Below are 63,962 nucleotides of genomic sequence, written 5' to 3' on the forward strand. Positions count from 1 at the left end.
TACGTACCTCAAGGCATGTTTCCTGCAAGTTACAAGCAATTTCATTTTTCGACCAAAATTGAAAAAATTGCAAGGGGTTAGCCTTACTTTTTTCATCAAATTTGGCCAAAAATTGGCTTTTCACCAAACAACTCAGCAATGTCTTTGGATGCAAGAGGAACATCAATCGACCTTCAAACGCTAAATATATGGAAGATTTGGGCCAAAAACACCGACTTTTGAGACAAAAAAGTAATGATTTTCACTAATTTTGACGCAAATTATCGACACAATATTTCTTTTAAATGCCTATTCTGTCCCAAATTCTAGTTCGAATGTGCAGTAGGTACCTCCAGGCATCTTTCCTGCAAGTTACAAGCAATTTCATTTTTCGGCCAAAATTGAAAAAATTGCAAGGGGTTAGCCTTACTTTTTTCATTAATTTTGGCCAAAAATTGGCTTTTCTCCAAACAACTCAGAAATGTCTTTGGATGCAAGAGGAACATCAATCGACCTTCAAACGCTAAATATATGGAAGATTTGGGCCAAAAACACCGACTTTTGAGACAAAAAAGTAATGATTTTCACTAATTTTGACGCAAATTATCGACGCAATATTTCTTTTAAATGCCTATTCTGTCCCAAATTCTAGTTCGAATGTGCTCTAGGTACCTCCGGGCATCTTTCCTGCAAGTTACAAGCAATTTCATTTTTCGGCCAAAATTGAAAAAATTGCAAGGGGTTAGCCTTATATTTTTGATCAAATTTGGCCAAAACTTGGCTTTTCTCCAAACAACTCAGAAATGTCTTTGGATGCAAGAGGAACATCAATCGACCTTCAAACGCTAAATATATGGAAGATTTGGGCCAAAAACACCGACTTTTGAGACAAAAAAGTAATGATTTTCACTAATTTTGACGCAAATTATCGACGCAATATTTCTTTTAAATGCCTATTTTGTCCCAAATTTGAGTTCGAATGTGCTCTAGGTACCTCCGGGCATCTTTCCTGCAAGTTACAAGCAATTTCATTTTTCGGCCAAAATTGAAAAAATTGCAAGGGGTTAGCCTTACTTTTTGGATCAAATTTGGCCAAAAATTGGCTTTTCTCCAAACAACTCAGCAATGTCTTTGGATGCAAGAGGAACATCAATCGACCTTCAAACGCTAAATATATGGAAGATTTGGGCCAAAAACACCGACTTTTGAGACAAAAAAGTAATGATTTTCACTAATTTTGACGCAAATTATCGACGCAATATTTCTTTTAAATGCCTATTTTGTCCCAAATTTGAGTTCGAATGTGCAGTAGGTACCTCCAGGCATCTTTCTTGCAAGTTACAAGCAATTTCATTTTTCGACCAAAATTAAAAAAAATTGCAAGGGGTTAGCCTTACATTTTTGATCAAATTTGACGAAAAATTGGCTTTTCTCCAAACAACTCAGAAATGTCTTTGGATTCAAGAGGAACATCAATCGACCTTCAAACGCTAAATATATGGAAGATTTTGGCCCAAAACACCGACTTTTGAGACAAAAAAGTAATGATTTTCACTAATTTTGCCGCAAATTATCGACGCAATATTTCTTTTAAATGCCTATTCTGTCCCAAATTCTAGTTCGAATGTGCTCTAGGTACCTCCAGGCATCTTTCCTGCAAGTTACAAGCAATTTCATTTTTCGGCAAAAATTGAAAAAAAATTGCAAGGGGTTAGCCTTATATTTTTGATCAAATTTGGCCAAAAAATTGGCTTTTCTCCAAACAACTCAGAAATGTCTTTGGATGCAAGAGGAACATCAATCGACCTTCAAACGTTAAATATATGGAAGATTTGGGCAAAAAACACCGACTTTTGAGACAACAAATTAATGATTTTCAATCATTTTGACCCAAATTATCGACGCAATATTTCTTTTAAATGCCTATTTTGTCCCAAATTCTAGTTCGAATGTGCAGTAGGTACCTCCGGGAATCTTTCCTGCAAGTTTCACGCAATTTCATTTTCCGGCCAAAATTGAAAAAATGGCAAGGGGTTAGCCTTACTTTTTGGATCAAATTTGGCCAAAAATTGGCTTTTCTCCAAACAACTCAGAAATGACTTTGGATGCAAGAGGAGCATCAATCGACATTCAAACGCTTTTAATATGGAAGATTTGGGCCAAAAACACCGACTTTTGTGACACAAAATTAATGATTTTCACTAATTTTGACCTTAATTATCGACGCAATATGTCTTTTAAATGCATATTTTGTCCCAAATCCGAGTTCGAATGTGCAGTAGGTACCTCCAGGCATCTTTCCTGCAAGTTACAAGCAATTTCATTTTTCGGCCAAAATTGAAAAAATTGCAAGGGGTTAGCCTTACTTTTTGGATCAAATTTGGCCAAAAATTGGCTTTTCTCCAAACAACTCAGAAATGTCTTTGGATGCAAGAGGAACATCAATCGACCTTCAAACGCTAAATATATGGAAGATTTGGGCCAAAAACACCGACTTTTGAGACAGAAAAATTAATGATTTTCACTAATTTTGACCCAAATTTTCGACGCAATATTTCTTTTAAATGCCTATTTTGTCCCAAATTTGAGTTCGAATGTGCAGTACGTACCTCAAGGCATGTTTCCTGCAAGTTACAAGCAATTTCATTTTTCGACCAAAATTGAAAAAATTGCAAGGGGTTAGCCTTACTTTTTTCATCAAATTTGGCCAAAAATTGGCTTTTCACCAAACAACTCAGCAATGTCTTTGGATGCAAGAGGAACATCAATCGACCTTCAAACGCTAAATATATGGAAGATTTGGGCCAAAAACACCGACTTTTGAGACAAAAAAGTAATGATTTTCACTAATTTTGACGCAAATTATCGACACAATATTTCTTTTAAATGCCTATTCTGTCCCAAATTCTAGTTCGAATGTGCAGTAGGTACCTCCAGGCATCTTTCCTGCAAGTTACAAGCAATTTCATTTTTCGGCCAAAATTGAAAAAATTGCAAGGGGTTAGCCTTACTTTTTTCATTAATTTTGGCCAAAAATTGGCTTTTCTCCAAACAACTCAGAAATGTCTTTGGATGCAAGAGGAACATCAATCGACCTTCAAACGCTAAATATATGGAAGATTTGGGCCAAAAACACCGACTTTTGAGACAAAAAAGTAATGATTTTCACTAATTTTGACGCAAATTATCGACGCAATATTTCTTTTAAATGCCTATTCTGTCCCAAATTCTAGTTCGAATGTGCTCTAGGTACCTCCGGGCATCTTTCCTGCAAGTTACAAGCAATTTCATTTTTCGGCCAAAATTGAAAAAATTGCAAGGGGTTAGCCTTATATTTTTGATCAAATTTGGCCAAAACTTGGCTTTTCTCCAAACAACTCAGAAATGTCTTTGGATGCAAGAGGAACATCAATCGACCTTCAAACGCTAAATATATGGAAGATTTGGGCCAAAAACACCGACTTTTGAGACAAAAAAGTAATGATTTTCACTAATTTTGACGCAAATTATCGACGCAATATTTCTTTTAAATGCCTATTTTGTCCCAAATTTGAGTTCGAATGTGCTCTAGGTACCTCCGGGCATCTTTCCTGCAAGTTACAAGCAATTTCATTTTTCGGCCAAAATTGAAAAAATTGCAAGGGGTTAGCCTTACTTTTTGGATCAAATTTGGCCAAAAATTGGCTTTTCTCCAAACAACTCAGCAATGTCTTTGGATGCAAGAGGAACATCAATCGACCTTCAAACGCTAAATATATGGAAGATTTGGGCCAAAAACACCGACTTTTGAGACAAAAAAGTAATGATTTTCACTAATTTTGACGCAAATTATCGACGCAATATTTCTTTTAAATGCCTATTTTGTCCCAAATTTGAGTTCGAATGTGCAGTAGGTACCTCCAGGCATCTTTCTTGCAAGTTACAAGCAATTTCATTTTTCGACCAAAATTAAAAAAAATTGCAAGGGGTTAGCCTTACATTTTTGATCAAATTTGACGAAAAATTGGCTTTTCTCCAAACAACTCAGAAATGTCTTTGGATTCAAGAGGAACATCAATCGACCTTCAAACGCTAAATATATGGAAGATTTTGGCCCAAAACACCGACTTTTGAGACAAAAAAGTAATGATTTTCACTAATTTTGCCGCAAATTATCGACGCAATATTTCTTTTAAATGCCTATTCTGTCCCAAATTCTAGTTCGAATGTGCTCTAGGTACCTCCAGGCATCTTTCCTGCAAGTTACAAGCAATTTCATTTTTCGGCAAAAATTGAAAAAAAATTGCAAGGGGTTAGCCTTATATTTTTGATCAAATTTGGCCAAAAAATTGGCTTTTCTCCAAACAACTCAGAAATGTCTTTGGATGCAAGAGGAACATCAATCGACCTTCAAACGTTAAATATATGGAAGATTTGGGCAAAAAACACCGACTTTTGAGACAACAAATTAATGATTTTCAATCATTTTGACCCAAATTATCGACGCAATATTTCTTTTAAATGCCTATTTTGTCCCAAATTCTAGTTCGAATGTGCAGTAGGTACCTCCGGGAATCTTTCCTGCAAGTTTCACGCAATTTCATTTTCCGGCCAAAATTGAAAAAATGGCAAGGGGTTAGCCTTACTTTTTGGATCAAATTTGGCCAAAAATTGGCTTTTCTCCAAACAACTCAGAAATGACTTTGGATGCAAGAGGAACATCAATCGACCTTCAAACGCTAAATATATGGAAGATTTGGGCCAAAAACACCGACTTTTGAGACAAAAAATTAACGATTTGCACTTATTTTGACGCAAATTATCGACGCAATATTTCTTTTAAATGCCTATTCTGTCCCAAATTCTAGTTCGAATGTGCTCTAGGTACCTCCAGGCATCTTTCCTGCAAGTTACAAGCAATTTTATTTTTCGGCCAAAATTGAAAAAAAATTGCAAGGGGTTAGCCTTATATTTTTGATCAAATTTGGCCAAAAAATTGGCTTTTCTCCAAACAACTCAGAAATGTCTTTGGATGCAAGAGGAACATCAATCGACCTTCAAACGCTAAATATATGGAAGATTTGGGCCAAAAACACCGACTTTTGAGACAAAAAATTAACGATTTGCACTTATTTTGACGCAAATTATCGACGCAATATTTCTTTTAAATGCCTATTCTGTCCGAAATTCTAGTTCGAAGCAGTTTGTGACTGATTTGGAAAAGTCTGTGCTCGTCAGAAACTTTTGGGAAATCCTTGCTCGTTACTTTGAATGTTGACTCAATTCACTTGTGGCGGATCTCAAGCTTTGACATTTTCATTTCATTTCATTTCAAATTGGTTTATTATAAAGCATCATGGATTTACATTTTCGTTTAAACAGTTAAAAAAAATACAATAATAATATAACATCACACTAAGTATGATATATAATTATGTTAAAATGTTCCTGATAAAACTTACATAACGCATCGTAAGAAAACAATTAAAATACTAGAGGTTCGCGTTTGTTGTTACAAACGCGGAGAGGTCGGGGAGACAAATATTTTATGAAACGCTGTCCAGTTAAGTTAAGAATGTTTTTATGTAAAAACAACAGATCACGAAATTAAATCCTTTCCAGGACAATTAATTATTTGACATGAATGGAGCAAGCTGCCTATAGGCTTTTTGAATAGACGAGCTGGAGCACGTTTGGGTCGAAACAGGACTTGAAAAACAGCTCTCAAAAGTACCTTTTGTACTCATTTCATGACAGACACAATAGTCGTTTTTATTTCATCACACCTTAGGTTACATTATACCCGAAAAATGACGGAAATGTCTTCGAGCATTCTACAACCTCTTTAACATGAAACGACTGAGAATTCACGCTTTATGGGATGGTAGTCAATTGCAATACTCCCCAGCTATTAATGCCATTTATATTCATGAAGTGTCTTGCCGCATGACACAACACAGGCTTGATTCGAACCCCTGGCCTTCTGATCATGAATCACGAACCAACCACTAGGCCATGCATTGTAAAAAAAAAAAAAAAAAAAGTCTTAAAAAGTTCATGGCAAGTAGTCGGTTCTGTCATGTGGCAATTTAGAATCGAAAATCACAGTCAAACTAATTATTACATAAAGAATTACAGCTTATTATGCTAATTAGGACTGCAGCTAATTAAAAGTGTTCTTCCCCTTCCAACAATGGCATTTCCTTAGAATTAACACCGGCAATGTACTCGTTCTGGGTAATACTCTATGCGATTCCACTGGTTATAAATATACATGTACATTGTACACTGTATTTTTATCAAAAAACATCTGAAAGACGTTCAAGTTTCCTCAAAGTAACTTAAAGGGCTTACTGGGGAGAAAACGATATCTTTGAATTTGCTTCATCAAAAACAAAACACTAGTGAAGTTTTGTTTCCATCTCTCTTCACTACTTTGTGCGATGTTGTTATTGTTTACGTCCGAGGACTTGTGACAGTAGTTCACCTGCGATAGCAATAACCCGAGGACCCGAGCCAAGTCCTCGAGAGGTTTTCGTGTACAAACATAACGGGAAATGTGGAGAAAACGTCTGTGCAAACAATATAGGAACAAAGGAAGGGAACAATAAGTGTCCTCAGAAGTTTAGCACAACACGACTGGGTTTATTATGTGAAAGGGATAAGCCCCTACCAGTACCATGTGAAAGGGCGGTGGGGAATGTCGCCAACGAAAACGAAAAAGGTACAACCGTACAACTAAAATACTAAAACAGTAATGTGGATAGACGTAGCTGTTTTTGTTACGTCTACCGAGACAAGTTCACTCATCCCATGGTTGGACAGTTATTCCGGGCTCCAGCCGCTTCAGCAACGGTATAAGTAGCATCTGTAACGTGCAGACGACGTACACTCCCGTCAATACATAGAAGACTGCTTTGTAGCTTGCAGTGACGTCAAACAACCAACCTGGAGGTTAAACCACACAGAAACCGTTAAGTAAACTGCCTTTCTCTCTTTAAGTATTAGGTTGGAGAAAAGCAATACGGTTGTTTCACAATAGTGCGCCTCCAAGTGTTTGCAACGCGTTGGCCAATCACAATGCGCAAAATCGGTCGACCCAATGCGCGTTTGGAAAAGGTCGACTGATTTCGCGCATTGTGATTGGCCAACGCGTTGCAAACTCTTGGAGGCGGACTATTGTGAATCGCCCGTATTGATTGGAGGGGATTTGAACGTGCGACCTTTGGGAAAATATAACAGCTCTATTATCAAGATGATATCCAGCCCGCATTTTTTTTTCCTGCAACGAAGTTAAGTCTCTTACCATAACGCGCATGCGCGTCAGTTTTTAACGGAATGGTTCTCTCAAATTATAGTTATCTTTAAAATATCCCCCACAGCCATAATTTTGAACGAAAAGGTGAAATTTGCGGTATTTTGAGGTTAAAATATGCGGCACATATTGTTTTCAAACATATCATTCTGTTTTTGGTTGCAGTTGCATTTGTAATGGAAATCATTCGTTTTGACATTACATTTACTGTTTGTCCTTTTATAAACTTAGTTCCACAAAACAATATATAAACACTATATCAACCATGCTATATTTTAATGAAACTATTGACCTGCAATCACTGGTCCACTTAGCACTCCAATCCCCACGATGATATGGCACAAGCCGGTGCTGAGTACCAGCCGGGACAAACCAACGTACCGGCGGATCAGCACGATCTGAATCGCGTGGAAAGCCCCAATGGTGAATCCCTGGACGAAAGAGGCTACGGCTAGCCACGCATACCCGTCCAGGGTGGGCAAGAGAGACGACAGGCTGGCCAGGGCGAAGCACGCGGTGATGACGCCCTCTGCCGACACTTTCCAGCTGATCAGAAGCCCGTTGCCCAGGCGTCCCAGCAAGCCTCCGATCCCCAAGAGGCTAATCAGAAAGGCGGCGGTAGAAGGCGCCACGCCCGTGCTCTCGGCCCTTGGGATAATAAACTGGATGAAAGCCGTGTACGGCATGTTCACTTCCGTCTGCATCAGACACAGCAGCGTGAAGCGGTAGCTCTTAACGAAAACATCTAACCCTACTGACGATGACATTTTCTTCCACAGACAAGCCATGGAATTAAGTTTCTCTCCTTCGTTCAGTGCAGTGTATTTCTCTATGCCTCCGTTCGCATCCTCCAATTCAGGTAAAGTCTTCAAAAGATCCTCTGACGTCCCCAGGCTGGCTTCCACTTCCAACTCCTTACCAACAGCCTCATTCCAGCCCAATTCATCATCATCGCCTTCGCTAACGCCTGCGATATGCTGTTCCCTCTGGCGGCCGTCCAACCCCGATTTCCGATCAGCAGGGAGTCGATAGAGGGCGCCACACGCCATAATATTCGCCATGATGGCAGAGACGATCATAAGGGCCCCCCTCCACCCGTAGTGTTCCAAAAGAAGCTGCAGTAAGGGCGGCAGCGCCATGATACCGGTCCCCATCCCTGAGTAAGCCACCGCATGGGCGGTTTTGTACCTCGTCTTGAAGTGCGTGGCGACTGCGACAATCATCGAGTTAAAGGAAATCCCCAGACCAACGCCTTTGGAAAGAAACATACGAACATCATTATTAATCAGTGATTTACCTTTGACGCCTTATTTAAGTGATGCCAGTAGCCTGTTAAAAGGCCATCGTGAATTTCGCCTGCATTCGGCTGTGAGTTGAAGCCACGACGCGACTTGAGCGGATACTACACAGGCTAAGTGACTTATCACTACTCGGAGGTCTTTTGAACTTCGCCAGAGTTCTTATGTTATTATTTAGAAATTGTACAACCCTTTTGGGCAGAGCGATCTCAGGTCCACATACATTAATGATGGCCAGTAGTCGCAATGGCTTTTCACAATCGACGGTCTACATGGCCGCGGTCCTTATCCATGGCGCGCAGTAAGAACTGGGTCATGCACAATACAAGGGCGACTATTGTTGAAACACACTTCGACGCTCCCAATGGCGCATTTCACGTGTGCACAGACTTCCTACGGGAAATGTAGTTGTAAGATAGGAATAAATCATTTATGCCATGATTGTCATCAAACTTCATGAACATTTCAATAGCAATCCAGCTAAATCGAAAATCAAAAGCCCCGTGACATGAGTTCGTCACTTGACCTGCCCTGTCTAGTCTCCGCTCAGTGCGCTTCATGTCTTCGACGCTCGGTTTTGAATTCCAAAGTCACACCTTGGTCTCTATATCAAAAGACTGATGTCTCTATAATTTAAGTCTCAGCAGTTTAAAAAAAAAAAGCATCAGCAGATATTGGAACGGCAATACCTATGACTGTGGCTGTGACGTACAACTGTTTTATGTCGGTCACCCAACAGCTGCAGAAGAGCCCCGTCGTAATCAGGAACCCTCCGACCATTCCGGAGATCCTGGAACCGTACCGCTTCGTCAGAAGTCCCCCAAGGAAAACTAAAAACCAAAGACAAGTCGAGATGCAATACATATAGTTGGAGACGCCAACTGTGACAGTAAATTTGGACATCTGCATTAGAGTAAACAATACAGTTCATGAACGAAATTGCTTCTGGCATGTGTCAGTGTAAGAGTCTTGATAACTCGTGATCGTGAGTCGTGATCCATGTAATTCCTAAAATCATGTTGCAGTCGCAATAGAACAACCTAATTATAGCAAGGGTGCTAGTGAAGACAGTAAGGCTCTCGAACTTGAACAGCAGTGCAAATTCCACAACTCTGATCTTTCCCCGTACTCTGCCAAATCTTTCTGGCACGACATTGCATTTGGACATGCATGGACAAGTCTGGAGTACTGATTCCAGTGTTTGTAGGACTCGAGTCCAGGACTCGGACTCGAGTCACATTTTTCGTGACTCGGACTCGACTCGAGTCACATTGGAAAATAACTCGGACTCGGACTCGACCATGATGACTCGGACTCGAGCTTGGTGACTCGTGACTCGAGTCACGTATTTTCATCAAAAGAAAAATCTAGCGTAGGGATGGGAAAGGATCATTGAGGAATAATGTTTGGATGATAAAACATGGAGGGAACTTGGATGGAGGAGGATTTTTTAGGGATGGGAATTAAAAGGAAAACACATTTTGGGTCTAAACAACATGTACACACACAAGGTAAACTATATACACTGAGATTAACTTAAAAGACAGAATGGATGATTGAAAAATAATTTGAAAAATAATTGATAAGTTTGGTGAACAACTAAGAACAAGTGACTTGTGACTCGGACTCGGACTCGAGGCTTGTGACTCGAGACTCGGACTCGGACTCGAGGTTTGTGACTTGAGACTCGGACTCGGACTAGAGGCTTTTGACTCGGGACTCGGACTCGACGTTGGTGACTCGACTACAGCACTGAAGTCTGATTCTCAAATACAGCTTTGTGGTAAGACAATTCAGCTTAGTTCAGCCTGGTGGGGAGTGGTAAGTTTCACATTTGCTTACCACTAAAGCACGAGAAAGCTGACAACAGACTCTGCACGGTCGCAGTTTCTTGGGCGCTGGTTTCGAACTCGTTCCTCCAACTGAAGTACAAGACCCCGCAGCAGCGCTGCAGGCCCATCGTCAGGGCCATGTTGATGTGGCCCGCCAGCACGACTATGATACCCCAACCGCCCTCTTTTGGTTGATCATCAACCATCCGATGATGGCATCTCTTGGCCGCCATCTTGACTGACTTCTCCACGTCAGGCATCTTCCAAAATTGAAAAGGTCAACGAAACATTGTTAAAACGGTGTCTAGAATTTAAACACTTTTTGGACCCACTTTTCTGCACGTGTATTTTCAACGACATAGTGTTGTCAACATTTTTAGATACAAACGAATTAAAGCTCGTTAGTGCCATCAAGACTGAATTTTAAAGATACATCATCGAGTTCGCTATTGAGTCGCCACATAACTATTGTGCAAAACAAATAATGCGTATTATTTCAACTTCATTGCAACTTCGTGAGCTATTTCTATTTACTGCAAAAACAAGAACTGATTTTACTTACTTTTAAAACAACCTTTTCATAGAATCATAATCATGTAGTAAGACTCACCTTCAGATCCGTTCTTTAAGTTGTACTTTGACGACGTGCCTGGTCCACCAAGATCTGTTTCGATACAAATATTTGTTGTTATACAAGCTTTTCGACCTTTGGACTTTGCTCGTCGGCTTGCATTAAAGGTTAGATTGACAGATGACTAAACCAAATGATATACGCACACATAGCCTGGGTCAATGCTCTCGTCGTTATTCGTCCCGTACGTAGTCTTGGTTCCAAGACCTTCGTTGAATATTTTTTCCCCCGGCGCAAGAAAATTATATTGCACGAGTACAGGCCCGCGATGAAAAACTGTTATCGATTCTGCAATGTATTCGATACTTATTCACTGTGTTTATTGAACGGGTTAACGAGTATCGATTCTAGCGCGAACGATTCTGTACTTCTGTAATGTACCGCGTAAATATCGTCCGCGATTCGATTATGCGCGCTGTGGTCCTGTGAAGTGCGCCCTCTGTTGATTGAAAACAATTGTTTTACAAAAGTATTCATTAATGATTACACACATACACAAACAACGCAGATAGTAACGTCTTGGAACCAAAACTATCCCGTACGCGGTAATCAATCAGCGGCATATCCTCGCGTGCTACGCAGTGCATGTAAAAATACAGTGCAAACAGCGACCTCATGCGGCCACTATTTTTATGCAAATCAGTTGGGCGCGAGGATATGCCGCCGATTGATTACCGCGTGCATTGACCAGAGCTAACGCACGCAAGGCCAATTGTTGGCGTCTGGTCAATGAAACTTTAGGTTGGAGACGACGAAGCTGATGATTAAAGGTGATACCCAATGCACTTAAAAAATGGTTATTTCTTCTCCTATAATTTTCAATTTGTATATTTTGTTCTCGATTATGGGCGTCTGCAAGTTCCCTCTGAAAAACGGCTTTTCATTTTGTGTACAAAATTAATAACCCGCCCTCCGAGGGCCGAATCATAAATATAAGACTAGGTTTACACTATGTTCCCGGCGGTCACAGCAGCCCTGTTTGCCCGAAACGTAGTGCGCCGTGGGATTTTGGCAATTTTTTTTCTCCGTAGTCAAGTTTTGTTAGGTCCTGCTAAGTTTTCTCACGGTCTATCACGGTATCCGTGATTGGCCGTGGGGGGAAAGGGGCTGCTGAGTCCTGGAGGCTCAAAGGCGCACTACGGTTCGGCCCGCGGTCTACCACGGATGCCAGTACGTTCCCTCCCGGCCTGTCACGTTCTGATGGGGTCCCTCTGGGGTCCCTCACGTTCTAAGCAAAGTCTGACACGTTTTTCGCGTTCTGTCAAGGCTTGCTGGTCGTTCTGTCAAAGTTTTTGCCCACGGTATGAAAAGAAGGCCTCCCAAGCAATAGCAATCATTGTATGCTTTTACACTCCCTCCCAGACCGCGCTCGCCGTATCAGACCGTAGTAGAACGCAACTCGCCGCATCGCACCGGGCCTGTAAACCGTCACACATCTGGACGCGCCGTGATTGAATGCGACGAAACGGCTACCGTACACCCTAGCTTGCCGTGAGAAACGAAGCAAAACGCGACAAAACGCGCAGCAACCGTGACAAAACGCCCGCTAAACGCGGCAGAACGTGACAAAACTTGAAAGAACCGTGAGATGCCGGGGAATGCATATGATTCCCGTCCCACTACGGACCGTCTCCAAGTTTTGTTACGGCCTTTCACATACTTTCACGTTTTGTTGCGTTCACCCCGTTTTACTACGGCCTACTAGGTTTCTCATCCGCACCGTGACTGCCGTGGCAAATTTTTTGACAGTTTAAAAATCTGACCCGGCATCCACGGCAATCACGGACTGTCACGTTCGCCCATCCCGTCCACCGCGTAGTCTCACGTCTATACCGTTTTGTCCACGGTGGCCAGAAACGTGATTGCCGTGGCCGCCGGGAACATAGTGTAAACCTAGCATAAATATTTAGGCCTAGTTAAGTTCTCGTATGGCTCCTCCTAAGAGTATCGTGTTTATTAATTTATTTGCCGTAATTTTCCATTCTGTGGCCAGGAAACAACGCCTATATACAACCGCGAGTTGTAGGCCTAAATGAACTAACTAATTCCACACATCACTGTAAATATACCGCGCCTGCACGTATTCCAAAACGTCCAGACTTCTCATCAAACACTTTTATCATCGAAGTGGTCCCATGTACCTTGTACCTGGTAGATCAAACTCCCGAACGGTCCACCACAGCCAGGGTTCTAAACTTAAAGTTGACGAGGGCTGATGCCTAGCGGGGGCTGTGAAGTCTTTGTTGGTCTTCAGATGGAGCTTTTGAAGGCTGCAGAGGAAGTTATGTTGAATGTTTGCTGTGGTAGGACTGTTTCTAAAGTAAACTGGCTTCAGGAAAAAAGACCGGATAAACCCGGTAGATGTATGATTATGTTATCACAGTTGGGACTTCAAAACAAGTATTGTTTTGCCGACGGATGTGAGCTGTGAACGGAGTAACTCAAAGTTCAAGTCTCTGTTTGTTCATGGTTCATTTACCTTATCCGACCTTTGCGGTCGCAAATGTCGAAATGTGATTGTAAAACTCACTAGCAGCTGTCTAATCGCAAGTACCTTGCCAAGTGTCAAACGTAGTTCATCTGTTAATATTAATAAGCATAAACATAATGACGCATCACGCTCTAAATTGTGTGTTTCTGCCAAACCAGGAAGTCACGGTGTACGTATCAAAAAACACCTGCATTTGTATGCAGCTGCATTTTAAAGCGAACTATTATTAATAGGCCACAGAACAATTAACGCTTCGTAGTGCCAGTGTACAATAAAAAAAAAATACAAAACTGCACATAGAAAGATCATTGTCAACAGGCACGTAGAACATTGGTAACTACCCAGTAACGTACTTGTCGATTTATTGAGAAAAAAACATCCTCAAAGTGAGATCGGGCGGGTACCATATACCCTGTGGAACTATCATAGAATAAGGGAATAAAGGGGTGTTTGACCGTTTGTTTTTTTGGTGTTTTTTTTTTTAAGTATGTTTAAAACCGGCCAGGGGCCTGGTCGCCGGTAATGGCCCCAGCCGACTAATCTGCGGCCAGGCCTCCCAGCCGGTTTGAAATTGTACTGTTTAAAACTGGCCAAGCACATATTTGTTCCCATTCCTGAAATACCTTTCGGTCAAAAAGTCCAAAACAAGTCAAAAATTCACAATACATGTACTCAAATAACTCGAAATATACTCAAACACAACACTATTCTGCTTTTTCCTATTTCTTTATGCAGTGTCATAAATACTTCATAACAAAAAATTAAAAAATTAAACCTGAAACAAACACATGGACGGACATTGGATCAGTATGTGTAAAAAAAAAAATGGATGAGTATAATATTTATAAAATATCTCTTAAATCAACATATATTAAACTAATGCTTACCATTATTAATTAATTGAACAAGTTTAATGCACACATAGGCCTACGTACTTACTTTCCGAGTCTAATGCTTTTTTTTCTGCAATAATAAGGTCCACATAGGGGCAAATGATCATTCTGGTATGGATTTAGATGACAGATTCTGAAATTATATGAATTCCTTTATCAACTATATTCTGCAATATGTAACTAATTGTTTCCTGATCTTCAGTCTGTTTTCCAGCTCTGAGCTCTACATCCAATGGGGGTATAATATGATGTAGGGTTGTAAGAGTCGAAATTGGTAGACATGTGCTTTGGCAATTAACACTATTGCATTGGTGTATTTCTTCCATGATGTCTATTCCAGTGTTGTAGCCGAGTCCATCACAAGTGGGGTTACTAATTCTTTCAGAGGTAAACAGGCCAGGATAAACATTGAAAGGAATTAGGCGAGCCCTCAAATTAGAATCCCTCCCCGGACCGTTCGGGGTTGAGCCCGCCTAGTATGTTGAAGGGATTGGGACCTTGCATGGAACCGATCGGCCTGGATTAACTCCACCAGGCTTATGCACCATGGCTCTGGCTCATCACAAAGGAACCAATTTGCAACGTGCTAATCCTCCAGTAGTCAACAATGACTGTGATGAACTTCATAGAAGTTGCCGCTGGTAATCCCAGCAGGCCGAATAATCCTCCAACAATGGCCAGACTTCAATTTATGTTGCCTACTGTGAAACCCTGAGTCAAAAGTTTGGACCGATTGGAGCGTCACGCTTCAGTGACCGAGCGGCTTCTGGCTTCGTACCGATTGGGGTGAAAGAAATTAGCATACCGGACCCGGTACCCGAACGGTCTGTTATCTGATGGCTCGCCTTAGTGTCCCTGTCGCATTTCATTTGGATAGCTTGCAACTTGATTTTGGACGGGATTCACGTGACATTGACAAGAATTCTGAGGACTTGAGAGGACTTGTGAGGACTTGAGACAACTTGAAAGGGCTTGAGAGGACTTGGGAGGACTTGAGAGGACCTGGGAGGACTGAGGAGGCATTGGGAGGACTTGTGAGGACTTGTGAGGGCTTCAGATGAACTGGGAGGACTTGTGTGGACTTGAGAGGATGAGAGGACTTTAGAGGACCTGGGAGGACTTGATTGGCCCTGGGAGGACTTGAGAGGACCCTGGAGGAATTGGGAGGACTTGAGATGACTTGTGAGGACTTGAAAATAATTTAGAGGACCTTGGAGGAGGACTTGGAAGGACGTGGGAGGACTTGGGAGGATTTGTGAGGACTTGTGAGAACTTGGGAGGGCTTGTGTGGACTTGGGAGGACTAATTGTGTAGAATTCAGAGGACTTGTGAGGGCTTGTGAGGACTTGTGATGACTTGCGAGGACTGTAAAGGACTTGTGATGGACTCAACTATAACACTGGTCTACTCATTATTAATGATTTTATTGACCGTCTCCGACAAGCCGGCTGCGTTGATGACCGTCAACGTCAAGTGGTAGTCGGTGAAGGGAGCCAGCCGTGAGACACGCATACCAGTCTCCATGGTCTCCACCCACTGCATGACGTCACCTTGGAGGAGGACTTGGAAGGACTTGGGAGGACTTGGGAGGATTTGTGAGGACTTGTGAGGACTTGTGATGACTTGTGAGGATTTGTGAGGACTTGTGTGGACTTGGGAGGACTGTAAAGGACTTGTGATGGACTCAACTATAACACTGGTCTACTCATTATTGATGATTTTATTGACCGTCTCCGACAAGCCGGATGCGTTGATGACCGTCAACGTCAAGTGGTAGTCGGTGAAGGGAGCCAGTGGTGAGACACGCATACCAGTCTCCATGGTCTCCACCCACTGCATGATATCACTACCTCCTGGGATGGTACCCAGAGATACCTCATAGACCAAGGAGGAGGAAGGGGAGGAGAACAAGCCATCCCAGGCAAGATCAACCGTCGTGTTGCCCAGCCAGGAAGACCTGAGCAGACTCAAGGCTATTTTATAAGGAGAACAGAAATTACAGAAGAGAAATTATAAGAAAATGAAATGTAAAGGCAGTGGCATATCCAATCAATTTCTTTGTCATAATTTCATGAAATGAATCGATTTAAGGGCCATTAATTTATAGCAGACATTGTTCCACTGAGCTGTTCAGTGTTTTGTGTCCATAAGCTGGAAAAACACTGTTCATTTTCAACTGTCAAAGTGCAGCTCGCGGAGTGCCCCAGTGCCGGCTTTGTCTTGGGAAAGTATACCTCGTGTACACAAGTATACGCATGAAGTCAACAACTGGCTTGCAGCCATTTAACGGATGTACTATTTTTCTCAAAATATCTGTCGCTAAATACAAAGTTTTCCTAGGATTTCCAAGCAAAAGTGCAATGGGCACTTTTTAGGCTGGCGGATTCAAAATTTCATTGCCAGAAACAACTAATGGATGTTGAGAACATCATATTATTGAATTTTCTCTGGATTTCATACCATGAACCGTGGGCCACGAGGACTCGACTGAGAAGCTCTGACCGATAGCCTGGCTGGTCAGACCGGCATGATTGATGGCTCTGACTGACAGGGTATAGGTCGCATCATCGACCAAGCTAAGACCTGACCAATCCAGATTGGTCTCTGATGTGGATCCACAAAATTTCCAGGATGTGACGGCATCGGGACCATTAAGGTGGCACTGTGGGAATTCAGAGTGAAATCAGACATTGCAGATCATGAACAAACTGTCAACTTTTCACAAATCTGCAGAATCCTCTGGCACATCACTGTATCCAAAAAAAAAAGCTGTAACAAAAAAACAAAATCTAAATGCATACTGGCAGAGATAGCTAGTGGAAGATTTAGGTAGCTTGGCCATATCTTCAGGATGACTTCAGATAGCATCCTCAAAACAGCACATTGTTGGAAAACCGGGGAGGGGGGGGGAACGTGCAGACCAACTTGGAGAAACCATTCGCACATCATTTGCACCTTAAACTTCCAAGACCATTGTATGGTAAAGGCCAGTTCGTACTCAGCCCAAAAGCAAACCTTAATGTGAATTTGTGACGTCAAAACAAGTTTTCGCGCTGTAAATGCGCAAAACACATTTCAACTCCCGCGGATTTTGCGTTCACGTTGGCAGGCAGTATAAACCAGCTTTCACAAGGAATGTGCTCTAAATTATTTTCATAGCTTTTGCTTGAAAGTCTAAAGTTTCAAGATCGATATGAGGACTTTTATTTTAGAAAACTGTAACCCGTTTGGTTTTGTCTATACTTGTCTGTGTTGTGCACATGGTGTTTAAATATAAAAGTCAACATACTTGCCATTGTAAACATGAGGTTTTGTAAACTTTCTTAATCTAAAAATGTTGTCGACAATGATGAAGTAAACATTAAATGACTATTGATGGCAAATTGAAACTTAAGTGACGTAATACCTCATAAAATTGAATTCCAAAAGGGTCGGCAAATCCTTCCCATGATGCTTTGAGGGAGTCTTTTTGAGACTGGTGCCGGTCCCGTGTGTGGTACTGGGTCTCCGACACGGTCTTCACGCGAACAAAAGCCGCCACTGCGCTCGGGGGCTCCGTAACTATGGTTACACCATCGGAGGATTTCCACGAGGACTGGCCGGCGTGATTGTGGCAGGTGATGGTTGTATACAGGCGCTGGCCCTCTAGTGACGCCTGAGGCAAACTGGCAGTCACTGGGGACACGGCGGCAGGCATCTGTGAGGTAGGAATTACGTCAGCCAGCCCGGGCTCTAAACCTGGTTAAGGAAAAAGTGGATAACCAGTTTGGGTTTTGCATTATTAACATTAATAAGCCATTTGCGAATAACCTATACCCTTTGCTAGTTAAATTTGAATAACATCTGGTACATCTTGCTCATAATGCTTGGCACGTTTTAACTTTGAATTCTCCAGACCAAAGACACTGTTGCTATATCACATGATTCGGGGCAAGCTCTTGCATAGTTACGTAAGAGTCGCTCAGCATCAATACATTGTTCACAATGGGTGAGAATGGCACGAAGACACCAGACCATTCTGGAGCAGGGGGTTGCTAGCGTAAGGCTTGCCCCGAATCACGTGATATAGCAACAATCTCTTTGGTCTGGAGAATTCAAAGTTGAAATGTGCCAAGCATTTGAGCAAGTCAGGGTACCAGATGTCACTCGAATTTAATTCACAAATGGCTTATTCATAAATACCTAAGACACATGGCTGGTTTTAAATGGTTGATAAAACACCAACTGATTTTAAACACCTCCTTTCCCGGTGTCACATGAATTTGGCCGGACTCCTACAAAATCTGGTCCCTTTTACCCATTTGTTGGTTGAGCCATCACACGTGACCAGTCATTCTCCTATAATTATCTTCATTAATAGGCATGAGCAACTACCAATGAGTCCGTATTCACACTACACCAGCACCGCTGTGTTCTGTGCCACATCGCACAGTACGACGCACGCACCAATCTCCATATAAGGAGATTTTTAGTACTACTCATGAGAGGCGCATACCGTACGCATAGCAAGTGGGGCATGTCACAGAACACGAGGTACAGAATGAGGAATAGAAAAACAAATATAACATGGCTTATTTCGGGTGGATATTCAATATTCCCCTCGGTATTGCCTCAGAAACTAGTTTGTCAACTTCCACTACCCCGTGGAACAAATATCCACTGTCCACCCTCAAACCATGATATATTTGTATACTGTGGCTATGGTACACGCAGAATGTGGCCAGTGTGTGCTTGCAAGATGGGTAGGACAGCTGTGTTAGCAAGTAGGAGGTTGTGGGTTCATGTCCAACCCAAGTAAACTTGTGTGTGCGTTTTTATTTTTATTTTTTAAGAAGGCATTCAGAAAAGGTTGTGCTTACCCACTGCCCACTCGCAGTGTTCAATACCACTCTCGGGATCGGAAGCTGACCAACTAAAAGTAATATCCGTGTCATTGGAAGTGAAGTCAATATCTGTGAATACAAACAAAGGAAAAAGGATGTGAATCGTAGTTTTCCAGAATGAATTGACAACTTTTCTTAACACCGATTATGCCTTGGAAACAACGTAACACCACCAAAATTAAGTTGAGCACCCCTTACATTATCCTCTTTTTATAGGCAAATTTTCTATATATTTTTGGGGAAAAAATCCAAAATAAGTGTAACTTCGACATAATTTGGATATAAAAATTGGTCAATAATGGTCATACTCCAACTTTCATTATCAAATTCTCAGTCACATGACCTACCACTTTCCTCCCCTCCGTCAATGACATACTCAATCACAGGAGCTGTGAAGTCGATTATGATTGGACCAGATGTCGCCACGGCAACCAGATCAGCCGCATTTCTAGCGATCACAGTGACATGAACATGGGAACCGTGCTTCATGCTCAGACGAGTGTTGGTCGCGTCGGTCTGCGTCCCCACGGAGGTGAAGCTTTGTAGCTGGGTGCCGCCTCTCGTTGTACCTGGAAATTGTTGGGAGAAAAAATACGCCTTTATGCGCCAAAGCAAAATGAACTTCATTACATCAAAAGAAGTTCATTTGATCCCCAAATGAATTCACTTTGCACTGCAACTGGCATGACATGTAAACCAGCCTCTTCACTTAATTTTGGACAACAAAGCAGAGGATGTCATTCTACAAAAAAATGCTGAGAAAAATGAACCAGCACAATCAATCACACGCGCATCGTCAAATTCTTTTACTAAACTGAGAATGCAATTTGACTGCGCACTGTTTTTAACAACTATTCGAGTGTTGAAACACGTCTGACGGTAATTTCAAATTTTGCAAGTGGCCAATTTAACCCTTTAATCACTGTAGTGCCTGAAACCGCCCCGCCTATTACTCCTTGCAGCGCCCAAAACCGCCCTAGCACTCTATGGTTTTATTGATTCTGCAGTGAATAAACACAATGTAATACAATGTAACACAATATGTAATACAATGTAATACAATGTAATACAATGTAACACACAATGTAATACAATGTAACACAATATGTAATACAATGTAATACAATGTAATACAAAGTGCTAATGGGTTAATCAAGCTGCAGAGCTTAGGACAGAAAACAATTAGTTGCAATTTGCTTAACTATCTTTTAGCTTAGGATCTTACGGTACCCAAACTGCGCAGGCTATTCATTTTGATTTCACACATGATTCAACTTAACTTCACACGGAAGTGATGATCAAAAATGGCTTGACGTCTAGATTTTGATAGATTATCAAAATGGAGGATTGAATATAATTTTTTTTTTTTTCAAGTGAATGTCTGTTACAAAATTAATTTCTCAACACACTGAAAATGTTGCTGATTTCTTATGATTTAATGAATCTGCTAGTTTACCGATTGCCCAGCTGTAGTCTACAATGGGGCTCTCTGGGTCGACGAAGTGCCATTTGGCCTGGATGGACGACCAGCTGTGAATGAACTGGGTGTGGACTTCTACGGAGCCGTTCCCGGTACTCGGCCCAGTGGTAACCAGCCTGACCTATCATAATGAATAAAGACGTCAGAAGACTGTTTCAAACCCTAGTACATTTTTTTAGATTGATATAATTACTAAAAAAAAATGAACATTTTCGAAAGTGAATCCCCTCCGCCATATAACCACTCCAAGAACAATAGATTTGAAAAGAAAGATATCTACTTAAATTGACATGTACAATTTTACTCGAAAACAAAATTGAAATGGCAACAGACTATATTTTACAAAAAAAATTTTGTTTAGAATTTTTTATATAGCATACTTTTAGACGACTCAATTTTCTTTATTTTGAACAATATGAGTGGTTCAGGCTGGACACATCCACACATTGGAATGGAGGGGTCAGGAACGAGTGCGCAGCTCAGAATGGCCAACGATTAGCTATCCAGATTTTTTACACGAAGATCAGTGCAACAATATAAGTCCAAACCGCTATGATAGAACTTTTTGCCTGTTACCTGGATGTTATCCAAAAGGATCCCGTTTGAATGTCCCACTGAGGACATTTTCAATGTGGAGGCAGCGTCGCTGGCTGTGAAGTAAAACCTGTGCTGATGCCATCGGACGGACATCAGACTCTGGTCTGAGTGACCGTGTGCCGGCCGGTCATACAACCTGAAGACGCGATTCAATCCCGGAGCCTCAATGCGACCTTCCTGATTCAGCAAAGGATTGTGGGATTGCACGGCGTGACTTGCGAAGACCACGACCTGGTAGTGGCTGCCCTGCACTGTGTTGAAGGTTTGGGAGACTGCGCCGTGGAGAGACAAGAATGAACGACCATCTTGAGCGACTTTACTCTCTGAAGCTTCCACACTTACATCACTACCAGGTTCAACCTCCCAATGAGGAACCGGGTCCTGCCCCTCCCTCCCTTCAAAGGATGGGTTCGTGAGGAGGTTCTCCCCAAGCCGGATGTGTTCCAGCGGCTCGGGGGCAGACGTGTCAACAACGAATCCATCAGAGGTGACAATCACAGACTGCAAGCCAGCGGCATCTACTGCTGAGACCTTGGAGTAATACCGAATTCCTAAGAAAATGAAGAAGGTAATCATGTAAGACGTTACCGGTACATTTTGTCCAGGTTAAGAATTCTGCAGGGCGTAACTTGGAAAACAAGGCCATGAGAAGCAACACCTTTTTTTAAAACCCTTAGTGTCAATGTTCTTAGCTTGTAGAAGTAAGAGGAGTCGCATTGGAACCAATTTGAAAGTAAAAGATGCTCAGAGGTGCAGAGGCACAGACATTTTATTTCCCTTTTAAAAATCCCCAAGGCCAAATATTTCCTGACCAAAGTAAAGTGTCGGAGACATGGAAGGGCAAATGTGCAGAGGCAAGGTCACAGATGAGTGACTGAACGGGACAGATAAAAGGCCACTGATGATTGATCGTCATGGGATACGGTACGCTGTATCGGGCACGTGAGCGAGCTATAACCCTTTGCACAGGCAACCTCGCCTCTTCGCCTACACAGAGGTGACATGTATGAGCAGACCTGCATTCAGTGTTTCTTCTGCAATTACACCACAATGCACAATTCCACAATTCTATTGATAAACAATTACCTTCTGTGATACGAACAACTAGAGTTCTGGAGGCAGACAGATGGAGTCCAACATCGGTACAGGGCAGAATGCCATCGTCTTCAGGGCTAGGGGTCTGTCCAACGCACCACTCATAATGGTCTATGAAGGATTCCAGATCCACAAAGCCATGCCAGGAGGCCGAGATGACCGTGCTGGAGTTCTGGTACTCGACATCGTGAAGACCTGGAATAAAGAAGTGGAGTTCAGAATAATGGATTTAAAATAACTGCAGAGTTTTAATCAAGTCCTCATGAATCGATTGCTCGTCATCTAGTCTCACGTCCACTCAACTCACAAGCTGTGACAAGGACCTTTTCCTTTATTTGCTAATCCCCTGTTACTTTTTTTACCTTGCTTGTGATTTGACTTACTAACCAACTTAATGTGGCGGAAGGTAAATATCATAAGTGGAGTGCTGTGGCCTCGTGGTTAAGGGCATTGGATTCGTGGTCTGCGGGTAAAGCTGCAGGTTGTGGGTTCGAGTCCAGCCTGGGGTCATGGTGTGTGTGCCCTTATTGGGCAAGGCACTTTGTTACTCATTGCTTCTCTCCACCCAGGAGTAAATGGGTACCTGTGAGGGCAGAGATGGTTATTGGGATTGAATTAGCTTGCTTGCACCTAACAGGCTGCATCGAGCTGTTTACACCCCAGGGAGCTGAGGTGGTGTTAGGAATGTTTCATGGGCCCAATGAGCAGCGCCGTGACTGCAAGTACCTGGTGGATACATGCGCTGTATAAATACCCACTATTATCATTATTAATGACAACTGTGGCTAAGTTAACTAGGTTGAGTTTGGAAGTTTGTTTGCTTTGAATCTATTGAATTGTCAGGGACAAACGACAAGGAACATTTTCTTCCTCCAAGCTGGGCTATATTTTATAAAATTGCTTAACAGAAACTAGCGATCAGTAAATATGTCAAACAAAACTCAGCCGAGAACCAGTAACGAGACATTTTGGCTAGTTTCGCTAGACAAATATTTCTGCACATTATACAGGCTTTCAACTTTCGAGCAAACTCAAGTGAAAAAGCAGAACAGTACCATCAAAATTTTCACTTAAAAAAAACAGGACAAAGTAGGACTTTGGAGGACAAAATCAGGATAAAAGTAGAACTTTTGCAGGCTTTCAAGAGTAGTTTTCATTGAAACTCACCCATGTCCACAACATCATAAGCCTCATTTGACATGTTCTGTACTCACAACACTTGTGCTCCATCCTCAACTAAGCTCTTGGAAGTACAGTTGCAGTACTCCTGCGCCCAAGCCCTTCATTGTGTAATTTACATATGACAATGTATGAAAAATATTCAATGAGATTTCTTTTTTTCAGAGTTGTGGGACAAAAAAGGAGGACATGTATTTGTACACTAGTTTTACACTGGCAAAATTTAGGAGCAAGGTAAAAAAAAACTAGGAAAACGTAGGAAAAGTAGGAATACTCAAAAGCCTGATTATACTTCTTTGCTGGGTTCTTTGTTTTAATCTTCAAACTTACACCAAATAAGGGAGCATGTACATGTGTTGCAGACAGGTTCAAGTGATGACAGGTTGCAAAGGTATACTAAAAATTTAATGCTTAGAAAAGGAAAAAGTACCTATCCCATCATACACTACGCCAGGATGTGGTCTTTCTGTGTCGACCACAAAGCCATCACTGCTTCTGAGCGTGTGCAGACCGGCTTTGTTGAATGCCCGCACGTTGGCATAGTAACGCTGTCCGCCATGGAGGCCCAGATTTGCCAAACCGGTTGTAAACTCACTTGCTGGTAGGGTGCAATTTGAAAACGGGCCAATGTCTTCCCCTGAATTGAGGACAATTACATGAGAGTTTAGGGTGTGTCTTCTGAAAATGGATTTTCAAAATGTCACAAAATGTTCCAAAATGTGCCTGTAAAGCTTATGGAATATGACACAATTTGAAAATTAAAACACTTAAAGGATAAGAAATAAAAAAGACATCAAAGATATTGGACACAGGAATATAGAGCTACTAAAACTTTGATTATATTCTCCTACACCAATCAAAATGATCATATGTGTGTATTTATCTGAAAATGAGAATGTAAAAAAAAAAACCCAAAATGATGGGGTTTTTTTGCACAAATTTTCAACATACATGTAGCATATAGCATGACTTGGTCTATTGTTACCAGAGCAGGTCATGAAAACAATTCAATTTGAATGACCTCTGTTATTACGGAAAACAGCGGCATTCACCGGAGCAGTGTACATGGGGGGGGGGGGGGGGTTGACAACTTACAATTGATTTTAAAATCATCATTTTGATTTTGTGTCTGAAATATGTCTACACTGCTGCCAGACAAGGCCACAGTGAAAGCTCCACCTAGTGTCAGATTGTTTCCAGTCCAATAACCCATTTGCGAGTTAAATTTGAATAAAATCTGGAACGCTTACTTAATCCAATGCTTTGCACATTTTAACTTTGCATTCTCCCGACCAAAGAGACTGTTACTACATCACGTGATTCGGGGCAAGCCTTATGCTAGCAACACCCAGCTCTGGCATGGTCTGGTGTCTTGGTGCCATTCTCACCCATTGTGAGCGATGTATTGATGCTGAGCGTCTCTTACGTAACTATGCAAGAGCTTGCCCGAATCATGTGATTAGCAACAGTGTCTTTGGTCTGGAGAATTCAAAGTTAAAATGTGCCAAGCATTCTGAGCAAGTCAGTGTACCAGATGTTATTGAAATGTAAATCCCAAAGGGTATAGGTTACTCGCAAATGGCTCATTGATTGGAACAGTGTTTTCTAGTGCTAAGCTAAGTCCAGCAAATCCCCACACCCCCAACCACACTAAAGTTTAACAGACCACATCAGAAAGCTTGTCAACAGATGTTCCCTCTGCCCAATACAAATTGGTCAGGCAACCTCAGCTGTTGATTGGAAATGAGACACTTCAGCATTACCTCCCGGATATGTGCTGAGAGACACTTGGTAGTGGGACATCGCATCGTCTCGGAACACTCCTTCCCAGGAAATAAAGACGGTGTTAGGGTCCGTCAAGTAGTCAACGTCTTTGCGTGACTCAGATCTCGCAAGATCTTTCACCTATTACACACAGGAATACGAAATGCTTTTCGGTCTCGAATACAACAGTGCATGATGTGCACCGATCAAAATTCCTATCTGATCCAGCGTTGTTAAACCTACGTTTGAATCTAGTGCCAAATTTGGTTTTCACCTCAGCATGCTATTGACTAAATTAAACAGATTTGGTACCGAAAAAAATCGTGTTTTTTTAGGTTCACCGTTGGTATTGAATATCAACATCTTGCTTTTGTTATTTAAAGCTGTTGTTTCTTGAACTGTTCAAAAAATGCTACAACAAATGATCATATGTTCCTTGAAAGGTAGAGTCCATCATTTGTCATTTGTGCATTTTTTTTTTTCGTTCGTAGCAACAAAAGTGCTCAAAATCTAAAGAAGGGTCCTTAATCTCAGACAAAACTTTTGTGTATCACACTATAGTATGATTTAACAATGAGATACCTTAAAACTTGAAGCCGTTGAGACTTTTGGTGGCGTGACGTCAGGTGTGATTCCATCCGATCTGAATACCGCGTAAGTATTGGCATCATACCAAGCACGGACGAAGAAATAGTACTGAACTCCTTTGGTCAGTTTTTGGTCTGAACGAAAGGTACAAGATAAACAAAAGAATAATGATGTTATGTACTTACATATAAAACTTTTTTTTTTTACATGTAAAATATACTCGAGAAGCCCCGGCCAACACTACATGTGGATTGTTTTCCTTTTCCAATTAAGAAAAGCTTTCCAAATCCACTTGGTTAAAGTAGAAGAATATCATGCAACAACTCAACGATTTGCTTTGGAATACAACTGAACAATCCAGCCCAATGTTCACAGCCTGTTAATTTGTCACCATTCAGGGGTGCTCTGTTGATTCATCAGCGAATAAATACAATGTAACACAATGTAGTACAGGCACTTAATAACGTTGGTTCCTGTATGACACACTTACCTTTATTAAGAGTGATGACTGTGTGATTATCTTGTCCGACATCAAACCAAATCTTCTCCATGGCTGGATCAAAGACGCCTGCCGGCTGACTGGGTGTGGACGAGTCGTCACCTATACTGCACTCATACCTACCAGATAATATTTAAAATTCACTTATATTTTCCCAAACCTTCCCCTTGATGACACGTTAGCCAGTGCTGATTTAAATGACATAGTATTTTGGGCTAAGGGTGTAGTTCTGTTGAGACTGAGGCTGCTGTAGTATAGGATTTTGCAATACACCACAAATGACAAATTTAACATGACATGCTCTCAGCAAATCAAGAGACAGAATAGAATGTGCGATTTAGGTTTACTACTAACATGTAATGTACATGTTCTATATTCTATGTTATGTACATATTGGTAGGTGGTTTTTTTGTAATTCCTTACTATCAATAATGTAGCGTTCATGAAATGATATGCAAAATTTATCAACATTAATCTTGTAATCGATATTAATGTCCATCAAAACTCACCACTTGATATCCAGCCCTTTAGGATCGTTGACTCGCCACACTGCAGCCATCATATACTGAGTGGCAGTGTCATCAACATCAATTCCATAATCAACACCATCAAACATGATATCGAGGACATCTAGAACTTCAATCTCTGAATTGGGATTGCCTAAAAAAAAAATAAAAATAAATAATAGAAATTACCAAACAATTCAAGAGGACTGGATAATTTTGTTATGGGGGATCTCTGGTGAACGGTTAACCTGCATGTTGCCTCAGTGCACAAAAACTAGGGCACTGAGTGGCCTACAAGAAAGCACAAATTAATGAATTCATATTTGTGTTATTTCACAGCAAATCAGGTCCCAATTCCATGGCTCTGCTAACCACAGAATTCCGCGCTAACGATCACCATTTTGTGCTAACCGCGCTAGCATCAAAATTCTGTGCTAACCCTGTAAGCACAGAATCCTTACATATGCACAGAAGCCCAAATTCCTCGCTAACCTGTGAAATACGCTTATTTTAAGTACGGAATTTTCTGCTATAGTAAGCAATGACAGGCTCCACGACGATCATGATTTACTGGCAAAACAGGTAATTTTTCAGTCGCTACGCTACAATTTATGCCACCTAAAATGATTGTGCAAGTTACGGCATAATTTACTGCGTAAGTTGCTGCCTTAGGCACTAGGAAACTTTCGTGAAATCGTCATGACCGAAATATTGCGCGGCGTGAAATGATGCACAACTTTCGTAATAAAGTGTGGCGCAAGTGGAGTTGCGCCATTGCGTAAAAATTTGTGAAATCGACTGCTGGGGATCACGCAAAGATCGGCTTTGTTCACATTCAAATGGGCACGTGTAGTGTTTCCCATATTGAGAGCTCTCAAGAGTAAGCCACACCCCCCTTATATACCCTTCTTCAATACTTCAAATCTGACTTACTGTTGGAGACGTCATTACAAATCTCCGAACCCACTGAACACCCTCGGTTGCTTTGGGCGCAACCGCAGTGTCCCTCGCAAGTTGACGCCACACAGTTCTGTAATGGAACAAGAGCGCCCTCTATTGGCGAGGTGGGAGAAGCTTCAAAGGTGGCATGAAGACGAGCGCTTGGAATCCCAACCTGACAAAAAAAATAACAAGTTAAAACCAATACACACAATGATCAATTTTATTTCACATGTTTCTAAGATTCATTTCAGATTTTTTGTTTCAATACGTTAATTTCAGACTTGAATATGATCTATGGCCTACTTGATACAGCTGTTATTAAAAGCACAAAATATAATTTAATATGTATCCTTTCAAAATCCCAGTTGATTAATTTTGTTTATGTATCAATGTTTTTAAAATTCCATAGGCTTCATGCTTTAATAGCACTCCGCACTAAATGTTAAAAATAGATGCAAGTACCCGGATCTCAGACAAACATGCTGTACGAACTTCTCATGTGAAGATTACCCGCACGCTTGCAGTACCGTTTCTATGCGAATGTATGTGGCCAGTGCGCGCTAGGCGCGTGATTGTTTGTCTGAGTATGCGCACGTATGGCGTGGAGCAAAATTGACGTCATTAGTGCGGAATGCTATTACATTTTAATAAACTGGAATTTTTTAAACTACAATTTGTTTTTATTCCCATTATTTTAATGCCCAACATTTAATTCTTCGAGACACATACTGTACATGTACATGATTGCACACAGGTTTATTGTTTGAAGATGGCACAATTCAAATTCAAAATCATTAACACTTTTTTTGAAGTTTTAAATTACCCCATTGACAGCCCAGATAGAGATGTATAGGTATGGAGGCTCCAGGTCTGTTATACTGCCCTCCAGTGGAATGACGGCTGTCTGTAGTGTTTCCTTGTCTGTTGACATGCTGTCGTTGTTCCTGTGATCAATGCGAACTGGTCCTCTCTGTTGGTGGACGAGAAATTTGCCTTTCAAAAATAATGAATTACGGTGAACTTTACAGACGGAATGAGGAGACCAAAAATATTCAATGTTTTGTTCAATTCAATAACATTCACATGTATTTCCATCAAAAGCAAGGTAAAGGTAAAAATATTACCACAAGAACAATAAGTTGTTATATAAAGATGGAGGCATGATTTTGAAAAGCCCAAGCATATAAGGGGCGTGCCTTACATTAATGCAAATTGCTGTCTTCTACAATAGGAATACTGTGTAGGCAAACAGTCAACAAAACAGTTCTTGACAAAAGTTTGATCTATCGCAGCGTTGTCATTAATCACAAATCCAGTCACAAGTAAAGCACAATATCAATCACAATTTGTAAGAGATGATAAACAATCGTGAAGGAATGCTTTTTGCACATTTCATTTGAATAGCTTGTGAGCTGACTTGGGACTGGATGGCTTGTGATGGACTTGTGATATAATTGTCATGGACTTGTGATGGACTTGTGATGGACTTGTGATGGACTTGTGATGGACTTGTGATGGACTTGTGATGGACTTGTGATGGACTTGTGATAGACTTGTGATGGACTTGTGATGGACTTGTGATAGACTTGTGATGGACTTGTGATGGACTTGTGATGGACTTGTGATAGACTTGTGATGGACTTGTGATAGACTTGTGATGGACTTGTGATGGACTTGTGATAGACTTGTGATGGACTTGTGATGGACTTGTGATAGACTTGTGATGGACTTGTGATAGACTTGTGATGGACTTGTGATAGACTTGTGATGGACTTGTGATAGACTTGTGATGGACTTGTGATGGACTTGTGATGGACTTGTGATGGATTTGTGATGGACTTGTGATGGACTTGTGATGGACTTGTGGTGGACTTGTGATGGACTTGTGATGGATTTGTGGTGGACTTGTGATGGACTTGTGATGGACTTGTGATGGACTTGTGATAGACTTGTGTTGGACTTGTGATGGACTTGTGATGGACTTGTGATGATGACTTAAGGTCCTTAACAAGTACCTCGACTACAGAACTGATCTAAACAATACCTCACGGGGAATAGTGCACAGATATTCAAAGACGACATAAATCATATATTATTTTTAATATATTTTTAATAACTCCAAAACTAAATATAAAAGCTTAAATACACAAAACTGTACCGAGGTGAGTTCGGAGCCGTCGTAGGTGCGCCCGACGGAGACCAAGTAGTGGCTGATACCAGAGTGAACATCAGCAAACCCCAGCCAGGCAAGGGCTAAGGAACCAAGGGATGTGCGGGGGTCTTCTACCCAAGTCATCCAGCCAGAGTGGTATGGAGACGGGGTGGTCGGTGTGGCTAATTCTGGCTGAATGGTAAAACCATTAGCATTTGTATTACAATGTATCATTTGTTTAATACAATGTATCAACTGCAGCCTAGGTACTCCACTACAGGAGGGTCATACCTCCTCAGGATGTTAACCCAATCTGTAAGTTATTACAATGTATTGATTCTTTAACAATTACTATGGTAAGTTATTACTATGGTAAGTTATACCCCAATCTGTAAGTTATTACAATGTATTGATTCTTTAACAATTACTATGGTCACTATATCTACAAGTATATAGTACAGATGGAAAAAAACAAACAAACAAACACCCCAACATGCACATACTACAATGTATTACACTGTAATAATATAAATCAAAACGTAAAACCATATAATGCTGAGGCATATTTAAACCAAGAAGTTTTCTGACAAGATATTTACCCCAAATATTGATTTTTTTTTCAAGAATCTTTGATTAAAAAGGGACAAATTTTCAAGAAGTGTGAATTTTTTGTTTTAAAAGGTAAAACTGCTGAAGGCATCGGCCAAATGCTTCACATTAAAGGCACGTAGGCATGAAGTTACTCTGTGAAGTTACTCTGCCAGAAGTTGTTCTGATCGAAAGAATTAATTATTGAAACTGTTTTCTTTTTAAAGTGTGCCAACAGGCAGACTTTTTTACGTGCATAAGCAACAGAATCCATTTACGAGACCCCCAAAATTGTGGTTTCCTCTGTTTTTATCAAAATGTAATTTTGAGCAATTTTGCTGTTTCAAATGGACAAAAAATGAAGAGCAAAAAAAAAGGAAACCTATAAATCATCAAACTTGATAATCATGATCCAAAAATTACAAATACAAACTTACTCCAGGGGAAGTGGGTTCAGGATTGGATGCACTCTCTGTGCCTGAGGCAAACCTCCCTTGTGAAGGTGGACTAGCATCAACCTGTGCAAGCACCAAAAAGATTGGACTAAATTTCACAGCTGTGCTTAATTTACGGAAGTTTGCTCAGAATGAAGCATATCTGTTCAGCAAAAGTCGGCTACCAGCCAAAAAAAAGAATGTAATATATGTGGCTTGAAACTTAACACATAAGGCCAAAGTGAAAAAACAAACCGAAAGTTCTGCTTTTGCAACTTTGTGCATGAACCAGCACATAGTTGCAGGCCACCACTTTTATGATATACCAACAGATTTGATGTAGTTGGTGTGGATGTAGTGGATGTCATTTAACGAAATAGGTTGCAGGCCACTGTTGTTATGAATTATCAACTTCCGTCAGATTTGTGGATATCAGGATGGTGGATGTAGTGGATGTCATTTAACAATAAAAGTTCTAATTTGCAGGCCACCACTGTTATGAAGTATCAACTTCCGTCAGATTTGTGGATATCAGAATGGTGGATGTAGTGGATGTCATTTAACAATAAAAGTTTTAATTGCAGGCCACCACTGTTATAAATTATCAACTTCCGTCAGATTTGTGGATATCAGCAAGCGGATGTAGTGGATGCTACTTACCAATAAAGGTTCTGCCTTGCTCTCCATGCACAGACCATTATAGTTGCAGGCCGACACCGTTATGAAGTAACGGCTGCCATCACTTAATGTCAGATTAGTAAATGTGTGGTCCGTCTCGCTCCCAGCAACCTGCAAATGAAATTGATTTCAAATCAAAATCACCAAGTTCAAATCACAGAGTGGAACAAAATACTCCACTGAGCATTCAGGAAAGAAAAAAAGGCCTGGTGATTATTTTTGAGGGTAAAAAGCAAAGGTCGCACGACTGTTATCAATTTTTAGGATCATGGAAAACACGGGTTAAAGCCTGAGTCCATCATTTGCAGCCATCCGAAAAGTAACTGGCGTAATTGTTGTTGAAAAACAAACTTGGTTGAAAGATAGTAAGGGGACTAAACTCCCTGTGAAATTATTCTCTCTGAGAAGCTGTCATTTTGAAGAAATCAACGACAGAAGGCCTTTCCAACGGTGCGTCTTAAGAGGCACCGTAGGAAAATTTAAATTAGTAGTTCGTTTTGTTATTCGACGCAGCGCGCACAAGCATTGGAACGACACACAGGCGCGCGCGGTTGCTATAATTCGTCGGATCAGTGCGCGACATCGCGGATAGCTGCAATTCAAAACAATTCAAAACATGATTCAGTAACTTTTGATTTGAAATTTAGATCCTAGAATGCTGTTTTTCTCGGAATATATAGCTGAAGCTTAGCTGAAACTTCATCAGGTTAGTTGTTCAGTATCCTTTATTAGATTTTGAACACTTTTGTTGCTTCAAATGAACAAAATGCACAAATTACAAATGATGGACTATAGCTTTAAGCAATCTATTACAGAGGTTAACTACCTTTACAGGTGGGATATTGATGTCTCCGTTACGATGCGTGCTGACAGAAAGGTATTGCTCTTTAATACCACTCTCTGGGTCTTGGAACAGCCAGGAAATCCGGATGAGATCACAGAGAACCTGAAAAACAGATACAAGCTATAAGATCATAAGTTGACTTGTTTAATACTGGCCGAGCTCATATTTATTCCCATTCATAAATAGCTTTTCGGTCAAAAATCAAAAGAAATCAACATTTTTTAATCTCCGATTTTCAACAATTTCACCTCATGTTTTTTGAAACACCCCTCTTGCTATGTTATGGTATGTGCCTCTTGCGAGTAGTCCTAAACAACTTCTTATATGGAGATTGGCGTGCGCATGGTGCGTACCGTGCACTGCGCGATGTGGCGCAGAATGCAGCGGTACCCGTGCAGTGTGAATTTAGGACTCGAAATATGGATTCTTGGTAGTATTGCGCATGCCAAAGTGGAGATTGTGAACGTTCCGAACACCAATAAAAGGGTAAAAGGGACCAGATTTCACGGGAGTCCAAATTTCATGTGGCACTGGAAAAGTGTTTAAAACCAGCCAGCCGGTGTTTTATCAACCGTTTAAGACCGGCCACGTGACAGGCTCTCGACCAATAGGAATGGGTAGACTGTCTTAGGTATTTATGAATACAAACTAATACAATGTTCTGCAGGTGCTAATTGTTAGTTTAATGACATTTGATCATGAAGAGCATTGATTTAATTACCTGAGTATTTTGCACAGCCGTCCCAAAAGTCTCGTCTACAGCAGGTGCGTTCACCACATCAGGTGGGCTAGAGTCGACCCGGAACCCACTAGACGTAGCCTGACTCCACGAACCGAGCCGGTTATAGGCGCGCACCGTGACGTAGATATCAGTACCGATCGGCATCTGGTCTGAATCTGACAGGAATATCAGGGCGTCTTCTGACAGCTCAATGCGCGTAGAGGGGAGGATGTCCTCAGCTCCTGGTGTCGTGCCGGCGCGCCATTCGTAGTGAGAGAGGCCTGAGTGAGGGTCATGAAAACCCCACCAATGAGCTCGCAGCTGCAGCCTAGAAACGAAACTCAAAATCTTTAACTTACATCCACCGATTTGAAGTGGTTAGCACAGAATCATGACTAAAGACAGAATTGCCATTAAGTGAGTGAGTCTGGTTGACTTAAAACTTTGAAACAAACCTTGTTTGAAAATTAACAATTTCTCAAGACACAATTATTTCAGAGTGCAGATCAACGGTAACCCAATTTATTTCTGCTTACTCTAGAACAAGAAAAAATTGCTTACACGTGTAATTCTATTTCACCAGCGGCCAATATGCAACTATGGATCGTGCAAGCCAAATAAGTTGGTGAAAAGTGAAAAAAATAATAAATAGCAAACCCCAAATAATAATAAACTTATCTACACACCTTTTCCACATTTGTCTTTGTACGGGAAAATGTATTTGATTATTAAGACTATAACGTCTCCTGAGAAGTATTGCTCCCATTTTGACTGCATAAAGACCTTCCTTGCGCATTATGCAGTCGTATGGCAATTTTATGCTTGGTTATTACTTTAAAAAGGCTTGCTTTTACACAAAATGAAACATCTGCTGGGCGAACCTGTTCAGCATGAAAATGGTTTTAAACGACGCTCCGAAATTCGGCACAATTCTCAGTCTGCTACAAACCATACCTTGAAGACTGGAAGCTTATGTCACCACCCCCAGGACCGCCATCATACACACGCCCCACCACAGGGGGAGAATCATCCACCGTGACCCCATCAGAGGTCACTGAGGTACAAAGGTCAGCAGCATTACAGGCCGTCACGGTAACGTAGTAGGTCAAACCAGGCACTAGGTTCAGGTTCTCTGCAGTAACACCTGGGAATATGTATAAACAATCAGGATTTGAAGGCTGTGAAACAAAGGGAGTCATTTGTTTTATTCCACAGAATTTGGACGTTTTTATTACATTGTATGTATTTCCTGATGAATCTATTACAGGGAGTAACAGGCAGGGTGGCTAAGGGAGCACTTGGTGAAAATAGTTGATCTTGGAATAGCACCATTGACTTACATTTCCTAAGCACAAGTTAGGAATGGTTCGTATGTTCTGAGCAATTTATCTGAGGGAAACCTAGTGCCATAAATCTTAGTAATATTAACCAAATGCAGCAAAAAGGGCATAATGTCCACGTAATGTAACGTTTGTAACCAGGTTTTAAAAAAAAAATTGTGAAAGTTGAAAATCACAGGGCCCTGAGTGCTACACAAACAGAGGAAAGAGGAAAAAACTAAGTAAAAATGAAGTTTAAAGAATAGACACATTAAAATATTGCAAAGAATAACATATAAATACTCTGTAACATTCTAAAATAAATAGAAGAATCACAACTAACATAAACAATTACTATTCAGTGACCCCTTACACTTTATCTACGAATGCGTCAAAAAGTCAAAATTGTTTCTCAAATTCAGGGAAAGACCCTTTTGTACATTTTAATTTTCATGGCACCACATTTAAGTAGTCCGTATTTAACAATAATATAAAAAAAACAGCGGACTGGAACGTACTTGTTTCCAAGCCTACATGCTGCCATGGCACAACGTCGCTGCATCCCGGACACGTCCCGGAAAACCACGAATAGCCAACGAGGGCGCTGTGCGGGTCATGGAACCCTTCCCAGGATGCCTCAATCGCCGTCCGGTCCTCCTGGAAGTCACGGTCCCTGTGATTGGTCGATGGGTCTCCGTCAAAGACATGACCGGCCAATGGCGGGCTTGCGTCGACTACGTAGGCACCGAAGCTCTTGGATCTGATCAGCTGGACATGATCCACCGCCTAAAACATGAAGAAAATGTATTTTCAAACTTAATTGATGAAAGAAGTTACAATTTTATCAGGCATGCAACTATAAATTCACCCCAGAAAAGGAGGAAATTCCAAAGTTTAGAAGACTTTGTACAGTGTTTTTCATTTTTGAACGGCAGAATTGAGGATTAAAAAAGAGGATATCAGCTGATCCGAGGAAAAGTTGCATGCCTGTTTTATATTGCATTCTTATTATATATACTGTTTAACTTATCAAACAAAGATATCTTTCTAAATCAAATAATGAGCCAAAAGTATGTAATAAATTCCAAGACATCATTTTTGTATGGAATAATGTAGGGAACTGTGTACAAAATTGAATGGGTATGAATATATTTCAATGGTTGCAAGTACGGGATCCAATTTTATGGTGCTGCTAAGCACATGATTTTACGCTAAAAGAACCTCCATCTATTTCTCACAGATCGTAAGTAATGAGCACTGTTAAAGGCATGCTGACCTCAAAGGAAAAAGTTGTTTAAATTAGTGTCAATGCAAGAGAAATCACAATGCACGCACCATCGTTAGCACAACCACGCCATGAAATAGAGCTTGAGGTTTGCACCATTTTCTGCTACGGTCAGCACTTGAAATAGGGCCCAGACATAATGATGCGAACATGAATTCTACGGAAGTATTAAGTTCTGATGTTCAAACTGAAATGTCTGGCAACATGTGCATTGTATGCTCACCTTGACGGTAATAAAGTATGAGTGACCCTCCTGCAGGCGTAACGGCTGTGATGGGTCACTTGTCCCGGACTCTGAGGTCTCTCGTGTGAACGGCATGATGTCTGCATGGCCTGGATGTGAACCCACGGCCCACTCATAATATGCCATGCCGCTCTGCTTATCTGAGAATACATTCTCCCAACTGAGGATACATAAAACAGATAATGGAAAAACAGTAAATATTTTGAACAAAGTCAAAGTCAAGTCTGTCACGAGCCAATATGGCCCATCAGGCTGGCATTTATCTCTGTTTTCCTTGCCATGAAACAACTGAGAATATTTCTATTCCCCCCTGGATGGGATGCCGGTTCATCGCAGGTTACTCCCCAGCTAATACTAGTACCCATTTTTATTCCGGGGTGGAGAGAGTCAAGTTGGGGTGAAGCGGCTTGCCCAAGGACACAACATATGACCAGCACCTGGATTTGAACCCCTGACCCTCTGATCATGAGTCACAAGCACAAATCGCCAGGCCACATTCCCCCACTCTTAACAAAGCCCCCGGCAAATTACAGTGTTTGACATCAGAGTCAGTAGTAGGTGTGTACAGATGCCAGTTTTCATGATATGGTATGTTACATGATACTCCGGTCAGCAACCTTAAATTTCCTAAAACTGGAGCTAAAACTGAGGTCTTTTTAAACCCAGGGCAGAGACTGTTTGCATTCCTGATGATAAAAATCAACTGCAATTGGCTCTAGCGCACCAACAAGAGAGGGCACTTTTTTTTCCATCATTTTCGAGAGCCCTGTCGATGTGACACATAGCATGCTTTGAGAACATGCTTTTTTATTCTGAACGAGCACAAAACCAAAGTGTCTTTGGGTGAGCATCAGGCATCATTATCAATGCGTTCCAATGTCTCTCCCAGTAGTTTTGCCCAACTCTCCCTTTCTTACAGTTCAGGGGGTACATGTCTACTGATGCCAAAACAAAGGATCTGCAGAATTAAGGGCATGCATACTAGAAAGGAATCAAATTTAGTCACATGTCAGTAAGAAAGACACGGCCATGCAATATGTCATAGTTCAGTTGAATATCTTGTGACTTGACTTGAGACTGACGGACTTGTGATTGACAAATGATTTGACTTGTGATGACTTAAACATAACTGTGACATATTGTCATTTATTCTGTACCTTGCTGACAGAGATGTAGTTGACCTGATGAAGCTGCCTCCAATGTTCAGGGTGAAGCTGTCATTGACGGCTGGAGGCATTGCGTCAATGATGATTGGGTCAGACGTCACCTCCGCAAATAGACCAACAAAGTCATAGGCTGAGTAAAGGGGAAAAAATCAAAAGTTCTTGTGATGGTATTTTTATAGGCTTTGATAAATATAACAAAAAATTTATGATGGAAAATTGATTGAGTAGTTTGATTTTTTACAATCTGAGAATCGAAAGGAAAAAGAACTTTAGTGAACAGGCCAATGAAGATTGGGAAAAATCAATCGTGCCTGGCGGTGATATTTCAACCCTAACCCAATCAGATCTTTCAAATACTGCCAAAAGTTTTGGAAGATTTTGGAGGATTCAGGAAAGGTGAAGCCCAGCGACTATAACTTCATAAGGGGCTTGATTCCTCTTGGTCCTTGAATGTTCAATTCGTTTCCTGAATAGCGGGGGAATTCTGAAGGTAGAAGATGGTTCCTAGCCGAAATCAAGTCGCAAAATTAAGACTTTGTTCAACTTTGCTGAATCCCACAAGAACCTAAAGTAATCGTTTTTTAATTTGAACGTTGTAAAGTCATGTCGAATTCTTCCCTTGAATGAATTCTTACTTTTGGCTGCAGTAAATTCAATGTGTAAATATGCAGGAAAATAAGCTAAGACTGACGTGATTTGAGTTGCGATGACAAATCAGTTTCTCACCTCTAACGGTGCCATAATATGAGTGTCCATGCTGCAGTCTCAGACTGTTGACGATAACGCTGTCCGTGAGACCAAGGCGAGTGAAGTCAGTCACGTCGCTGCCACCCCGAAAGGAACCTGACAAAATTGACAGATTTCATTTATTATTATTGCTATTTTTATTATATTGCAATTCACGATATACACATGGTGTTTCACTTATTATCATTGTTTACTATCTTACCGAGTTTCATAAACAGTTGTCAGTGCATTCCCAAGATCAGTAGGGGGTAGAATCCCCTCCCCCCCCCCCCAAAAAAAAACAGTAGGATGGCTAAAAAAAAACGTTGGCTCTTTTAGGGCTACAAACAAACTTCCAACTTCAACCTGTGGCATTTCAAGTAAACTTTAATGAGAACTTGTTTCCTTTGTATTAACTACAAAGAGAAAATCATAACTGATCGTATAATAGTTAGCTATTTTTTTTAAACAATCTGCAACGTGCCAAGTACAATGAAGCACAAGCTAGACCATTTATGACAAATTTTGCAAATTCTGCTCATTCAATTCATTCAGCCTCCCTGATATTTTATTTTTTGTACTACACCTTTTTCGACATACAGAGACTGCTACCATAATTTTATCCCACAGATATTTTGTTTTATTATTTCAAAACCTAAGTTGAATCGTGTCTGTCTTACCGATGGCGTATTCATAGTATTGGATCCCTGCATGATGTGACGACAGGCCGTGTTCCTCTCCGTCAGTGAATGAATCCCAGTGCAGCACCAACTCCGAAGATGACCTCTGACAGAAGAAAAAACAAAATCAAATAAACCACAAAGGAAAGGGTTTGCTTTTAATCAATATGAGGTTATAGCCAAAGTAGTTGACTCAAGCGGGATTCGACTCTGCGTCCTCCAGAATATTGTACCGGCACTTCTGAGCACTGCCTCCGACTATCACCCAATGTACAAAAGGGCAATTCCACGGTTACTCACGTTACATTTTTGATGTACTTTTGAGTTTCCTTGGGCTGTAATTACCTTACTGAAAAGGTTTAATAACTGTTATCCCCATGGTAGATAGAGTAGACCTAGACCTACCTAAGCACCAAAGATGACATCCAGAAAAAAGTGTTATGTATGATGTATGATAAACAAGACACACAAAATCAGTTACTCACGTTACGAAAATGTAACGTGAGTAACCGATTTTGTGCATCTTGTTTATCATACATAACACATTTTTCTGGATGTCATCTTTGGTGCTCAGGTAGGTCTAGGTCTACTCTATCTACCATGGGGATAACAGTAATTAAACCTTTTCAGTAAGGTAATTACAGCCCAAGGAAACTCAAAAGTACATCAAAAATGTAACATGAGTAACCGTGGAATTGCCCAAAAGCAGTGCCTTTTTTGTGAGACCACCAAATCAAAAAGGCTAACAGCATGAGTTACAAAGACTGAACGCCAAAGCATGACTACCTGAAATGCTTGATGTTGTCCCCCGCCAATCCACACAGAGCCCGGGGTCGGCGGGGTGGTATCCACGACAACGCCGTCACTGCAGCTGGACACTGAGGGCAGTGTTTGGTTCCACGTCTCGTGTTGAAGGACGACTCGGTTGGCATGGATGCAGATACGATAACAGCTGCCATGTTGGAGGGACAGGCCCGGGACATTCACAAACTCTTTATCTGTGAAATGCAGAAACCAAAATTTACATCTTAGAAATACAGTCAAAGACAATCAGCTGGTTGTCTTCAGAAATTTTAAGAATTTAGTAAACTCAAAGCAATAACCCTTGTACATACTCTCTGACCCATTTTTCACTGAGCATATTTGTGACTATATCCGAAGAAATGACTTAACTTTCCCTCTCTGGCTAGCAAATTCAACAAAGCCCAGCAGACAAAATCAATCAAGAACAGTTGAGTGCTCCCTGCCTACATTAAGCAGGATTGGTTGGCTGTGACTGTCTTGTGTAACTCAATACAGCTATATATGCAGTGACCGTAGGAAATTGATAAGACAGTTGTGTCTACCAGTCACCTGCTTTTGTCTGTTGATGAAATTTGACAAGTCACAGTGTTTTAGAATATGATCTGACTGTTGGTGGCAAGCATGTGTATAAACGAATGGCAGGAGAACAGGTGTGCTGTTTTGACTGTCTGTGACTGTTCAGACAGCAGGAGGGTTAAGGAAAATGTTGCACTTATTAATTTTTCATGTGCATTTGAAAGTGCATAATTTGTTCTTCATTTGGATAGATCAAATATCTGCAAATGTTGTGTAGATGAAAAGGTTGATTTGCCCTTTGATTTCCGTTTTTTAAGATTTGATTTAAAGGCCAATTGCTAAAAGCAACTCTGGTGACTAGTGACTCATTTTGTTGGGTTGGGTCATATTTGTTAGTTCCTTTTGTATGGAAATTCACTTATTTTTCTGAAGTTTAAAAATTTCAGAAATTTATGGCACTTTTCAAAAACAAAAATTTACAGGAAGTTTCTCTACATACAGATTTATTTATTTTGCATAGGAGCAATCCCAGCATAATATGAAAGGAAGTGTATCGTCCGTGACAGTGCCAATTAACCGTGTCTTCTAATTAATGATTCACAGAAATGATCCAAAACTCCTAGATGATTGATTAATACGATGTGGAAAAAAATATCAGATTTATTTTTGGAGCTCTTATAAAAAGCTCTGTTATGCACCAAATTTTTGGAAAAAAAATTAAATTTGAGAAATTTATTAGAAGTTTAGAGATCAAAACAATTGATGTGTCTGAAGAAAACAGCTTCCCTTCCCTACCTGTCTGACCACACGCCTTTTGCATCGGGTGATCACAGGGGAACTGCAGACCATTGTCCAAGTTTCCAAACTCCGTCGTTCCGATGTCCTCAATGGCCGCCCAGACGTAGGCCCTGTGGCGCAGTTGCGGCCAGACCGCCGACAGCGAGGTTGTGGAGGAGATGTAATCCTTGTCTGGTTCATGCCACGCAGCGTTCAGCTCCAAATGGACTTCATCTGTTCGAAAAACGAGCATGAGATCTCCATTTTGTTTATCAGACTGGGCCTGATTTCATGTCGCTGCTTGGCACGGAATCAGTTTTTGTTTGGCAGAAAACCAGGTTACCAGCCAAACTTTAATGTGATGAGCATTGCTATTGACTGGTTCCCAGTCGGCAGTGTTGCTCAGCTCCAGACTGTAACCAGTTTTAAACACAGTGTTTAATACCAGCCAAGCACATATTTTTTCCCCATTCATAAAATAAATACCTTCTCAGTCAAAAAATCAAAACTGTTCGGTCCAAATGTCAAAACAAGTCAAAAATTATATACTTCCAATGATTTGGTTCTTCAATTTTATTTCATGTTTTTCGAACACTCATCTACATCTAGCTATATTACGGTACGTCCCTCTCGTGAGTAGGCGTAAACAACTCCTGATATAGAGATTGAGTTTATTAAAGTGGGCTTCAAACTCTGCTTCTGGATTTAAGAAATGTTAGTTATGCATTACCTACCAGACATCTTTGGTAAAACCAAATGAGTTTAAAGAAAAAAAAACTCAACTTACGATCCGCATCGATGACATCGTGGGGAGTGGAAAGAGCAATGCAGTCGGGAAGGTTGGTGCTTGCGATGGAGGATAGGCCAGCTTTGTTGAAACCTCGCACGGACAACCGGTGGCACAAACGAGGGTCTAGGAGGCCATTGTATGAAGCAGTGAAATGGGCCTTTTGATAAACAAAAAATATAGGCATAAGATCAGTTCAGAGCAATTTCAGAATGCAATGGATGTTCCATTAGGCAACATCCCATGATGGTTCGATCAATCACAGCCACAAGGCAAAGATGCTGACATTAGTAGGCATTCACTTTGCTGTTGTGAGTAGGCAAAACAGCCCCCTCATGAGATGCCAAACAAAACAAAAATACAAGCCCTTACTTACCCTTTCCCCGCTAATCAGTAAATTCTCAGCAAGTTTCCAATCGCTCAATACTGCGCCACCCTCCACTGCAATATTCCACTCGTAGTGATCCATCAAGGCGAGCTGGTCTTCATGCTGGATGTACTCATGAATGAATGGCTGGAAGACCACGCTAAGCTCTGTACTGCTGTCTACTGTTGCAATGTCGCTGATCGTGACCTCGCCGACCTCGGGAGGTCGGGATAACACCCAGAATCCATCGCTGGCAATCGGCCGGAAGCAGACACCATCATGGCAGAATTGGACCTGCAATTAAATAGGTTTTACGATACTCTGTTGTTTTGTAATTTTTGTATCGGACAGCCAACCTGATACTGGAAGTACTTTGGATCAAATATGCAAATTTGTGACGTCACAGAGCGGTCTAGAGGACAGCACCTCTTTCTTCTTTCACACCAAGAGCTTATGGACCAATTTTAGTCTGTTGGGCCATGTGGAGGCCTAGTCTATGTAATAGACCCTGGCCCTGGCGAAGCCGTTCATGGTCTATGATACGTAAACAGATTCATTATGCAAATAGACTGCATTTGACCTCGAGAAACTGACCAATCAGCAGGCACCTTCTATTCGCCCGTAATGCAAGCTCCCCACGTGCGTATCATCAAGCCCACGATGAGTAGCCTTTGTGTACAGGTTGTTGTATTACAAAAACGCGGCATCGAAATTGACCAATCACAATCTTAGTCCTGATTTTGGAATGAAATGACGTCAGGCATGCTTAGATATATCAGACGTTCTACCGGAGATGGGCTGCGGGTGATGGAGAACGGGTGATACTCAGACTAGTGGAGGCCTTGGGGAATTGAAGAAGTCAAAAAAATTTGATTTCATACCTTAGATCTGATGAGTGCTCCGTCATTCATCCCTACACCAGCCTCAACATGCTGGACGGCCATGCCAAGGTCTTGATAATCAAGCATTGGGACCCAGTCCAATTTTGATGCACCATTGCCTACAACAAAAAATACAGTTTACGACCAATCAGAAGGAACGCATAAAAATTAGTTGAAACTGATTTCTGTACCTTTTTATACGACGCCTGAATAAATCCCCGTCATCCAATTGGTGGGTCGTTGATCACGTGTCATTGAATTATTCGTCCCAACCCATGGCCACCCGCACCTCAAAAATAGAAGGTCTATTCAATGATGAATAGAACTTCCATTGCACGGTTACATGATTGGTGGCTCTGACCAATCAGATGACAAGGATTTATTCAGGTGTTGTTTGAAACAAATAATGAATGTTTCAGATTGGTGCAATGGAAAGAAAAGTTTCATTCGGTGACAGGTGGAATGGAACATTCCATCCGTCACCTCATGATATTATTCTTACCATTGCACTCATAATAATTCATTATTTGTAAACAGTAAACACATTGGGCTATATTTCAACCTTTTGTTCCATTTGGAATGCTACATTTTAGGAAAGAATCTGATGTAAATTGGCTATTTCTGCCACATATTTCCAAAGCTACTTTTGAGTTTTTGTAAAAGCATAATTCCGTTTTTCCATATTGAAAAACCTGGCTTTTTATCAGGTTGTTCTGATTAACCAAAAGATGTGTCCTCATCTTGAAAAGACGAGTGAGATTTTCAAGTAATCCTGAGGTGATGCTTCAATATTGTGTGCAATAAATTGTACAGAAAAAAATGGGGAAAAAAATCTTCCTGAACCTCACCTGAGAAAGTGTCAAGCTCTTGCTCAACTGCCCAGAGGATGTTAGTCACATACGGCTGCAGCATCTCAGGGATGGTCCAACGAACTGAGATGTCCGAGGTGGAGGACTGGTAGGTGATGTCATCCTGACAGGGTTGATCAGCAGCAGATGAGTGATGAGATAATCCTGATGGCACAGGCACTGCAAGGAGGAGGCAAGAAACTGTGAATAAAGAGAGAGTAGGGAGGGATCTAGAGGGATGGTCCAGCGAGCTGAGATGTCTGAGGTAGAGGACTGGTAGGTGATGTCATCCTGACAGGGTTGATCAGCAGCAGATGAGTGATGGGATAATCCTGATGGCGCAGACACTGCAAGGAGGAGGCAAGAAACTGTGAATGAAGAGAGAGTAGGGAGGTCTAGAGAGATGGTCCAACAAGCTGAGATGTCTCAAGTAGAAACCTGATAGGTGATGTCATCCTGACAGGGATGATCAGCAGCAGATGAGTGAAGACAGAGTCCTGATCGCACAGACACTGTAAGAAGGAGGCAAGAAGCTGTGAATGAAGAGAGAGTAGGGAGGGATCTAGAGGGATGGTCCAGCGAGCTGAGATGTCTGAGGTAGAGGACTGGTAGGTGATGTCATCCTGACAGGGTTGATCGGCAGCAGATCACACTTCAAGGAAGCAAGAAACTGTGAATGAAGACAACTGAAAGAAACATCTGAGCAATAAGACAATGAGAAACACTTTCATTTTTAGAAAAGAATGAAGCAGATAAGAAAAAAAAAAGTGAAGCCCTTACTTGCATCTTGATCACAGCCCAGTCCATCCTTGATCACAGCTCCCTCCAGTGCCTGACCCTCCTGAATGATTTTGACACCATCTGAAGTAACATTGACGCTACCGGTATCAGAACTGGCACGGACGGTCACGTAATAGGTCTGTTGAAAACAAATGAAAAGAAAAGGTTCAACTGAACGACTAAGGACACTTTTAATATTCATTTTATCAAAAAATAGATTTAAATATGAAGAAACCTAAGCCAGTGACGGAAAGATGGAAGTGGCGATTAGCAACTCTACAAGGCAATCCTACAAGCAAAACTTTATGGAGATCTGTACGAACATCAAACTACAACCCCCACCCCCCACGCCCTCCCTGGGGGGGGGGGGGGGGGGAGAACAACTGAAATCAAGAGAATGATACTAGAAGATGTCAGTGGCTTTCAAACTTGAAATGGATTCTAAAAATATAAAGCCCTTTATTTAATTTGTAAAAGTTTCAACAAACTGACTCAAGAGTTTCGGGGAAGACCATCTCAAAAACTTTCCAAAACCAAATCAAGAACTGTTTGAATTTTAACCCCTAATTACCGTGAGTGGTGTCAGAGCCAGTCCTTCCAGTCGGTAGAAGGTTGCATTGCCGACGTCGATGAAACCATTGCTGACATCTGAAGCGCCTCCTTCTGATCCGACGGCAATCTCATAGTTGATAGCAAGATGAGGATGCTCAAAGCCAAACCAGCGGGCTGAGATGCTTGTGGTGTCCGTCTGAACGTCAATATCCTTGGCGACCTGTTCAAACAAGAAGGAATAATCCCAAATCACCTTGAACAGGGCTAGGCTTACCTATTCAAGCCGGACCCGAAAGCTGGACATCCTGAATCAGCTTATTTGAAAAACAAACCAAAAAAGCAGCCAATTTCAAGCGTAGAAATGTGTTAGGTAAAACAAACATGCTGCAAGCCATAATGTCATGTGATGTATTCTGCTCCTGACTTTGTCTCAGTTATTTTTTTTGATCTGCAGGTAAACGTGTTAGTAGTTCCATGAAATACTGCACATTGATGAAGAATTAGACAGCCGTGACACCATGCATAAATGTTCAGTGTGCAGTTTTGACAAGAATCTTAACAGTTTTAGCCAGATTCTCATATTGCTCTGCACAATAACTTTTACTTTTGGGGCACCGTATGTTATACATCATCCGAGAGATAGAATGTTTTTGCAAACTTATGACAATTTGCCCATGATGAACGGATCATCTGTTTGTCCACAGAGAATACTTGGGAATCTTTTGAGTGTCTCAATTTAAAACTTAACCCTGACGATCCCCATCCAGCCAAACCCCAGCACAAGGGTTTGGTGGAGTCCAACTGTTTATTTGTACAGTTTAATACCACATGGTGTTGGAATTTGCAAGGGTGAGGAAGGTTCCTAGTAAATCACTCCACTGGGTTAAGTTATCACGGGGTTCAATGTCCTAACCACTTGATTATCTTTGATACACATGTGCACTATTTAAAGTTATGAAAATCTTACATACCCCTAGAGTGACGTCTGCCGCTTCTCCAGGGGGTGCGACATCCAATACAACACCCACGGACGGCAACTGCACGATGTGTCTATAGACCGATGAGGTCCCCACCGTAGCTAACCCAGCGCCATTCTGTGCTCTGACCGACACGTAATACTCATGATCACCATGGAGACGCCAGCCTACATCATCCAATGAGAACGCAGCGCAGGAGGTCCGCAGTTGACAGGGGCCAACTTTCAGGTCGTCCTCAGCTTGATAAGGGAATGTTTCTGTACCGCCAGGACCGTGTCCTGAAATAGCACATGCCAATAATTCAGTGATGTACATCAAACACTTACACATACACATGATGGGTGTTATTCTTGCCATATCAGCAACACCAAAATCAGATTTTTGTTTGTAGTATTTTTGAAAAAATGTATTGTTAGTAAAGAGAACGTGGCTCAAGAGTCACAAGTCCTCCATGAGTAGTCCGAGTCATGACAGTCGAGTCCCAGCACGAGTCCAAGTCAACTATGATGACTCCATTCAAGTCTGAGTAACCAAAATTGTGACTCGAGACAGACTCAAGGCCAACTCCTGGACTTGAGTAACACAACTCTGATAATTTTTAGAACAAGCTTTTTTCTTATGGAATCCGAGCACAAGTCTCAGTTCAATGGTGCAAATGACACTCATATGAAGATGCTATTGGTCTGTGCACATTCAGATAAAAAAAATGCTTGTGCGTAAATAAATGCTGTGTGTCTGATACATGCAGCTCTCGTGCGAAGATCCACGTCTTCGCTGCAATAGTTTCAATGCATACCCACACCCTCAACGAAGCAACTATAAATAATCAACACTATCTGTAGTTTGATTGACTCACCGATGGCAACTTGGTATCTCAAGCTGGTATCCTCATCATCAATGAAGCCACTATCTCCCCATTCAGCAATCAAGTATGCATCCTCCACATGGACAGAGACACGCCCAACAAACACGGGAGGGGTGGTATCCACTATGACTGGGCCGACAACCTGAAATGAAACAAGATGAACATTTTCATAAGACTGATAACCACTTCGGCTCTTCCAGATTTTTCAAGATTACATTGTACTACACAAAGCTTTCCTGTGTACTGCCGAGTATTCAATGCATAGTGCATGACAGTAAAAAAAAACCTTGAATTGAAATTCTCAATTTTTTCTTATTAAATGTTTTTATTCATACCTTGACTGTGGATGCTTGAGCCTTGTTGACGGCCTTCAGAACCAGATAGAACACGTTTCCTTGGCTGATATGTGGATGGTACATCACAAAGTGATCGTGACCTGATGTTGACCTGAAGGTCACGAGGTCAGGGGTCGGGTTTGAGGGGTCACTGCTCAGACCGATCTCGTAGTCATAGATTGAGCTCTCTGGATCCACTCCAGTCCAGGATATGGTCAACTGGCAGGTTTTGTTTTGGATAAGGAAATAACAAGGAAAACGTAATAAATAATATAAAAAGTAACGAATATTCATTTTCAGAGTCCCTTAGCACAATGTCATCCAACATTGTGTATGTATGGCCATCACATACAACCAAACACTCAATGAGTTACCTTGTTTCACTTGCCTGTACATGCATTATGCATTACAATACTCTAATGTACAGAAATATTAAGGACAAAACAACTAATTAAACTTAACGTTTTTTAACTTCCCTGAATCCTCTAAATCCTCAAAAACTCGAATCTTCTCCAAAAATCGAAAGACATCTTGCCTTGAGCAAAAATTGATGTGGCGATGGCCAAACTGAAAAAAATTGCACTGAACTGCAATTTACCCCGCAATTTTCCCCCTCTAGAAAAAGAACTGGCACTGGATATTCATGTTCTGACTAAGAGGACTGGTATTATTCAAATATATTCTCACGCACAGTAAACACTTATCCAATGAGTTTAAAGTATTAGGTCATTGCTAGTCCAGTATTCAGTAACAGGCCAAATGAAAAGTTGTTCAAATGAATGACTGGTACATATGACTTCCCTTGTGTTTTCGCTTGTTGATGGGCTGGTGATTGCATACTTGGTTGGCTCTTCTCTTAAGGACTTCCACAAGGAAGTACAACTAGGCGGCCAGAAACACCGGGGCTAACCCCTTCTCTTAGCGATAAGTGTTACTGGGTTCTTTTACGTGCGTTAGGCCTTACACAACACACGGGACCTCCGGCTTAACGTCCCATCCAAAGGACGAAGCAATGATGGTTAAGTGCCTTGCTTAAGGGCACAAGCGTCCAGGCCCGGGCTCGAACCCACGCCACTGTTGCCTCTGAAACACCAGAGCACGAGTCCGGTGCTCTTAACCGCTAGGCCATGACACACCATGGCTTCGTTACAATCTTGATGAAATCTAAACCTATCCAATGCTTGAAGTAGTTCCTACACAGTGCAACATGGCCTATACTTACATGCTTATGGGTCGGAAGGAAAATTTTCTCTTCAATACCCTGGAACTTCTGGCAGTTGATATGTTGGGGCCTTGCCTTAGAGGCGGTTACGTCAGGATAAACGGACAAATCGTTGACAGGGGTGGCTATCAAACTGCGGGAAACAAAATCCCATGATACACATTATATTAGAGCACAAGATGAGACACAAACTATGTTTTGACTATGACAGCTTGACTACTCTTATCGACCCGAGGTACTACACTTAGGGGAGTTCATATTCAATGAGGGTTCACACTTGCCCCAAATGCCGACAGTAAATGCACAGTTTGCGGCCTCGAGGCAAGTATTCGTGCTGGGAAGTTTCAAAAGCTGAAAGAAATTTAACAAATTTCTACAACAAACTTCCCTATGAATATGTTGCAACACCAAATTCTCTTTGCACTTGTGTGAAGGAAGAACTGACCTACAGTATTTAACTTGTGGTGTAACTTATGTTTATGATTTTGCAAGTCAAAATTATATGGAATCTTTGAATCAAATCAGCAGTGTGCAAAATAAATGGGGCTGTTCTGAAAAGTCTATAAGGCAACTGTACCTTGAGTGGCACTGATTCAAAGTCAGAGTGTTTTTTTTTTTTACTTTACATTTCCCTTGAAAAAGAATGCTCCAAAGCCTTGTAAAATGAATGGGGCTGTTCAAAACAAATTCTAAAGTCCAACACTTGTATCCCAGAGTGACTCTAGGTCCAGAACCAGGCTTGATGGGGAAGCTCGCAGCCAGCTACGAGGTTAATGTACATGTATAGTTGGCAAGGTATTCAGCAATTGATGTCCATTTGGTTTGGACACACATGTAAAAGGCGTCTAAAAAATCCTGAGGAAAGATTTTAAGCTAAAACTGGAGGCAAAGCAAGATTTTGAGAAACCTCTACAGTCACGATGAAAATGTGTTCACCCTATATACCTGCAGTCACTGGACGCATTAAACAGCTCCATCTTCCTGCGATGCTCGTTGATGAACCACACCCGACCCTCAGCATCCTTGGCCAGACCAGGCCACATCCGGGCAGAGCTGATGGCAATCTGGGTCAACTCTGGTGGGCTGGTGTCGATCACGACACCGTCGGAGCAGACGGGGTCTGAGGATTCCTGGGCAGTGTTGTAAGCGACGACGGTGACGTAGTATCGGCCGGGAGAGGGGGCCGTCCAACTGGCGTGGGTTGCAGTGGTTTGTGTCATCTTTCAAATTACGAAATATCAAATTACAAGTTTTATTTTTAATATCACATTTAAGGCAAACATGTCTAACATACATTGTTGAAATTTGTTTAACCCATAAGCACTCATAGTATATCACTTTACAACTTGTATCTTCCTTGACGAATACTTAATATCACAGTGCGTCTGGGCAGTTTTGGTTGGTACAAGGACTACCTTGCATATTTTCAAATTACGTGCGAAATTTCATTTCATAATAATAATAATAACACACAATTTATAACGCGCACTTTCTCTGGAAGCCATTCAAAGGCGTCAGATGTAAAGAAAAGAACATTACTTGTTGGAAAAAGCCAGCAAAAAGAGATGTGTTTTGTGTTTCTGTGTGAAAGATATGAGCTCATTGTAACCGAGATTGGATAATAATTACTTTCCTTATTGACTGATTCAGCGTAGTTTTTTCAATTAGCAGCTCCAAAAACTGGGTACAGTTGATTAGAACAAAAATTGCATCAGAATATCCCACTTCAAAATGTGCATGTTTCCTGAGGATTTTTTTTTTTTGCATTTTCGCTCCCCACAATTATCTCTATTACTTTCTTATATCGGCATTACAAACAATTCAGTATCATTACAGGTTTTAGAAATACAGAAAAACAAATAGGAAAACATTTACTAATGACCCTGGAACAATAATAACCGTATGAGAAATAAAGAATTTAGAAGATTTTTGTGTTTCAATAGTTTATCAAGACTTGACACAGAAAATATCTTTCCCTGTGCACCCACACATAAAAAAACCCATCAGCAATGAGCCATCACCGTTTCCGAACTATTTGTCTTTTCCTTTTTCTTTATTCTGTAAACTTAAAGAAAGGGCGAGTTAGGCACCTAGGGATATTCACTTTACGAAATAAAATCGGTCCGTAGTCACAATTTCTTTATCCTAATGCGTATCAAACTTACATTGTCCAGTACTAGGTCCATCATTGCTGGGTCGTCCCAGCACAATTCGTCAAACAGATATCGATAGAAAGCCACTCCGCTCTCTTTGTCCGAGAAGCCGTCCCAGTGAGCCGAGAGTTCGTTGAACTCCTGGTAGTCCACCTCGTTGGACCCGCGTATCCCATCATGCACCAGGCCTGCTTCAGGGGGCGAAGAGTCCACGGTGACCTGGGCAAGGGCCAAGTAAAATGCCAGGTTTATTCACACTGACCATTTCTGCTTAAAGGTGCACTTTCGACTGGAATGTGCTACTTTTGGCTCTAAAATGCATTAGCCATGAAAAGATAATATTGGAAAGACCATCATTCTTAAAGGCACACATGATTTAACCTCAAAAATTTCAAGTTTTTGTGTTATTATCCCACATAGGGATTTGTTTAACACATTTTTGGCCCTAAAAAATTAAACCACTGGAAATGCTAGTCTTGATTCGTAGCAAAAGTACCTTTAACCAAAAATGCAGTTTATGGCAAAAATGTTGCAACCTGACGCCACTTCAGCGGTTGTGTGCAAAGTCTATGGAGAGTCAAGAAAATTTTCAAAGTATTTCCTAACAAAATTGGAAATGTTTCTCAGTCCCAGATTCATGTCTTATCATCACTTTTGCAATGAGTCTGACCTTCATTGAGATGATATATGAAGAAAAAAGTGGCGTCAGGTTGCAACATTTTTTCCCAGTTCATATTACATGATGGAGTTTTTCCCACAGCTTATTTGATGAGAAAATTCAGAGTTCTTTTAGAATGGAAATGTGCGACTACTGGATTGAATTAAAATCGATTCCAAAAAAATTGGATTCACTCAATCTCAGTCTTTAAAGTATTTCTGTGTTAAAGACCAACCTTGATTGTCGTAGTAGCTAGCAGTCTAGCATGGTTCGTGACCGTCAACCCGACGAAATAATCCGAGGCGTGAGGCCCGATGTGTACAGCTGGATTGAAGCCATAATACACGGCGTAACAATCACCGATTGGGATGCACATACAACTAGTTGGATCACAGTCCTCTGTGGCCTAAAGACAGACAGAAAAAAATATAATGAATGTAACTTTATTTTACATCATTTTACAGTGATTTCCCTTGATTTATATTGCAAACTCGGGCAATTTTACCACTTTGCTATAGGGCAATTCAAGGGAGTGTAATGTCTGTAACTGAGCCATTTAACCATCATATCTAATGAACGATTCAGAGAAATGATCCAAAATTGGTAGTCTGTAATCTCCTTGACCATTACTAGATGATGGACATAACATTGAACAGACATAATTACCAGCGCCTTAAGGACCTAACTGTTGGTAGATACATGCGCTATATAAGACTCCGGTATTATTATTATTACAATGACACTGACTTTCTGGTACCCGTATGTAGGCCGGGTCACGTGGGTCGGTGTAGGAGTCCTATATGCTTGGCGTACTTACCGGGTCAATTTTCACAGGGGGCAGTGTTTGCCGTGCCAGCTCCACTTCTGTACCGGACTCATTGGTGAATATCCGCCACTCGATGGTTCGGATGCCACTGTGGATGTCGTAAGTCTTAAAGGCAATCCTAAAACAAAAACAAACATTAATTTTTTCAAAGTTTAACAACGAAATTGACTGGAGCAGGGTTTAAACTGGTCTATGCAATGATATGTGAGCATATTCGCTGATTAAACAAATCCTTACCCAACATTATCCAGATCAGCAGAACTGGGAACGGCTAAATTCCCGTCGCCGTCATCAATAACCGGTGGGGAGGAATCGACGTGAGTCAACACACCGTCCTTCACAGAGTGGCCCGCGATGTCAGTAGCCTCCACCCAGAACCGAATGGAATCGCCGTCCACCAGGGTCAGGTCAAAGGTCGCCTGTGTGTTGGTGCTTTCATTACTCCAGTTGTGTGAGCCGTCGCTGCTTGCGTTGACGATGGTTTGGCCGCCGCTGTGGTCGATGGCGTGTAAGACCCGGAATTCTGTCACTCCTAGGGCGTTGGGGACGGCTGCACGGCCACGCCGACCAAAATTCTGGTCGTAGTCTGAGAAATGAAAATGAAAATTTCCACTCATATATGTAAATACTATCACTTTGATTCAAGAGCTCAAACCTAGAGCGCATACGATGACGAACTACGGTCAACCATGGTTCAACTTACTCTTATTGAATGCACACAAGTCAAAAATTGTTTGACCAGTCCAGTTGAATATTAAGGACCAGCTAAACCGTTTCAGACTGAAGTTCCTGAGTCCCACCGAACTAAGTTATTCCAAATTATTCTATAGCTTAATTATAAATTTGAAATATATGACTTGAAGCTTTGCAGGGCGGATGAAATAAAATAAAATAGAAAAATTCCGGGTTACACCATGTCACCATGACAGAAATCTCTTCTTGGAAGAAGTGTGGTTCTGAAAAGACCGTATTATTATTGCTTGGCATATCGCGTAAACATATTGTTGTGACCGCAGACTTTTTTGCTCAGTTCACAGCGTAAAAAATGAATAATAGATGCCGTGTCTAGGTTATATTTATAGATATCCATGACGAGACCCGATATAGAAAGCGCCCGCTGAACGGTCAGAATGTCGAGATCAAGACGCAGTCTTTTTTGCATAATTAATCGCCAAATCAGTTCACATATAATAGACTCATTTAGACCATGGTTCACTACGAAAAAGTATGCACTAATACAGCGCAGGTTTGAGGTATGCCACGAATAGCTACTAGTTTGCCAACGGTGCTGGAGAGAACTTTCCCCTGGCTTTGATGAGAAAGCCACGCTGTGCCACCCTCAACAGATGATGCACTACCCCAACACACTCACCGCTTTCAATATCGCCACTAGCGTACAAGCCGATAGGTTTCAGCAAGCCCTGGCTGTGGTGACGGGTGTTGGCGAAACGGTTCCGCCAGTCCAGAACCACCGAGGTTGACCCCCTAGCTGGGCCCAGATTCGTTATCCACACGTAGTCTGTGTCTGCATTTGCTGACAGAACGCGTAAAACGGCGTGGCTCTGAATGGTGACGTCATCGGGGTCGTCATCGAAGAACACGAAGCGTCTGGTGAGTTGGGCATTGCCAGCCTTGTCAAAGACGGATAGTACGATTGAGTACACACCTGGGGGGGGGGGGGTTCAAGGAATATCATCAGAAACCAATGATAATTTGACAGCTCCGAGTTTTAAGTCTTGCAACGAATCTTTGACAACGCAAACCTACCAGTGTGAGGTAACGTGACTGTGTGCCCCGAAACGGCAGTGCCAGTGTAGACTGCGGGACTATCAAAGGTTTCTGTCATCTCATCGCCGTGGTGACCAGACAGCTGACGCACTTGCAGGTCGTACTCGCCGATGCCGGACAGGTCATCAGCCCAGCCCTGCCAGGTGATCGTTATATCCGCCTTGACAACAAATAAGCCAAAGAATTTACTGACAAATTTCCAACAAGTGCCATACAGTGACAACACACACACCCAAAGCCAATGTGCAAAGCAATTTGTTAAAATTGTTCACGTCTTGAAAAAGAATTCATGTATTGCCATGGCCTTGGCGAATTTCCTTTTTCCTAAGCTGATGGGACGATTTTTCCATCTTCTATCAGTCCATTACATGATTATCTAGTGCCTTGTTGTCGATAACGCAAACCCAGCATAAGCTTTTTTTGTTTTTGTGAGAAATGTTCCTTCCTCTTTTATGTTATTTTAAAAATAAAATGTGGTGAGCAAAAAAAATGGCGCACTGAGATTCGAACTCAGATCAACTGACTAGAGGTCACGAATCTGCTGCCGCGCGTTGGTGATTTATATACCTTCATTTCTTATAAGTTATATACCTCAATCTCAGAAGTTTTAGGCATCTATGAAATATGCATATATACAGAGGGGCTGCTCTCTTTCGATCCTGATGGAATCTTTTGCGGAAAAAAAAATTGGGGCCTGCCGAAGGACTTTTTTGGCCTAATATAGATTTGTATTACCCATTAGTTACTAAACCGCCAAACACCGCCCAACCCTTTACTCCCTGTAGTGCCCGAAACCACCCAAGCACTCAAAAGATTTTAAGGATTTATCGGTAAATAAACGTGACATATTCCAATGTAATACAGTTCATAATGGTTTAATAATGGGTTTGACCTTTCAACTTCTTTTCAATCTAACCTCTGTGGTGACATCCTCCCCAGCATACAGCATGGTGGTTCGACACCCCGCACTGACATTTAGGCAGTGGTACGGGCTGTCAAGGTCAAAGGTGAAATTGGCCGAGGCGGAGACCGTCCGGCCCAGGTAGTACCGAGTGAGGATGGTATTGGCGTTGTCTCTGTCGTAGAGTTGCATGTTTCCTCCGTTCGTCGTGTCTACTTCATACCTTAATCTGCAATGGAAATTATTTAAAAATTCATTTGAAAATCGATAAAAACAGATCAAACTGTAACAGTCAAAACACACAGACTTCCAACTTAAAATCTTTCAAAACTATTTTCCATTAACTTAAAGTAGACAGACATCCATCAAAAGCAATGTAATTGAGTCTCAAGTCCTACCAAGTCCTCTCAGATACATCACACGTCGTCACAAGTCCTCACACGTCCTCAGAAGTCATTACACGTCGTCACAAGTCGTCACAAGTCCTTACATGTCCTCACAAGTCCTCACAAGTCCTTACACGTCCTCACAAGTCCTTACACGTCCTCACAAGTCCTCACAAGTCCTTCTAAGCCCTCACAAGTCCTCACAAGTCCTCACACGTCCTCACACGCCCTCACAAGTCCACACACATCCTCACAAGTCATCACAAGTCCTAAGCCCTCACAAGTCCTCACAAGTCCTCACACGTCCTCACAAGTTCATCAAAAATTAGAAATGGCAAAAGGGGCACAGGACGCGCACTGCATTATTCTGTGTTTCACTCACGCTCATGGGAAAATTATACTATAAACTACTGTTTCTGCACTAGAAAAGCATATATATATTACAGAATGAAGACTCACGTATCTCCATTAGCAGGGGTCCAAAGGCTGTAGTCAATATTGAATGTGTATTCACAGATGACCAAGGTGGTTGCAGGGTTATCTTGCGATCCGGCTGCAGGACAGTCTTCGGAACCAAGAGCGTAGGTTCCACCCTGGGCAACTAAAAACAGGCAAAGATGAAAAACAAATCACTAACCGAGTGGCGTGAAACGTTTCATCTGTCACCTTGTGACATTATCTCTCCATTGCAGGAATGTGAAACATTCATTATTGGTTGTATATAATACCTAAATAAATCCTCGTCATCTGATTCGTCAGAGCTGCCGAAAGTGTGACCGTGCAATGGAACTTCTATTTTTGCCCTGTGGCCGCGCCGTGCGTTGGTACGAATAATCAACGACCCACCAATCAGAAGACGGGAATTTATTCAGGCATTGCAAAATGTATTACATTGTATCGATTTTATAACATTCCGTGATGAATCCACAAAACGGAAAGATTTCCATATAAGAAGTTCACTCAACACCCTGTGTACAAACCCTATGAGAGTGGACTGAAAATTCTGAGTGTTTTCTAAGAATTTGCTTGTATTTTCTCACTGCTCAAATTGACTTTGATGACATGAAATTGCTATCTGGGGGCTTGTTAGCCAATACAGAGGAAAATTAGTGAACTTCTTATATGGAAATCTTTCCCACAAAACCATACATTGCTTGGCAGCTTGAAAGGTACAGGGAGTACCAGGCAGTTTTGGGGCGGTACAGGAACTAATTTTGGAACAACTCACAGTGTACCAATGCTGTGACTCTGGCCGATACGATGCCTAGGTTGACATCAGCGATGTAAGGATACACGGGCTGTCCGGTTCCGTCCACCGCGCTCGGGTTTGGAAGTCCCGTGGGCTGGTAGGAACTCTTCCAGTGGATTCGGATGTCGGTGGAGTTGCGTACGCCGGTGTAGAGGGTGGCGGTATCGTTGCCGACACCTTCCAATTCCAGGGTGGTGGTTCCCATGAGAAGCGTTGCGCGGAGCTCCGATAAAACAGGGGCCTGTGCCTCATCCACTGGACAGAGAAATGTAGGCAAAATGTTGTGTTACTCAAAAATTGACTTGGTTTATTAAAACGGCGTCATATTGACCACACGCATGAAATTAACAAAAAGAGTTAAGAGTAATCTTACCAGGCGGACCTTAATCTTACTACAGGCATGCAAATGTGAAGTCACAAAAACAAGAGGAAATTCAAAACTTTCCGAAACTTTGTAAATTTTTTAATTTTAATAACACACATGTGGACTACAAAAAAGAGGAAATTAGCTGATCCGAGAAAAAGTTGCATGCCTGTTGTAGCTATTGTCTTAGGACAAACAAGGAAAGCTAGAAATGTTGTTTAGCCATGAGGCATCAGAAAAATGCAAACATTTCTTGGAATAAAGTTTCTTTCACACAATTTCTTATATGGGGAATACATTTGTAGCCTATCAACTCACTTGTTCTGCAGTCGGGTCCGGAGAATCCACTGCTGCATGTGCACTGGGCGTCTGTGCAGGAGCCTGGGAAACACGCATTGCTGTCGGCCCTCCATGAACACTGTTCTATAAAGCATTATATACTGAATAATATTAATAACACTAGGCCATGCCAAATAATGTACTTCTCTGTCACACCCTATAATTAAACCATCGGTCCCAACTTTAGTTGGGGCCATGGACTTGTTGGTGCATAACACTCCCAGCAAACTTAACACTCAATGCCCAAAGAGAAAAATGAGTCTCACGTCATTAATTAATCTCGCAGCACGGTGCAGCGAAAGGACTGGAAACTTGTCTTAAACATTTTCTATTTGGCTGTGGCATAAAACAGCCCTTGATTGATCAAGGAAATTTTGAGGTAAAATTACTTTGACGACACAACGCAACGTGAAAATAAAGATGGCGATCACTGCACGTATCATGAATGCGCATGGCGCACTGACTCGCACGGCACCAACCGTAGGAAAATCGTAATTTCTAATTTCTGATAGCCATCTTTATTTTCGTGTCGCGTTCTGTCATTTCTGTCATTGTCGTTCAATCAGAAAGTGCTGCCTTTTTCAGATGTTTATTTTTCGTGAAATTTCCAGATTCATTTTTACACGTTTGCGTATCAAAATTTCAACATGAAATTTCACAGAAATTAGACATCTGAAAAAGGCAGCACTTTCTGACTAGCCTATAAAGAGGGTGGGTATGCTTCTAAAGCAAAAAAATCCTACAAACTAAGCCTAAATGTGAAAATCAAAATTTGGCTAAGTCGACACGATTTTTGTACACGTGGATGTGTGGCCTATGTTTACGGAGGCAGTCCAGTAAATAGGCCACATTTATGGGGCTATAATACAGTCAGACAGTATGATAAACGATCATGACATACATGATCATGACGATCGCCCATTTTTTAGCAAAAAAAAACCCTTGCCTGTACTCTCATTTGTCGAAACTAAACAGGGGCCCTACACTACACGATCGCCTGAGGTTAGATATGATTATATTTTTCCTGTTATTTGACTTCTGTTTCTGTCTATTTTTTACCGTAAATGAAGCTTGACAAGTGACCGCAACTTCAAAAGTCCCGCTCCGATGCACAATCCTGCGTACGTACCGTGCGCGTGCCGCAGTATTGTCAAAAGTCCTGACTCAATAAGATAATATCCAGTGCACATACATTCCAGTTAGAAAGAACCAGTCTAAAAATCTTCACGCAAAATAAGTGAGCCCTCAAGAGTTACAACAACAACAAAATAACAATGAAAGGGGCGGGCCCGAGTCCCCACCCTTAATAATGTTGTTGCATCATCGCCGCGTACTTTTTTTCCGCGCCGAGCTTTTATGAGCTTGCAAACTACTTTCATGAATGTCGGTCTTAAGAAGAGCTCTAACAAAATCTCTCAAGAAAATAAAGAATCTTACTAATGCATCGTCTTTGGTCGCCGGTCTTTTTGTAGGCACTCCCGAACACCGAGCCAAAGTCACCATCGCATTGATCGCACTGAGCGTCATAGTAACTGTTACAGAAGACCTGTAGGCAGTGGTCAATCGGCCGACACTCTGTTCGAAAAGAAGAGAGACCAGACAAAATATTATGAACAAAACTTTAAAACAAATCGCTCACGATGTTTTACATGGGCCAGAGTACTGCGTGGAATCTGACTTTTTGTTCGAGGCTTAATATGCTGGGGGAGGTTTTTCAGCTGATGACTGGCGCATGTTTTTACGCAAAAAAAATAAAGAACTTAATTAATGAATTAATTAAATAAACAAAAAATCATGCCTAGTGAGATTGTGAGATTGTACAATGCAGCTGGTGTAAGTTGAAATAATAGGAAATGGCAATGTTTGACTAAGAAGTGCTCCCCCCAAAAAAAAATTGTAAGCCGAGATCTGAGGCAGAACCCCCCCCCCCCTAACAGTACCTAACAGTTTGTAGATACGTGCGTTATATAAGAAGCCGGTATTATATTATTATTACTATAAGACTTGGATTTCCTTAGTACCTTCACATCGTGGAGAATAGTAGCCTCGAGGACAAAGACAGTAATCGGGTGCGTCACAAGTACCTCCATTTTCGCACGTCGACATGCCGAAGCACGTGACTATAATAAGACGACAAACAAATCAAACTCGAGTGAAATTGTTGAAAAATCGGGCGAACAGAATTAAATGCCATTACTAAGCTAGGCGGCTGCGGAGCCACGCACTCGTCACACGCTTATTAAGTAGCGCGAATTTCTGGCAACCCTATTGGTCGAACGGCCTGCGCTCACGCGCATGTTGCAGGTGTTTTTAGTGGGACGCACATTTTTTTGGGCCACCCTAATTGGTCGAAGGAAGCTTGAGTGCGCTTGTGCGACCTACTTTCACGCGCATGTTGCCGGTGCTTTTTTTGTCGCACGCGCATTTTTGGCAAGGCTATTGGTCGAAGGATGCTTGAGGGCGCGTGCGACTTGCGCGCGAGCTGCACGTGGTATATACCAGTACCACCGGGTTGTTTCCATGATCCACAATAACTTTTAGCCTAATTTTTACCATGTAGAGCAATGCATATTGTTACTAATTATTGTTACATAATTATACTAATTATGTTTCTGAACCTTTAGGGTTGTGAGTGCGAAATGCCAATGCTACATATTTTATTAGCCTTATATACCCAACCTTTTATCGTTCCCCCAGTATAAAGATCGATTGGTAAAACAACCTGACCAAGAATTGCAAAACCTGTGGTGTAAAACTTACATCATTACACGAGTCAATCACAAGTCAATCATAAGTCAATCACAAGTCAATCGAATCCATTACAAGTCAATCGCAAGTCAATCAACGGTCAATTGCAAGTCGATCACAAGTACATCGCAAATTGATCACGAGTCAATCGAAAATTAATCACAAGTCAATCGCAGATCAATCACAAGCTGATCGCAAGTCAATCATAAAGTCAATCGCGAGTTGATTCAGATGTAAGGTCACAAGGGGTTGAACAATGATAAAGGAACGCCTGTGCGGAACAGCTCAAATTATAGCGACCAAACTTGGTTACACGGGCGGCTATGTCCATGGGAGAGGTGGGTTTACGGGGACATGCCCTAATATTTCTTTGGATAAATGGGGGACGCCAATTGACAGCCCTCCCAATAATGTATCCAAGTGCGTATGTAGGCTATACAAATTCGCACTGTATTTTCCGCAAGACGTGCAAAAGCTCAATGCAACAAAAGGGTCAATGTTGCGAGAAATGCGGGAAATGTCGAATTTCTCAAGGTGCTGGTCCCCTTCCCTTCCCCCTCCCCCGATGTTGACAAGAAATCGCCGCTCCTACTTGTTGACTTGTGAGTGACTTGTGAGGATTTTTGTGTGAGGACTTGTGAGGGTTTTGTGCCGTGGACCTCCTACTCATGTTTTTCTCCACTGATGATGTACATCGGCCCTAGGCCTACCTGCCTCCGCCATCCATGACCTCATCAAACACGTAGCTATGACGAGGATGACCGAACTCAGTACAGCCATAGTGCCTTGCGTTGGAGCAGTTTGCAGTCAGTAAACCTGAGAAAGAGCACGTCGCCAAAAAGTGACGTTACCATCACAACCACCCCCTCAGTCTGCACCATCCATCAAAATCATCAACATCATCACAATCACATCCTAACGTACGACAAGTCTTCTGTATAGTTGTCGATCGCTTGTAATCATTTTAACCCACCTGCTAATGCAGTATAAACCGCATCTGGTTTGTCGTTCGAGAGAGTTCGAGTATCAATATCAATTTAATTGGCAAAAGCCAAACCGGCAAAGCCACACTGAAGTCAACAAACTATAAATCCAACTTGTGATTGGAAATCTGAGGAAAATAAAATTGCACTTACCCAATCCGAGGCATTAAATTTACGTCAAAACAGCGGGATTTGATGGGTGCTTACAAATAAAATCCTGGCGGTTATTCCTGCCACTTTGGCCTACGTGACCTACAATGCGTACCTTGTACCTTCCCACTTCCTCAGTTCCTGATCCCCGACTCTTTTTTTTGTCCAGTACCTGTTTGTCGATAAAAAAAAACTATGTACATAATATTGAATAGCACTGTCATTGAATCACGGAGCTATTGAATCTATTGAATGACGGTATTACCACAATAGGCAATGTGGCCCGATATATTTCAAAGACTGAATAATGACTACGAGTTTGCCTCAGGTGTGAGAAACTGAGAAGGTATAACCGTTGCCTTGGTTATTCGTAAACAGGCGCGTTGACAATAGCGGTAGGGTTTTCTTGCCGTGAAAACACAAAGCAGGAACAAAAAGGGGGTTCCCCCACTCCATCCAAAATGTCAGAACCAGCAAGCTGTGATGATTAGGCCTAACGCGATTTCGATCGTAACTGGCAACATCTTGACTTAGAATGAGTGTGTACACTCGGTGGGAAAAACATGCTGGATTCTAATTCCTTGTAAATCTTTTGGCGGGTTCGAATATCAAGGCTTTCATTCCTTAAAACTGAGGTACTGAGTTTTGGCAAAACTGTATGCCTCTGCAAAATGGCCTCCATCGGTCCATTCCACCTCTCAAAATATCAAGTTTAACACCCCACCCCCGAAAAACTGAGCCATAGGATAAGCCAGAATGTCCATTCTACGAACGCGGAAGGATTTGATTCGATTGAAATGTATACCTTTGATTTGGGACACCTTAGCCGAGCGGGCACTTCCTTTTATTTGCGGTTGTCAAAGGAAGTTGAGGTCAGCTATGAAATTTGGTATATTTATTATGTAAAAGCCAATCTCAGGTACAGCCAGGAAACTATAGGACAGAGGTAACAGTTCGATAAGAACGTGCAGATCCGGGTTTAGGGCGTTGATTTGGCGAAGGCGGGGGGGGCAGTAGGGGCGACAGAAAACTTGACGAAAGACGTACATCGTCGAGGTGGTCTAGGGGTAAGACGTCTGCGCTCGGCTGGTAAATAGGCGGTGGTGGGTTCGAGTCCCAACCAAGTGGAAAAAAAAACCTCATTGAACGAGCATGGTTGTTAGTCACTTAGTGCATCTTTCATGGATAAAAGCCGTCACTACTGCATCCTAGTCTGGACATGAGGGTGATATTTTAATGACAACGAACATTGCGCCAAAATAAACCCGGTGGTGACCTCTAATTTCTTTGCTCTCATTGGATACATTTTGTTTATCCATTGACCCGGGTCAAGACTTCCGTCCAAATGTGCGTACAAGCATTGGTCACGGCAATCTGTTACCGATACCCACAATGCTTTGTGGAATCTCAATTTATTTGTTTTCCACCTCTGTGAGATTTTGTAAAAGGGCAACGCTGTACGTGATTTATTTGCACGTTTTGAAATCCAGAGTTTTATGCTTGGTTTTTACATACATTTTATTTTTGCCTCAAAGTTTTTTTTAATAGCTATAGAAATATATATACATATAGGGCCTACATCATAAAAGAGATTGTTCGTAACCCATTGACTATATTTTAATATAGTCAATGTGTTATCATGAACAGCTCTTTGAGTATTTATACATTTTGTTAAGTTTAATAATACTCCAGTTAAACGAATATTATTACACATCAATCCGTGAACTTGACTAACAAATGAAAAACCAAAACGATTAAAACGTACCTTATTCACGACGCGTTTCTATAGTGCAAGGATATATTTACATTGGACCGGATTTAATCCGTCAGTCAGTCAGTCAATGTAAACCGGTGGGGCAGTCAGTCGGGGAGTCAGTCAGTCGGTCCTTAAATCAGTCAGTCGATCCTTAAATCAGTCGGGGAGTCGTTCAGTCAGTCGGTCACTAGTCGGTCGGGGAGCCAGTCGGTCAATCGGGGAGTCAGACGGGGAGTCAGTCAGTCGGGGAGACAGACAAACAATCCGAGTCGGTCGGGGAGTCAGTCAGCAAGTCAATCAATCGGGGAGTCGGGGAGTCGGGGAGTCAGTCGGTCAGTCAGTCACTAGGACACTAGGTTGGCCCAAAGGCGGATCCAGGGGGGGGGGCCAAAGGGGGCCATGGCGCCCCCCCCCCCCCCCCAAAAAAAACGAAACCAATTTTTTTTTTTTATGTGACATCGCAATAAAGGCAGGCAATGAGTACACCACCATCTTTTCCTCAAAAAAACATTGGTTAAAGTGGTCAGAAATTGCCTCACATCGCACCACAGAGCATCTAGAATCCAAAAAAAATTCGGGGCCCTTAAGCGGGCCCCGAACCCCACGCCGTAATTTTTTTGGCCCACTTTTTGGGGGGACACCCCCCCAAAAAATTCGTGTTCTGGATCCGCCCTTGGGTTGGCCCCTGGGTTGAGTGATCAGCAAAACGTTTATTATTTAAGTAAGTCTATGACTTTGCAGCATACAATAATTCGCCGTGACTTGGCCGATTAAGTGACTTAAATATCGTCAACATTATTAAAATTGATAAAAGCACAGGCACTGGAAGTTCTAGCTTGACTTCTGCATTCGTTGCAAAGCAAACTGTGGTCCTTATTTCATAATTTGTTGAAGTTTCTAAATTGATATCATATAGTCGACATGAGTGAAAAAATACTTTCCTATGTTCCTGTATAACACGCGATATGTAACAATTTTATAAAAAATATATAAACAACCTTAATTAATAATGCCGATTCTTAATATACATTCATAAATACCTAAGACAGTTTACGCATTCCTATTGGTCGAGAGCCCGTCACGTGGCCGGTCTTAAACGGATGATAAAGACATGGTAAATACTTTTCCAGTGTCACATGAAATTTGGACTCCCATAAAATCC

The 63,962-nt window shown here is 41.7% G+C and overlaps 2 protein-coding genes across 3 annotated transcripts; both read right to left on the reverse strand.

Moving 5' to 3' along the window:
* Positions 1-6,428: 6,428 nt before the first annotated feature.
* Positions 6,429-13,401, reverse strand: LOC119739828 (monocarboxylate transporter 12-B-like). 2 transcript variants are annotated; one of them, XM_038214916.1, is made up of 6 exons: positions 13,176-13,401; positions 10,966-11,067; positions 10,414-10,663; positions 9,261-9,401; positions 7,566-8,525; positions 6,429-6,906 (listed from the first exon to the last, which is right to left on the reverse strand). In XM_038214916.1, exons 3-6 carry the CDS (start codon positions 10,661-10,663, stop codon positions 6,761-6,763), a joined length of 1,497 nt encoding a protein of 498 aa, XP_038070844.1. In that variant the 5' UTR covers positions 10,966-11,067; positions 13,176-13,401; the 3' UTR covers positions 6,429-6,760. The 2 variants fall into 2 exon arrangements, with proteins under 2 accessions (XP_038070844.1, XP_038070843.1); XM_038214915.1 differs by having other exon boundaries at positions 11,014-11,067; positions 13,176-13,399.
* A 2,571-nt stretch (positions 13,402-15,972) lies between these two features.
* On the reverse strand, positions 15,973-60,691 carry LOC119740085. Its single transcript, XM_038215288.1, has 52 exons — positions 60,622-60,691; positions 59,185-59,283; positions 58,601-58,738; positions 57,143-57,247; positions 56,440-56,715; positions 55,671-55,812; positions 54,841-55,054; positions 53,904-54,084; positions 53,509-53,802; positions 52,374-52,722; positions 52,128-52,254; positions 51,546-51,716; positions 50,665-50,871; positions 49,445-49,719; positions 48,500-48,632; positions 47,278-47,496; positions 46,934-47,084; positions 46,072-46,355; positions 45,120-45,320; positions 44,543-44,687; positions 43,769-43,933; positions 42,921-43,039; positions 42,049-42,333; positions 41,673-41,832; positions 40,904-41,119; positions 39,575-39,786; positions 38,789-38,894; positions 38,109-38,225; positions 37,374-37,512; positions 36,196-36,376; positions 35,206-35,473; positions 34,323-34,512; positions 33,369-33,696; positions 32,630-32,749; positions 31,786-31,914; positions 31,129-31,209; positions 30,110-30,295; positions 28,775-28,921; positions 27,943-28,123; positions 27,013-27,163; positions 26,495-26,622; positions 25,999-26,138; positions 25,416-25,557; positions 24,083-24,289; positions 22,465-22,668; positions 21,358-21,929; positions 20,758-20,902; positions 19,649-19,870; positions 19,278-19,370; positions 17,825-18,156; positions 16,879-17,080; positions 15,973-16,391 (listed from the first exon to the last, which is right to left on the reverse strand). Exons 1-52 carry the CDS (start codon positions 60,689-60,691, stop codon positions 16,120-16,122), a joined length of 9,921 nt encoding a protein of 3,306 aa, XP_038071216.1. The 3' UTR covers positions 15,973-16,119.
* Between the last annotated feature and the right edge of the window lie 3,271 nt (positions 60,692-63,962).

The sequence above is a fragment of the Patiria miniata genome, unplaced genomic scaffold, assembly GCF_015706575.1.
Source record: "Patiria miniata isolate m_02_andy unplaced genomic scaffold, ASM1570657v1 HiC_scaffold_4, whole genome shotgun sequence".
Classification (NCBI taxonomy): Eukaryota; Metazoa; Echinodermata; class Asteroidea; order Valvatida; family Asterinidae; genus Patiria; species Patiria miniata.

Coding starts and splice junctions, on each gene's coding strand:
- LOC119740085 (XM_038215288.1), bottom strand. CDS start 60,691: ATGGCTGTACTGAGTTCGGTCATCCTCGTCATAGCTACGTGTTTGATG. Junction 38,226..38,788: donor ATACTATGAATACGCCATCG/GTAAGACAGACA, acceptor CAATTTTGTCAG/GTTCCTTTCGGGGTGGCAGC. Junction 27,164..27,942: donor TTGTAATGACGTCTCCAACA/GTAAGTCAGATT, acceptor TTTTTTTTTTAG/GCAATCCCAATTCAGAGATT.
- LOC119739828 (XM_038214916.1), bottom strand. CDS start 10,663: ATGCCTGACGTGGAGAAGTCAGTCAAGATGGCGGCCAAGAGATGCCAT. Junction 8,526..9,260: donor CGTCACAGCCACAGTCATAG/GTATTGCCGTTC, acceptor TTCTTTCCAAAG/GCGTTGGTCTGGGGATTTCC. Junction 6,907..7,565: donor AAGTGGACCAGTGATTGCAG/GTCAATAGTTTC, acceptor TTTAACCTCCAG/GTTGGTTGTTTGACGTCACT.